At 42.8% G+C, this 72089-nt stretch overlaps 1 protein-coding gene across 1 annotated transcript; it reads left to right on the forward strand.

Annotated features, from left to right (window-relative positions):
* The first annotated feature begins 32628 nt into the window (after window positions 1-32628).
* Window positions 32629-57628, forward strand: Rab12 (RAB12, member RAS oncogene family). Its single transcript, XM_042699195.1, has 6 exons — window positions 32629-33121; window positions 46161-46221; window positions 50586-50724; window positions 54378-54467; window positions 55057-55161; window positions 56364-57628. The coding sequence occupies exons 1-6, from the start codon at window positions 32629-32631 to the stop codon at window positions 56475-56477; spliced, it is 1002 nt and encodes a 333-aa protein (XP_042555129.1). The 3' UTR covers window positions 56478-57628.
* Window positions 57629-72089: the final 14461 nt, after the last annotated feature.

Genomic DNA, 72089 nt, shown 5'->3' on the forward strand with positions numbered 1-72089 from the left:
TCTTTCTCTTTGTTCTTAGGGGAAAAAATTCAACTGAAGGTATCTTATCAGAGGATTATTATTTACTCCCCTTATATTGTTACTAGCAGGGAAATATTAAAGAATTATGATCTGGGTGCTGGGGGCTCATGCCTGTAATCCTAGCTACTGAGAAGACTGAGATCTGAGGACCACAGTTCAAAGCCAGACCAGGCATGAAAAGACGTGAGACTCCTATCTCCAATTAACTACCAGAAAACTAGAAGTGTGGCTGTGGCTCAAAGTGGTAGAGTGCTAGCCTTGAGCAAAAAGCTCAGGGGACATGCCCAGGCTGAGTTCAAGCTCCAAGAGTGGCAAAAAAAAAAAAAAAAAGAATTATGAGCAATTAAACTGCAAGTCCTTCTGTTAAAATAAATGTGCAGATGTTGAGTAATTCTGTTTCCTAGCAAAATGAAATAGGGGAATAAGGAAAAATAAATAAACGCACACAGCAGCAGGGAATTCTAGCTAATTCTTGGAAGAGAAGTGGTGGGTGGCTTGGAGGAAGAGAGAGCCATAGCCCAGGTGGGCGTCAGGAAATGACAGGCCGGAAGGAAATCAGCTCTCATGTCCTTCTAGACACTCTGAGGCCCTGGGTCAGCAGGTGATGGAGACTGAGTATGTGGGAATGAAGTCTCTGTGGGAAGGGGGGCCCCTCACAGCCCCCTCCCCACCATTTGCAGATTTCCAGAAAGTTCTCAATGGTTCTCACTTGGGGACCCTCAATATCCCTAGAAAAAGACCCCTGTGCCGGATCTTCTCCCTTTTCAGACCCTTTCTTACTCTACTCAGTGTTCCCAGAGGATGCCACATGTACAGCATCCCTCAGTCTCTCACCCTCTGCCTCCAACCAATCTACTGGCCTGGGGACACATAGCTATGGTCCTGGAAGACTATTAGGGACAGAGTTGTATTTATTTTCTATTTTCTTCATGGCACTCGACCTTGGCTACAGTCCCCACTAGTAGTAGCTGTTCCTGTGGAAGAGTCTCTCTCCCACAGCTGAGACTTTTGACTAGAGTTTAGAACCTTCTACTCTCCCTTGTCTAATGGCTTTCTGCTGCTGCCAGTGCCCGAACCCTCCACTCTTGGTCCCCCTTAGCCCCTCATATCTGGAGCATATCATTTGTTTCCTGCACAGACGTGGCAGATCTAACCGCCATGGACTAATGACTGCTGGTGTCCTGATGAGGTCTCTACCCATGGGCATCATCCACCTGTTTCTGGATAACTTGCTGTCACACCTGAACGGGCAACCAAGGATCCAACAGAGAAATCCTGCCATGTGCAGGCAAAAGTCAGCAAATGGGAAAAAGTGGCGGTGGGCTATGGGAAAAACTGTAGGTAAAACTTTAAAATATATTTGTAAAATGTCTTCAGTGAGTTCACTGTGATGCTGAATCTATCATAAAGAAGAGCATGTTCTTTCTGTAAGGTCCACTCCTGGATGGCGAGCAGACTCCACCCTCCTCGCAGCAAAGTCTCCACCCAGTACCTGCGTTACCTAGGCAACTGGGATACCTGGAAGAGGTCACATCTGCATCTGCTGAGGTCACATCTGAATTTGATGTGGCCACACCTTTCTCCGCCCATACCCTAGATAAGGCCTAACCCAGGCCCTGATGCTCTCTCTCTGCTCTTTTCTAGCTCTTTCTCATCTCTTTCCTTCTCTTCTCTTTCCCAGCTCTCTTCTCTTTCCTAGCTCTCTCTTTTCTAGCTCTTTCTCAGCTCTTTCCCACCTCTTTCTCAGGTCTTTTGCCAGCTGCCTGGAGTGCCAACCTTGCCTGGTCCCAGCAGGTCTACTGAATAAACCTACCCCTTACCTGAATACCACATGCTTGTGCTGTTCTTACTTGGCTATCTCTTTTTAAAAATCTAACACTTTCTACTTAAAAAGATGATATGTGAGCCAGGCACCAGTGGTTTGTGCCTGTAATCCTAGCGAGTCAGGAAGCTGATCTGGGAGTCATGATTCAAAGCTAGCCTGGGCAGGAACATCTATGAGACTGTTATCTCCAATTAAACACCAAAAAGAAAAAAAAGCCGTAAGTAGAGATATGGTTCAAGTGGTAGAGCACTAACTAGCCTTGAACAAAAAGGCTCAGAAACAGTGTCCAGGCCTTGGCCCTGAGTTCAAGCCCCAGGATAGACAGACAGACAGATAGACACACAGACACACACACACACATACACACACACACACACACACACACACACACACACACACACACACACAATATGTGATCTGAAGCTGGTGGCTCATGCCTGTAAATCCTAGCTACTCAGGAAGCCAAGATGTGAGAAATCTTGATTCAAAACCAGCCCAAGCCTAAAAGTCCATGAGACTCTTACCACCAATTAACCACCAAGAAGCTGGAAATAGAGGTATGGCTCAAGTGAGCACCAGCCTTGACTGAAAAACTAAGGGACAGCACCTAGTACTGACACAAATAACACTCTGTGTGTGTGTGTGTGTGTGTGTGTCTGTGCTCAAATGTGTTATTCTTGACAAATAGTCATTCCTTCTCTCTGGAGACTTGGAGTAGATTATACTTTCTTATTTCTTCTGGAACTAACTAGCTCTGGCTGTGAACGGGCACAGCAGTCCAAGCAGAAGATTCCAGATTCAACGCTCAGTTAGCTGTTTCCCCTGGTAGGGGAGCAGCTATGTTCCATCAATAAGGTCTCAGTGACACAAACATAGCAGAGCCACATACAACGTTGAGCTAGCAGAACAACTCTGTTGTTTGAAGTCATTAAGGTTTTGGTGTCATGGCCCATCCTATCCCAGCCTATGGTGATGGACACAAGTTTGACATTTAAATCTTCATTAAAAGGTTGGCAAGAGAAAAATCTAGAAAGCCACCTGGAATGTGTAACACATTAGAAGATGAAAAATGGACAAAGAAAGAAGAGATTAAACAAAAAAATGCCAATATATTAATGATGTGCATGCCAAATGAGAGAACACAAAGAATTACTGAGAAACAACTGTTCAAGAAATACAAAAACGTGAGTTGAAATCAAAAGATAGAAGTATCTAGAATTACACCTTCCATCATCAGCACAGTACCTGATGGTAGCACGAAGGCATGTTTACAAACAGCTCATGGACAGAAGAGAACAATTCTGTCATCTTTCAAAAAGAAAACAATGCAACTCACAAAGACATATTACAATAGAAAGACATACTACAATAGAAAGGAATTTTATAAATAATAGCAAAAAATAGTGGCAAGATCTTGAAAATTCTGAGTGAAAGGTTATTGTAACTGAATCTCTGTAGAACTATCAATTAGCCAAACTATCTATAATGTATGAATATCACAGGATATTTTACGGGTTTTTTTTCTCTCTTTCCTTTTTCTTTTTCTTTTTTTCTTTCTTTTTTTTTTTTTTTTGCCAGAGCTGGGACTTGAACTCTGGACCTGGGCACTGTCCCTGAGCTCCTTTTGTGCAAGACTAGCACTCTACCACTTGAGCTACAGCTTCACTTCCAGTTTTTTCTGTGGTTAATTTGAAATGTGTCTCATGGACTTTCCTGCCTAAGCTGGATTTGAATCTCAATTCTTAGATCTCAGTCTCTTGAGTAGCTAGGATTGCAGGCTTGAGCCACTGGTGCCCAGCTTTATTGTGTTATTTTTTGGCAATGCAGGGGTTTGATCTCAAGGCCCTGTATGGATAAGAGAAAGGCTTTTACCATTGAGCCATACCTCTGTCCCAAGACATTCTCAAATATGCAAAGATTATAACATTACATCCTAAACTAAGAAAATCCCTAGGGTGTACTCTTTTATATGATGGAGGTATAAAGCAAAAGAGATGAAGATGTGGGTGAACAAAATCACGCATCAATGCAGGATAGCAATGAAGACAAGAGGCAGAATATTATCTATGAGTCCAAAGAACAACCAGCCACACTGAAGCTGGGATGTAAAAGACTTCAAGGGCACAATTATTTGCTGCTAAATATGCCAATGACAAGAGCTATATAACAATGCTTCAGGCAATGATGGGCCACAGTTCCCATAATGGTTCCAAAATATCATAGTACCTAGTGACATCTAGTGTAAGAATATACAATGCTACACGATTTCTTATGATGTGTCCTGTCCTTATGCAATATGTGACTGTGCTAGAAAGTTCCATGGTACATTTCTATCAGTCACAGAATGACATAACAAAAGCTTACATCTTCCCCAGGAAGGTATCGTTTGGAGCTATCTGACAACCACAAGGATGTTAAGGAGGGTAAATTCTCAGAGTGCTGAAGGTCTATGGTATCTCCATTCAGTAGCTATTATAAAGGACAAAACAGATTTGTGTGCTGACAAAGAATAATCTGCAACAAGTACTTTTGCAGTGCTGAAGGCCCCAAGCTTGCTAGCCAGGTGCTCTACTGCTGAACCACGCCCCATCCCAAGTATTATTTTAAATAGAAAAACCAACACCCTAAAATGAAGCTTAACCTAGCGCATGCAATATGCTCTAGTCTGTGAAAAGCGAAATCCATTCAGAGGCACAAAATGTTTGTATATGAAGAAATTAGTTTTTTTTTTAATTATTAAACCTAAAGTAAGATCAGCAGTTAAAATTTAAGATGCCCAGTTCAATTTGAAGTTTCATTTAACAATAAGAAATTTTCTGTATGATTTCTTCCTTTTTCTATATTTTTATTAGCATAATTAGTCACACATGGCAGGTTTGTTCTGCCACACAATGTGCCTTGACCAGACCTGCCCCCTCCATCATTCCCCTCCCTCCTCACCACCTTCCCAACCAATCTCACCAGGCTTATTGGTCTATTATCACACATGTGCATAAAATATTTTGATTATATTCTCCTTTCACCCTCTCTGTTCACTCTTCCTCCTCCCCCTAGTAACCAGATAGGATCCATTTCATATTTCTGTCATTCAACATATTTTAGTGTGCATTGATTGTTTCAAAGGGTTTCACACAGTGTCTCATACATCACATTCTGTACTTTAATCACACAGACTCCTCACTTACTCCCACTTTCCCCATCCCTACTACACCTGTGACTCAGCAGTGAATTTCATTTTGCCATCTTCATTCACAGATACAATTTGGTATCATTCACCCTCTCCCTCTAATCCCTTCAAACAGTATCAGAATCACAAGCATATTCTATAGCTAGCTAGACAGACAGACAGATAGAATAGATATGAATACATGACCCTATGTATGATTTCATATATATCTATGTATATATACATATACGTTTATCTTTAAGACTAGCATCCACATATGAAAGAAAACATGATCTTTGTCCTTCCAAACCTTGCTTCACTTAATATAATTGCCTCCAGATCCAAACATATCCCCACAAGCAACATGATTTCATTCTTCTTTATGGCTGAATAAAATTCTATAGTGTATATATACCCTATTTTCTTCATTCATGTATTCATTCAATCATTAATGGCAGGTTCCATAGGTTGGTAATGGTGAAGAGTGCTGTAATGAATATGGATGGGCCAGTGCTACTATAACCTTTCATTCCTTCAGCTATATGGTATTGCTAGATTATACAGGAAATTTGATTTAGTTTTTTGGGGAACATCCATACTAATTTTCGTAGCTATTGCACTAGCTTACATTCCCACTCACGCTGTATAAGAGCTCATCCCCACACTCTCCCCAAGCATTGGCTGTTATTTGTTCCCTTGAGAGGACCTTTCTCACTGGGGAAAGATGGAACCTCAGTGTAGTTTTGATTTATATTCCTTTTGATCAAGTATTTTATTGTTATTATTGATTTATAATCCTTTTATGGGTAAAGATATTGAACATTCTTTTATGTATTTATTAGCTACTTGTACTCCTTTGGAGACTTGTCTGTTTAATTCATTTGTTTGTTCGTTGATTGGATTATTTTTTCTTTTGCCATCAAATATTTGGATCTCTATATATTCTGGATAATAATCTTTTATCTAATGGATAGCCGACAAATATTTTTCTCCCATTCTGTGAGCTGTCTCTTATATATAAATCTCTTTGATGAATAAAGATGCAAAAATTCTCAATAAAATATTTGCAAATCAAATTCAACATCACAAAGACTACATACCATAATCAAGTTGGCTTTATTCCAGAGATGCAAGGTTGGTTCAATATACATAAAGTACTAAGTATAATACAGTACATAAACAGAATCAAACACAAGACTCACACAATCATCTCAATGGATGCAGAAAAAGCCTTTGACAAAACTCAACATCCTTTTATGATAAAATCTCTGAAGAAATTAGATTCAGAGAGAATATGCCTCAACACAATAAAGCTCCATCACCCTTTTTACCTTTCTTCTTAGTGACAATCTGAGATTTTCAGTCCAAGGGACCACAGGACTTATGTACATTAATCCCTCAAACCATTGGTGACTTCAAGCTGATCGTGTTGGAGGTATTTACAATGCAGCAAATGCTGCAAGCACAACGGGTGGTCTTTCTCTTTTGTGTTAGTGGGGAACAGACAAAGCTCACTTCCAGCACATCAGAGTGCAAAGGCATCTAACTTTACTTTCCCCAGCTGCCCTTGGGATAAGAAATGGCTTAGTCAACAAGTCCAACATCCGAGGTTCAATCCCAAAAAAGAAAAGACAAAAAAATAGCTAAGTCATGAGAAATAAGTGTGGTGGGGACTTCCAGAAGCCTTGTTTTAATAGTATTTCCTGCCTGGTAATGTCAGTACAATGAATGGCTGGAATTCTAGCAGCCACTTTTGACCCATGAGGTCAAGGAGTACTGGATGCAGCCTCACCTGTAATAATTATAAGGCCTTCGTTTCTAACTCCAGAGCACACTCCATAGCACTCCAGAGCCATATATTTTTATTTAGGAGTTTAATATTAAATGTAGTCACAGCTAACGCTAACCAATACATCTCAGCTGAGGATGAACTCCTCACCAAGCTGATACACATTTCCTACGCATGTCTCTAGTGTGGCCTGACCACAGCAGCTCTCCGACACCATTGCTTCATAACCTACGCTCTCGATTATGCCTGCCACAGCTGACACTGACCTTGAACTTCCCACACCCCATGAGGCACCAATGATGCCTTCTGTCTGAACATGACACTGGACAATGTCTGTCAACAGCACTGAATTCTTAGAAATGTCTCTGCCTTTTTTAGTTCAGCCACATTGTTACACCATTTACAGAGAACTGGAGACCTCTGCCCTTGGAATGCATCATCCTTACCTTCAGAGCAGGAACTAAGTGGAAACTGTTCACTGGGCATCCAAATGTGAAGAGAGGATGGGGGATGTGACAGGAAACCAGCCCAGGCACACTTAGGACCATGCTTCAATTAAAAAGGCCAAGGCTAGCCAGGCACTGACGGCTTATGCTTGTAATCCTACTCAGAAAGCTGTGCTCTGAGGATTGCAGTTCAAAGCCAGCCAAGGGCAGAAAAGTCCCTGTGAGAGACTCTTATCTCCAATTAACTGCTCAAAAACCAGAAGTGGTGCTGTGGCTCAAGTGGTAGAGCACTAGCCTTGAGCTAAAGAGCTCAAGGACAGCACCCAGGCCCTGAGTTCAAGCCTCATGACTACAAAAAAAATTAAAAATCCAAGGCTGGGGGCAGGGTAGGGGGCTGTCATGGAGCTGTGGTTCTGTTCTCTACTGAGGCCAGAGTGCCTACCTGACAGAGTTCAAACCCCAGCATGATGGACAGATGGATTGTCGATTAAATGAGAGAAAATGGTGTTCACCTGACCTCCGTGTCTTGTATAATTAAATGGTATGGGGATCTCACACTGCCTTCTTCCTTGTAAACAATAGTTTCATGGGAAAAAAACTTAATTTGTTTGTAAGGTGATTGAGAGATTGATTTGTTTTCCCTGAATAAACTTAATCAACCAGCTGTGAGCCATCATCTGTGTAATCTCTAAATTTACAAAATCAGTCTGTAAGATAAAAATGAGCTGATTTCATTACTGAATAATCACTGAATCACCCCCAGAGACAGACACACGCTTATAGGAAAGTGGGTTTGGAAAATCCTATTTAGTTCCCTTTATTAATTATTATTCTATTAGAGATGAAAATGAGACAGGCTCTTGCCTCTTTGTTCTGAGTGATTAGGGTGGCTTTTATCTTCTGGTTAATGGTAACATTTTCGGCTATTTTAATGAAATGTACATGAAAATGATTGACCTAAGTCTGAGCAGAAATGCAAAATTGTGTTTCAAATGTAGTGTGTCCAAAAATATGCACATTAGAAACCAGAATGAAGGCTTCACAGAGATTTTTAAGTGGGTTTGCGCAGCTTCACCAAGCAACCGAAACTTCTTTCAGGTACCACTTAATTATGTTCAGCCCTAAATGCTACCTGAATGGCCATTCAAATCCTACTACAGAAGAAACCAGCTATCTACCTTGTAGCTAATTTAGGTCAAATTTATTCCTTCACTCTGGGAAAGAACAAGGTAATCTATCTGCAAGGAACTGCAGAGCTCAAAGGCCATGAAACCCGCCCATACCCCATCTACTCCCCTTTCCCAATACTCTAATATAATTTGCTAAATTACAACCGAGATATTCCAGAGACTGTAGGGTCAGCCAAGTGTGGATATGGTGGGAACATGGCGGAAAGGTGAACTATAAGCTGGTAGAGGTGGAGCAGTGTCTATTCCTTTTTTTTTTTTGCCAGTACTATACCTTGAACTCAGGACCTAGGTTCTGTCCCTTAGCATTTTCATTCAAGGCTGGTGCTCTAACCCCAGCTCCACTTAACAGTTTTGTGTGTGTGTGTGTGTGTGTGTGTGTGTGTGTGTGTCTGTTTCATTGGAGATAAGAGCCTCAGGGACTTTCCCATCCAGACTGGTTTCAAACCACAGTCCTCAGATCTCAGCCTCCTGACTTGCCAGGATTTTAGGCATGAGCCACTTGTACCTGGAACAGTTTTCATTCTTTAGATCCCTGGGGCAGGAAAGGTGTGAGCAGATGAGTCCCTGTCTAATGGAACCCATCCTGCTATGCTTACTAGGCTCTGTTCACAAGCTGCAGCGAGGTAGGAATGGGCACCAACAGCCTTCACAGGTATGGCCTTGCAAGGAATGGGGTAATATCCATCGTGATCGGTCCATCAGGGGAAGAGGCTGGTTTTGGTTTATATTTTCCAGGGCTGTATCCAGGGAAGCTGAGAGAAGGCCCAGGTGCACACTTCTGTGACCAAGGTGAAGCCACCACTTACATATGCTCATTCCTGTCACCAGAATGCCAGACCCTGCAGAGGGACAAGCAGCTCCAGGACCTGCCACTCCACAGCAAAAGCAGCCAACAGGTGGGCTGGGATGTAGCTCAGTGGCAAAGCGCTTGCCTAGCAAGTGCAATGTCCTGGGTTCAATCCCCAGTACCAAAAAAGAAAAGACAAAAAAATACAGTTAAAAAAAACCAAATAAAAGAAGCTGACAGGTTTTTTTGGAGGGGTTATGGGGAGGCTGGGGTTGGGGGCCAGGGAAGGTGGCTCAGTGGTAGAGCTTGAACTCAGGGTCTGGGCGCTGTCCCTGAGCTTTTCTGCTCAAGGCTAACACTTCACCACTTTGAGCCACAGATCCACTTCTGGTTTTCTGGCGGTTAATGAGTCTCTTGGACTTTCCTTGCCCAGCTGGCTTTGAACTGTCATCCTCAGATCTCAGCCTCCTTGAGTAGCTAGGATTATAGGCGTGAACCACCAGTGCCTGGCAAAGCTGACAAAAAAATTTTGCTTGTCAGTCACATCCTTTGCTATGGGCTGCGTGTGTATCCTCAAAGGCGTATCATCTCTTAGAGCTCTAACTTGACATGAGAGAAAAAGCTTCTGCACTCTTAATGCTGAATGTTTCAGTAAGGTATTCCAGTGACTCTGACAGCAGAGAGGGCTGTCTTTCTCAGGCAAGGAAATCTTCATCTTTTTTCCTTAAAAAGCCACACCGGGAGCCAGTGGCTCACATCTATGATCCCAAATACTCAGAAGAAGTTGAGATATAGGATCATGGTTTAAAGCCAACTCAGGCAGGAAAATCCCAGAGACTCTTATCTCCAATTAACCACTGAAAAGCTAAACGTGGAACTATGGCTCAAATGGGCGAGCAATAGCCTGAAAGTTCAGGGACAGTGCCTAGGCCGAGTTCCTCTGTGCTTTCAACATCTTCCACCTGACTCTGGGCCATGCACACTTGGCCTTGTTAAAGTGACAGACTCAAAGCACATAAGCAACTGTTGTTGGGTTTTGCTGTCTGCCACAGCAGTGTGGGATCAGCAGAGTTCTTCTGTCTGCATTCAGTGATTGTTACACACAAACAGCCTTCATGCAGACTCCTAATAGAAGATGCTCTTAAAAGCACACACACACACACACACACACACACACACACACACACACAGAGTAAAATTACAGGATACAAAATCAACAGGCAAAAATCAGTTTTGTCTGTATACCAACTAACAACAAACAATCCAAAAAAGAAAATTAAGAAGAACTTCACTACCGGGAAACTGGCACTTGAAGTGGGTAGGAGCTGTCCAGGGGAGGAGTTAGACAAATGAAGAGAGGAGGAAGAGGGAGAATGAAATCATAATATCCAATAACTATCCTATGAAACTGAGAAAATTGAGAGGAGGAGTTGGGTTGGGAGGGAGGAGGCAAATGATAAAAGGAGTGATATTAACTGAGATGCATTGTACTTAGAAATTGATTTGTTGAGTGGTAATTCCTTTGTACAACTACTTAAAGATAATTAAAATATAAATTAAAAAATAAAAGAGAGACTGCACTTGTTAAAAAGAGAATTCACTTGTAATGACATTAAGAAGCATAAAATATTTTTACAATGAATTAAACCAAGAAGATGAAAGAAAGCTTTGAACTCTGAAAGCCATAAATGTTGTCAAAAATAAGCCAAGTACCAGTGGCTCACGTCTGCAATCCTAACTACCCAGGCAACTAAGACTGAAACTCCAAGCCAGCTTGGGAAGACCAATCCAAGAGACTCTAATCTCTAGTTAAGCAGCAACAGGCCAGAAGTGTAAGTGTGGCTTAAGTGATAGAATATTAGCATTGACCAAAAAAGCCAAAGTATGAGGCCCTGAGTTCAAGCCCCAGTACTACTAGCACACACACACACACACACACACACACACACACGCACACACACACACGCACACACACACACACACACACACACACACACACACACACACACAACCACAGGATGGCTTTTAATCAATTACATCCTTAATATTTTTGACATTTTATGTGTGTGTGTAGGTGGATGTCTGTCTCTGTGTCTCTGTGTCTCTGTGTCCATATGTGTCTGTGTTGAAGCTCAAATTCAGAGCCTGGCTCTGTTCCTTAGCTTTTTTGCTTAAGGCTGGCACTCTTATCACTTGAGCCACAGCTCCACTTGCACGTTTTTTGCTCGATCATTATAGATAAGAATCTCATAAACTTTACTGCCCAGGCTCCCTTCAAACCACAATCCTTAGATCTCAGTCTCCTACATAGCTAGGATTATAGGTATGAGCCACAGGTGCACAGCTGAAACTTAGTATTCTTAACACAAACTTAGTATTTCTTAACACAAACCGAACTATTTACCAGATTCAATGCAAAAATTACCAAAAAGCTCAGTAATTTTGGTAGCAAAAAAAATCCTAAAATTCAGATAAAAATCTAAAAAATAAAACCTGAATACCAGGTTGGAAGTGTCACACTTCCTGTTTCAGAACTTACTACAAAGTTATAATAATCAAAACAATGTGGTACTGGAAAAACAATGGATGGATATACCAATGGAACAAAATGAAGAGCTCAGAAATCTATGTATTTACAGTCAAACAATTTTCTACAAGGTGCTAAGATATTGCAGTATGAAGAGGACAGTTTCCTCAACACGTAGTACTGGGGAACTGAATTTCTACATGAAGGTGTACTTTTATATCTTTAGATGGATAGTGAGAAAAATAACTAAAACATAATCAGAACTAGGCATTGGTACTCACACCTGTAACTCTTAGCTAATCAGTAAGCTGAGATCTGAGGAGCCAGCCAGGATCAAAAAGTCCATGAGACTCTTATCTCCAAAGAACCAGCAAAAACCCAGAAGTGGAGGTATGGCTCAAGTAGCAGAGCTTGAATAAAAACCAAGCAAGAACATGAGGTTTTGAGTTCAAGCCCCAGTCCTAGGGCTTGAACAAATACCACTTCCCTCCCTACTCTCCCCTCCCCCCCCCCCCCCGCACAAAAAAAATGGAAAGAATCAGAGACCTAAGCTGTGATGGGTGGATGAAAAGCACACAAAAAACACATGAAAAGATGCTCCACATCATGAATCAGCAGGGCAAAGCAAATCAAAGCTGTGAAGAGTTCCTGTTCATACTGATTAGATGTGAAATGCTGAAACCAAACCAGGTATGCTGCCACAGGATTCCAATCCCAGCTAGTAGGGAAGCATAGGTAGAAGAATTGCAGTCCAAGACCAGCCCCAGGCAACAATATGAGACCCTAACTTAAAACTAACTACAAAAGGAAAAATGAAGAACAGAAGTCGATTGGCTCACACCTGTAATCCTAGCTACTCAAGAGGCTGAGATCTGAGGATCATGGCGTGAAGCCAGACAGGGCAGGAAAGTCTGTGACGCTCTCCCATTGACTACCAGAAAGCCAGAAGTGGAGCTTATGGCTCAAGTTAGAGTGCTAGCCCTGAGCAAAAAATCTTAGGGATAGCACACAGGCCCTGAGTTCAAGCCCCAGGACTAGAACAAAAAGAGGTGGGGAGGGTCTTAGGAATCTGATTTGAATAGTAGAGTGCCAGTCTGGGGCCCTGAATTTAACCCCAGTACCAACACACACACACACACACACACACACACACACACACACACACACACACACACACACACACACACACACCATATACACAGCATAAAACAATTACGGGCAATCATATGGAGAAAGCAGAGTGCTTGTGCTTGTTGGTAGAAATGTAAACCAACACACACACACACACACACACACACACACACACTCCATATACACAGTATAAAACAATTACAGGCAATCATATGGAGAAAGCATAGTGCTTGTGCTTGTTGGTAGAAATGTAAAATGGTGAAGAGTCTTTCTTTTCTCCAGTGTGTGTTTTTGACTCCTTTGTCAAAAATTAGATGGCTGGATCTGTTTTTGCAGTTTTATTTTTACATCTTCTACTCTTCTACATCTTCTACTCTGTTCCCAAAGACTAATGTCTTTGGGCTCTTTATGAACCATACTGTTTTTGTTACCATGGTTCTGTTATAATTTGAAATCAGGTATTATGTTACCATCAGCATTCCTCTTTTGCTCAGGTTTGCTTTGGCTGTTCAGGGTCTTTTACACTTCTGTATACATTTTAGGATTAACTTTTCTATTTCTGTGAAAAATTACGCTGGGATGCTGGTATTATTGCATTGAATCTGTAGATTGCTTTTGATTGCATGGCCATTTTCACAATTTCACATATTAATTTTACCACCCATGAACATGGAATGTCTTTCCATTTTACAACTGTTACTTTTACGGCAAGAAATTAATAGGAACTGTCTACAGTTGATGAATCTAGAAATTCTAAAAACTAAATCATCTACCTCCTTGCTTCTTCTCTGCACCCTTCATTCTTTCTGTCTCCCCCCCCATCTCTCTTAGCCCTTCTTCCCTCTCTTTTTGACAGTTGTCCCTTTAAACAAGTATTACATTAACTGAAACAAGAAGAACTAGATTTCAAGGATTGACAACATTATTTGTTGCAGTTTTCTTTTTTCCCCTGAAGAACTGGAGGGGGGCCCAGGGCCTCCCATGTGCTAGGCAAGCACTCTACTACTGAGCCACACCCCCAGCCCAATCACAATTCATAATCCATAATCTAGGAGCACCCTGAGTTGACATTCGAAGTCTTCTGGGCCTTCCTTTCCCCAAGCATTATCTCCAAAGCTATACCTACAGATTAGGATGATTAAGCAAATCAATACATGCAAGCACCCAGGGTTTTGAGTTTTGAGTCACCTATTTAGGTTAGCATCAGTTCTGAAAATACAAGAGACCTCCTTGATTTATTCTGGCCTATAAATTTTTCTTGTGCTGGCCCTGGGCCTTGAATTCAGGGCCACGGGCCTATCTCTGAATTTTTTTTGCTCAAGGCTGGCACTCTATACACATGAGCTACAGATCCACTTCCAGCTCTTTGGGAGTTAATGAGAGATAAGAATCTCATGGACTTTCCTGCCCAGGCTGGCTTTGAATGAGATCCTCAGATTTCAGCTTCCCGAGTAGCTAAGATTACAAGCATGAGCAACTGGTGCCCAATGAAATAAATTTTTTTAACAAAACCTTAGGTCACATTGTAAGTATACTGCAAATTTCCCTGGCGCCAGGAATCTCAGGCTGGCATGTTGGGGAAGCTACTCCAGAGAGCTGCCAATGCCTTAATTATGGTTCAGGCGGGAGGCATAATTGGTTGGTGGTCATTGCTCTCCAGGAGCTCCAGTTCCCTCTGTCCTAATTTCTTCTAGGCCAGCAGCCCACTGCCCTCTCCTAATTAGCTTCACCATTTAAGGCTTTGATGTCAGCGTTTCAATTGGGGCTGAAGTCTGCAGTTTCATGTTTTGGTTTCCAAACTATTCAATACAGACAATAGACTTTTATATTCCAGAATTAACATGTGTCTTGTCAAAGTTTCCTTCTGTAAATTGTAAACCTCTCGTATCAAAAGGGCAGTGTTGGCATCTAACCTATGCATATGCTCCTGAAGATTTTAAATCATCTGTAGATTACTTGTTTTTTACTGGATCAGGCCTGTATGTTTGCTGCATAGTTTCTCCATCACAAAAATGAGTTTAGCAACAGTGTATTTGCAAGCTGGCCAAGAGTAGAGATGGGAGACCTAAGTCTCAAAACCTTGAGTTTAGAAGCCAGGCACCAGTGGCTCACATCTATAATCCTAGCTACTGAGGAAGCTAAAATCTGAGGAAGTGGAGCTGTGGCTCAAAGTGGTGAAGCACTAGCCTTGAGCAAAAGAGTAATGCCCAGGCCCCAGGCCCTGAGTTCAAGTAATGCCCCAGGACTGGAACCAAAAACCACCCTTGAGGATAAGGTTCCAAGAAGGGCAATAATATATCTTGCTTGTAATACTAGCTATTCAGGAGGTTGAGATCTGAGGATCCCAGTTTGAAGCCAGCCTTGGTAGAAAAGTCTGTGAGGCTCTTATTATCAGTTAACCAGTAAAAAACAGGACTGGAGCTGTGGCTCAAGTTGTGGAGCAAACAGCCTTGAGCAGAAAAGCCAAGTGAGTTCAGAGAAGGTTGTAGAGTGATGAAAACAGTAGCGTGAGGCTGGGGAGAGAAGAGGGAGGGACTCAGTGGTCTGCACATGCGTAATCAGCCCTCATGGCTAATTACATGTGCATTTGTGTGCCCCATGCTGATGCTGGGGCTTCAAATTAGGGCCTCACACTTATACTTACCTTTTTCGCTCAAGGCTGACATTCTACCGCTTGAGCCACATCTCCACTTCTGGACTTTTGCTGCTTGATTAGAGTGAAGAGTTGTACAGTCTGGCTTTAAACCTGGATTTCCAGAGCTCAGTCTCCTGAGTAGGATTACAGGTATGAGCTACCAGTGCCCAGCATTGTGGCCCTTCACAGGAGCATGTTTAGACAAGTGTTGTGTTCACACAACCTGAGGATGGACTTCAGAGATAACTGATATCAAAAATTCAGCCACTAGAGGCCACCTGTGCAGGTCTGCCTGAAGAGGAGATGATTCAAATCTCTGAGAAGGAACCTAGGCAACAGTTATTGCAACCCACATATCAGAGCAGTTGTCTAGCAGAATGGGGCGGAGTAATGCTGGTTTCAGCTCCAAGGAGAGTGGTTCATCGTTTTAAAGCAAGAACTGAAAGCAAATGAAGCTGAGGGATTTATTCATTATGATTCCTAATAAACTATAAGTGCTACATTATACTGTTGTTGAAGGAATAATGGAAAGAAAATAGAGTACAAGGACAGTTGATTTTAATTTCTTGAAGTGATCAATCCATGGTTGGTTGAGTTTTAGGATGCAAAACCTTCTGGTACCAAGAATTGATTATGTTTTAATTTCTAAGATTAAATAAAAGATATAAGATTTAAGATTCAGTTACATTTATACTTTAAAAATATAAAGCGGTGGTAGGATGGGAGGGAGAGAACTAGGAAAGGGGTGATATTGTCCAAAAAGAAATGTACTCTTAGCTGGGTGCCTGTGGCTCACGCCTGTAATCCTAGCTCCTCAGGAGGATTGCAGTTCGAAGCTAGCCCAGGCAGGAAAGTCTGGGAGACTCATCACCAATTAACCACCAGAAAATTGGAAGTGGCACTGTGGCTCAAAGTGATAGCGCATTAGCCTGAAGCTATAAGAGCTCAGGGACAGCACCCAGGAAACCAAGTTCAATCCCCATGACTAACAACAAAAAAAAATACTCTTTACCTGACTTATGTAACTGTAATCCCTTTGTACATCACCTTTATAATAACAACAAAAATTTAAAAAATATATAAAGCAGATATAAATCTGCAAGACTCCATCTCCAATTAACCAGCAAAATGCCAAGATGGAGGTGTTGCTTAGGTGGTAGAGTGCCTACTGTGTGGGCAAGCTGATAAAGCGTGAGTCCTGGAGTTCAAGTGCCAGTACCTACAAAAAAATTACTTAGAATCTACATTGCCACTGAAAAGTTTAATGAGCAATCATGCATTGACTACTGCAGTGTTTTTGTTTGTTTTTGATATTTTGTTTGTTTTTTGATGTTTTGTACTGGGGCATAAACTCAGAGTCTGGACACTATCCCTAAGCTTTAACACTCAAGTCTGGTGCTCTATTATTTAGGCCACATCTCTACATCTGGCTTTTTGGTGGTTAGTTGGAGATAAAAGTGTCCTGGGCTTTCCTGTCTGGGCCAGCTTAGAACTGTTATCTTCAGATCTCAGCCTCCTGAGTAACTAGGATTTAGAGGAGTATGTCACTGGTACTCGGCTGCATTCCAATTTTCAGTACAGAGGTTTTGAGCCAACACTAATAACTTAGTGTTCCTAATTATTGGCACTTAAATTGTGTTATTTCATGTTTATGTTTAACTTGTATAGCTTTAGTTTCACTTTTATGTTTTATTTAAAAGTGCATATTTTTAAGGTGTAATTGTGTTTTTGTTTATATTGTGTTTCGAGACAGTTTTACTGTGTAGCCCAAGGTAGCCTCGATCTTCCCATTTCCTGCCTTACTCTCCTGAGTGCTGGGATTACAAGCAAACACACAATGTTACATCACAATATGATAGTTTGATATATATTATACATTGTAAGCAGTACTACACAAAAGGTAATTGAAATATCCATCATTTCATATTGTGTGTGTGTGTGTGTGTGTGTGTGTGTTTAGTCTATGAGTGTTGAGACACTGAAGAGCTACCCTTCTGCCCTCTTGGTGAGTGAGTTTCAGGCCTACAATGTGGTATTTGTTAAATAGTCAACATGCTGCATGCTGCGTCTGTAGAACTCCTCAAATTCTACTACTGAAATTCTTTCTTTGATAGCTTCCCCACCCAGTTTCTACAGATTCTTCTTTTTCAGATTTTTACATATGTGTGTGATCCTACAGCAGATCTTCCTGTGCTGGTTTATTTTATACTACCCAGTGCCCTCCAGGCTCAGCCATGCTGTGGCAATAGAACTATTTCTTTTCTTTTTTTTAAGGCTGAATTGTTCTCTATTGTCTTTATATAATACAGCTTCTTTGTATGGTCAACACAGATGTCTCTTTTCATTCCATTTCCTTTACTTTGATATATCTTCAGAAGGTGGGATATTGGGTCAATTGGTAATTGTATTTTTAACTTTTGTTTGAGTTTTTTGTGCAAGTACTAGGACTAGAATTCAGGGCCTAGGGATTGTCCGTTAGGCTCTGCACTCAAGGCTGGTGCTCTATCTCCTGAGCTGCAGCTCCATTTCTAGCTTTTTGGTGATTACTTGGAGATAAGTCTCATATACTTTCCTGCCCAAGCTGGCTTTGAATGGTGATCCTCAGATCTCAGCCTGCTGTATAGCTAAGATTGCAGGTGTGAGCCACCAGTGCCCAGCTGTTTTTAACTTTCTGAGGAACCTCTGTACTTGGGCCTACATGGCTGTGCCCATTATGATGCGTGTGCCTGTTGCTGCACAGCTTGGCTCCAGTGTATGAGAATCCTCCCCAGAGTGCTGAAAGGCCAAAGTGACAGTAGACAAACCCAGGACTGCACAGGGATTCACTAGGGACTTCCTCACAGAAGCCTGGTCCCAGACACAGCCAGACCGGAGGATTCTGTGATTTGGGTCAGAAGTAAGGGGCTTATGAAGCACTCAGGACTAAAAGACTTCACCCCATATGAGAGAGAGACCTGGCTTATGGCAAGTCAAGATCTAGGCTGGGAGAAGTGTTCCAGTCTTGACAGCACCAGAGACCTGGAACAGTCTCACATACCAATGGAGCTAAGTACTCCACCATGGATTTCAGCATCAAAGACCCCATGGCCTTCTTCCACAAAACACACTTAGAAGCCCTTTAGACACAGAAGGAGAAACTGGGGCAGATCACCCAACAAATGGCTCAAAGTGGTCTTCCCAAGCGTCTGCCCTAGGTGGTGTGTCTCCAAACTCCAGATGCTCACTAGGTGATCTTTGGCTCAGTCTAGTGTTTGTCCTTCACCCTCGGCCACCCTGGAATTCCTGCAGTTCATACCCAACGCATCCAGGAAGTATGGTGGCACCAGCACAGCACATCATTAGCTCCTTTAGATTCTTTGTGTGTGTTTTCTGGTACTAAGATTTGAACTCCGGGCCTAGTGCTCTGGCTCAGCTTCCTTGCTCAGCTTCCTTACACTGCTTAAATTCTACTATCTGAGCCCTACCTCTAGTCTGACATGTTGCTGGTTAATTAAACATGGCCTCTCTTGGACTTTTCTGCCCAGGCTGGCTTTAAATCGTGATCTTCTAGATTTCAGCCTCCCAAGCAGCTGTGATTACAGATGTGGGCCACTGGTACCCAGCACAACTCCTTTAGACTCTGCTATGAAAGAGAGTAATTGTGTTAACAGCCCAGCTAGAGAAAAAAAAAACTGTTAAGTCGAGGACAAGCATATAAGATGACCATATACGATGATGTTATGTGAAATGAACCCCAAGATAGGGACACAACTTGTTTTTTTCATTCTTGTTATTGTTTTTAATGTATCTAAAATGTACTATGTGATTTTTTTTGTTTCTCTTGTATGTTCTTCCCCCATGGTATAACCCCCATTTTCACTGTATTTGATGGCAGTGCCCTGCATCTTGTATATACATTTTCTAATTTGGGGAGAGGAAGGGAAAAAACAAAATTCTGAAACAAGGATACAGGATGACCCCTTGTAACAATGAGATGTACAAGACACTATGTAGAAAATGAACTTTACAAGTTGGAGGGCGGGAGGAGTTGAGGAGGAGGGGAGGGAAGGGATGGTAGAGGAAAAACAAAGGAGGAGGTAATAATGCTCGATAGGAAATGTACTCATTACCTTACTCATGTAACTGTAACTCCTCTGTACACTATTTTTACAATTAAAAAAACTGTTAAAAAACAATTTCTTGAATCTGGGTGCCAGTGTCTCATGCCTATAATCCTAGCTGCTCAGGAGGCTGAGATCTGAGAAGCATGGTTCAAAATCAGTTTGGGCAGGAAAGTTTGTGAGACTCTTGTCTCGAATTAACCACCAAAAACTGCAAGTGGAGCTGTGGCTCAAGTGACAGAGTGCTAGCCCTGAGCAAAAGAAGCTCAGCGACAGCATCCAGGCCCTGAGTTCAAGCCCCAGGATGGGCGCGTGCGCACGCGCGCACACACACACACACACACACACACACACACACACACACACACACACACACACACAGAGCAATGATAAACCCAAACCTGTAATGATAATAATGCTGGTGCTAGCCTGTTCTTAATGATTCAGGACCCAAGGAAGGAGGTTGATAGGCCCCAGCATTCACTGACAAACATGTTTTCTCTCTTGATTTTCCTAAATATATAGCTAAAGAAACTGAAATCATCAGGAGAAAAACAAAGGCTACCCACTTCCCCACGGAAGCTGGCTAGTTCCCTGTGAGCAGAGTCCACAGGGTTCAGGGGGCTTGCATGTCACACCTTGCAAAAGGAGGAAGGACAGAGTGAAACACAGCACCTTCTGTCAATGCCCCTTTTCTCTTCAGTGGGGAGAACAGAGGCTTGGTCAACAAATGCTAGCAACTGTAAAGCTGGAGAAGGTTTATGAAAAGGACAAAATAGGCAAAGGGATAGGCGAGAGAGGAAGAAGAGGAAGTAAGAGATTTTTTTAACATGATTTTTTTGGTTTTTGGTTTTTGGTGGCCAAGAGCCATTATTTCCATCACCCACAGGCCTTTATTCTGAATAAAAGGGCTGGTCCCAACAGGAAGCCACAACTTGAGACTTTACAGATGAAATCACTGCAGAAGGTAAAGGAAGGCATGTTGTCTGGATATAGGGTGGCGTGGGCTGAGGTGCTGTTACCTATAACATCCTCACCTGGCACCGGCTTCATGGATGAGATACACTTAGACATAGGATTATTGGAAGAGCTTCCATTCAACCATTGGCACCAGTAAATACACGTACCATAAAATACAGCAACATCCCTCTAATCCAGTCTACTCAGAAGGCTGAGATCTGAAGCTTGTGGTGCAATGCCAGACTAGGTAGAAAAAAGTCTGAGGGATTCCAATTAACCAGCAAAAAAAAAAAAAAAATAGGAAACAGAATGACAAGTGGTATGGTGGCGGCTTTAAGTGATAAAGCCAAGAGAGTGTGAGGGCCTGAATTTAAGGTCCAGGACAAGAAAGAAAAGAAAAGAAAGAAAAGCTATCAGCCTCCACACCACCACCAACCAATAGCAGGTATGAGAATGAGCATCCAGTGGCAGTGCTGGGGTTACATTGATGAGGGAAGGGAGAGGGATCATTTCCTGTAGCTGTAGGTTCCCATCTGCCCACCTGGAAGATGGACAGACCTCACCAATCTGATTGAATTCATCCACCTGTGTTCTATGTATCTCAGGAATCTGGAAGGGTCTGTTTCTTTGTTGAGATCATTCAGATTATTTAAGGGAAATCCACAACGTGCTAGGAATGCCTAAACTTTTACCCAGGGGCAAGGAAAAATTATCCTCGCTGAATAAATTTGAAGAATAGTGACTTAAAGTACAATGATATCATGATGGTGCCCACTAGTCATATCTACCCAATGCACAAGTCAAGAGTGTTCAGAACACAGAAATTAAACTGAAAAACTTGATGTCTTCTGAATTACCTCTATTGCAAGCTTATATTCCTTCTTCCTGGGAGCTGTTGATACTGGCTTTTTCCCATCCTGAAGCTAGGAAGCAGAGTGATAATAAGAGCCTAAGAATGAAGCCAGGAACCAGCAGCTCACAGCTGTAATCCTAGTTAGGAGGTTGAGATCCAGAGGATCAAGGTTCAGAACCGTCCCAAGCAGAAAAGTCCACAAGACTCTGTCTCCAATTAACAAGTAAAAGGTAGATTTGGAGGCATGGCTCAACTGGAAGAATACAAGCAGAGTGAGCAAGCAAGCCAAGTAGGCTCAAAACCCTGTGTTCAGGAAAGAAAGAAGAAAGGAAGGAAGGAAGGAAAGAAGGAAGGAAGGAAGGAAGGAAAAGAGGGAGGGAAGGAATGAGGGAAGGACAGAGCCATGGAGGAGGAGAAGGAGGAAGGGAAAGAGGGGGAGAGGGGAGGGAAGGGGGGAGGGGAAAAGAAAGGGGAGGGGAAGGGAGGGAAAAAGGAAACCGATGGACAAGATGCGTGGTTGAAGGAGAGAACAAACCCTAAGGCCTGTCTCTGGTTGCAAATTGCTTGTGATCCTCTTACACTTCACTTCTGACTCAGAAGTGCCCACATCTGGAGGCAAACTTCCCCATCACGTTAATAGCTTTGCAGTTTTGAATTTGCCTTAAGAGTGCGTTTGCTTGCTTAACTAAAACTGTCTGAAGATTTAGGACTGGCTATGTTGCATGTGGAGTCTGCATCAATTCTGCTGTGGTTTCAGCATTTCTTCCTTATCTGTGTGCTGGAGCCTTCACCTCCCAGTGCTCAGTGGAAGGAGGTGGAGCCTACTGGGTAGTACACAAGAGCTCAGGCCTTATGTTTGGATTAATCACCATTCACCATCAGCTATCATGGAGTTCAGTCCCCTTCTCTTGCTCTCACTCACTGACCTTTCTACTATTTTTACTTTATTATGAGAAGAATGTTTGGGTAGAAGTGAAAGATCCAGCAGGCAGAACATCAATATGAACACAGTTAAACTCAGCAACCGCATAAATCAAGTGTGTGTGTGTGTGTGTGTGTGTGTGTGTGTGTGTGTGTGTATAACAGACCACTGTAGATTACTTCCTCTAACAACAAAGTAAAAACTCTTTTGGCACACTTATAAGCTAGGCCATATTCTGAGCCACAAAACACACCTGTAACAAATTTTAAAGAATGTCTGCTCCCTCCCAGGCTACAATGGGATTAAACTAGAAGTCAGTGAGAGAAAGATACTTGAAAAATAAATTCCCCAAATACTTGGGAGATTAAGCAACATACTTCAAAACAACGACAGATCAAAACAAATTTCAAGGGAAATTTTAAAATATTGTGAGCTAAATGAGAACTTGTGGTATCCAGTACAAGCAGGGCTTAGAAGAAAAGTCAAAGCATTGAATACATCTAAAATTAAATACATCTAAAATCCTCCAAGCTTCCTCTTCAGGACACTAGAAAACAAAGAGCAAATTACATCAAGTAAGCAGGGAAAAAAAATAAGAAATATAACAGAAATCAACTAAATTGGGGCTAGAAATCAAGTGGAAAAAAATCAAAACTAGTTTTGTAAAAATATCCAAAATGTTGATAATTAGGCTAAGAAGAAAAGAGAGCATACAAATGACTATTGTCAGAAATTCAGTGAGAAAGTACTATGAATCCATGTAACTAGAATGTTATGAAAACCCCATGCAGAGCCAGGTACGGTGGCACACACCTGTACCTCCAACCCTGGAGAGTAAAGCAGAGGATCATGAGTCTGAGGTCAGTGTAGGCAACAGAACATGATCTTGTCACAGAAAAGCAAAGCTGAGTATATAATTCCATGTTACAGTACTTGTATAGCATGTACAAAGCCCTGAGTTCAACACCTAACACCAGGTCAATCAACAAAAAACACTTCTCTAAGCTGGGTACTGGTGGCCACGCCTGTAATCCTAGCTACTTAGGAGGCTGAGATCTGAAGATAAGGTTTGAAGCCAGCCTGGGCAGAAAAATCTATGACTATCTCCAATAAACTACGTAGAAAAAGCCATAACTGGCACTGTGCCTCAAGTGTTAGAATACTAGCCTTGAGCACAAAGAGGTTCAGAGACAGTGCTTAGGCCTTAATTTCAAGCCCCAGGACCAGCAAAACAAAAACAAAAAACAAACTAACAAACAAAAAACACTTCTCTAGATGGAAAAAAAAAAACTATAGCTAACACATACCTAAATAAGAAACTCAAGAGTTTTCCCATGAAGACCAAACTCAAGAAAGGATTTGTAATCACTGCCTTTTAACATTGTAGTGGCAGTCCTAGCTTAAAGAGGGAGAGAGAAGTAGAAGTCATGCTAATGGGGAAGGAAGAAATAAAAATGATCTTTGTTTGCAGATGACATGATAATCTGTGTAGAATATCTGAAAGAACTGACCAGAGAAAAATCCCAGAACTAATGAGCAATCAAGAGTATGGTTGCGGAACATAAGGTAAACATACAAAACCTATCACATTTCTATAAACCAGCAATGAGCTGTTGTGAATCCAGAGATATAGAAAAGCCACATTTTTAGAGGTTGAATTTGGAGTCCTTATTAAAATTCCTGCATTTGCAAGCAGACTATTGACACAAAGACTTGCAGCCCCGTAACACTGTTAGAAAACTGAGCCATGAGAGCAGGAGAGAAAAGAAAGAGCAGAAAAACACCAATAACCCAGATCAACCCTAATGGAGAACTGAAATGGGATGCCATAATGACCAGAGCAGAGCCAGGAGACAGGACCCAACACCTGAGGCCTAGCATAATGGTGTCTATGCTCATCAGATCCTAAAATCTGGTTGGTTTCAAGGGCAGGGTCATAGGAAAATTAAGAGTCTCCCAAGTTCAAGGTGCAGGACTGACAGGTCCAGTAATCTATCATTCAAGTCCCTGTCCCTGCCTCTCAGGGATTCCGACAAACCCATCACCAGTGAGATGGGATTTCCCTGGGGCTACACAACAAGAAGCCCACAATATGGTCTATCTGCTATTCAAAGGATGGCTTGTCTCACCTCTAGGCCTTGGAAGCTAGTGGACAGCCCCCATCACCTGGTTAGGTGCCAGGATGGCTGTGAAAATGAGGTGACTTACTTAGACGTTGTCTTTCCCTTACTTAACAACAAGTAGAATATGAACCAAAAACACAATACCACTAACATTACCTTCCCCATCAGGCCAAAATGAAATACTTAAGGATACATCTAGGGCTGGGAAGTTGGCTCAGTGGTAGAGCGCTTGCCTTGCATGCCTGAGGCCCTGGGTTCACATTCCTCAGCACCACATAAGCAAAAAAAGAAAAAACCCGGAAGGGGCGCTGTGACTCAAGTGGTAGAGCGCTAGCCTTGAGCTGAAGAGCTGAAGGACAGTGCCTAGGCCCAGAGTTCAGGCCCCACGACCGGACCCAAAAAAAAAAAGGATACATCTAAGATAATATAAAGAAGAATTGTGTGCAGAAAACTTACAAAGCTAATGCAAGAAATCAACAAAGTAAACAAAAATAAGTTTTGTGTTTATGGGTGGGTAGTGCCACCCCACCCCCACCTGCCACCCGTGCCCAGTGTGCAGACATTAGGAGGTGATGGTGAAGTAGGGATGCTGAATCTAACCAGTACCATCTTGGCCAGGTGGAGATGAAAGGGTATTAACTGGGTTTAACTGGTGCCATCTTGTCTTCATGGAGGAGGCAGAGAAGTCCCACCTCCCAGGTGATGGGTGTGCCAGAATTCCTAGAGGCAGGGGTAGGGACTTGGATAATAGGTTACTGGGCCTGCCAGTCTTGGGTAGCTCCTTGTGACCCTGCCCCCTGACCTGATCCTATTTAGGCTCGTACCAGCTCAGGTACCATTACGCCATGCCATGTGTTTTCCTGTTTGTGTCCAGTCTCCTGGCTCCTGGCTCTTCACCAGTCACCATGGTGTCCCACTTCAGCTCTCCATTGGAGCTAATCTGGTCTGTTGGTATTGTTTGTCTGCTTTTTTCTTTCCTCTCTGGCTCTCAAGGCTCAGTTTTCTGACACAGTTAAGTGTATTTGCAGGGCTGCTAGTGAAGGATTGACCCCCACCCTATGGTCCCAGGCCCATACAGATGCCAGGCAAAATCCCAGGTATGTGTGAACTTGTTTGAAGTGCAGGCAGGGCAATCCACCTAAGCCCACCCATAAACATCCCATTGTGGGCCCAACTGAAAAGCCCCAAACTCCTTTGACCTGGAGGCTTTTTCATTAACCTGTCCCTCCTTGCTCAGACCTCACCTAAAAACCCAGCTCGTGTCCCAGCACTGGGGCACAACCTCCAAACCCGCGGGAAGGTCTGTGCCCCTCACTGTTCCCCAATAAACAGTCCTGGCCTGTTGATGATTGAGTCCAGCCTAGTCTTTTCCTGTTCTTCTCCATTTTCCCAATAGCTAGTCTTTTAGACAGGAGTCCACCAGGTAGTTGCCAGCCTTTTAATAAAGACTCCCAATTCAACCTCTTAAAATGTGGCTTCTCTGTTTTCTCCAACCATGGGACTTCAAAAGCCAGGCTGAGTGAAAGGTTGTTGCTGGTCCTTCCCTAGCACTGGCTCCCTGCCTTGTGAGTCTCCATCTCACACACTCCAGAAGGCACTCATCAGAAGAGAGCTGATGCCAGTGCCAGACCTAGGACCTATAGAACTATGAACAATAAAACCTCTATTTCTTGTAAAGTACCTAGTCTCAGGTATTTTGTGTTAGGTGAGGAGGACAGGACAACTCCTGAGCCTCATGCATCAGCTTTGTCCTCTTTCTTAACTCCACTGTGCCACAGAAAGCTCCTTCCTCTGCATCCACAAAAGCTTCCTGGCCAGGGCTCACATACAGAAGGAGGTTCTGCCAGGCAGGCCTCTGGGATTCAAAATGGTAACTGCCCAGCTGGGTTCCAGAGCTGGATCTGAAAGGAGACATTATCTTTGTAATGATCCAATTACCCCCAGTTTTTACAGGGATAGAGATACAATGAACAGACTGAGACTGAATCTTGAGCTCCAGGGAGCCACGAACACCAGAAAGAAAAAAAAACAAAAGATAGGAAAGCCTTTCCAGAGTCATGTATGCAAATAGAATGCTGAAATCTGTCAAAAAAATTTAAGGTAGGAGAAGGAAGAATAATAGAAGGGGTGAATTTTTATGTACCTTTTATTTATTACTTTTTTACATTTATTATTGTTATTATTATTATATCTTTAAACAGTTGTACAAAGGGACTGAGGAGAGAAGGAGCAGGCCAGCCTGGAGCTCGTGGTGACTACTGGGCTGAGAGAAAAGTAAATACAAGCTCAGTAACAAGATGTGTCCTTTCCCCTCCTCTTCTAATCTCCACCAACTCACCACCTCCATATGATTTTTCTTAAATAGACTTGATTTTTTTTTAGAGCAGCAAAACAGCAGAAGTTAGACAATTCGTCCATCTCTTCTGTGCAGTCCCACCAGGAACATATGAGAAGAAAATTGATTGAGACCTGTTTCTTCTCTGTGTCTTCTGACTCCAGCATCTTGTGCCTCCCACCAGCATCCAGGGACCTTCGAATGTGAACTTGTTAGCTTGTGAGTAGGGGTCAAATCTCAGAGCCTGCCCATTTATTGACAGTTTTCTTTTTGTATTTTGACATGTCTGTTTTGTGTATGCTGGTACTAAAGCTTGAACTCAAGGCCTTGCAATTTTGCTTAACTTTTTTGCTCGTGGCTGGTGCTCTACCACGTGAGCCATGCTTCCATGTTGGCATTTTTGACATTTCTTATCTGAACCCCCAAAATTAGAATCTTCAAACTCCCACAAAATTGGCATCCTCTCTGAGCTTACAGGTAAAGTATTCGTGTGTGTGTGTGTGTGTGTGTGTGTGTGTGTGTGTGTGTGTGTACTGGTCCTGGAGCTTGAACTCAGGGCCTAGGTGCTATCCCTGAGTTTTTCTGCTCAAGGAATTCACAACTCCAGTTCTCACTTTTTTGGTATTTAATAGGAGATAAGAATCTCACAGATTTTCTTGCCTGGGCTGGCTTCGAGTCATGAGCCTCAGATCTCAGCCTCCTGAATAGTTAGGATTATAGGTGTGAACCACCAGCACCTGCTTAAATGAGTTATTCTTAAAGCAATCCAATATCCAATAGAAACTTATTTTGGTTTTCAATGTTTGGAAATATATACCCCATTCTCTCTCTCTTACTCTCTCTCTCACATATATACACATATTTGCAATACTGAAATTTGAACTCATAGCCGTGTGCTTGTTTGGCAGGTAACTATCACTTGAATCATGACCTCAGCTCTTGTGATTTTAGGTTATTTTCAGATAAGCCCATGCTTTTCACCAGGGGCTAGCCTCAAACCATGATCCTCTTACTTGTGTCTTCTTGGTAGCTGAGATGACAGGAGTGAACTACAGAACCTGGCTGATACTGGGAAATCACTAGAAATAGTTAATCTCTCCAGCTCCTCTTACCTGTTCTTCACCTTCATAGCCAATATATAACAGAGTTCTCAACTGTAGTGACATAAAACACTCCTGAATTATGACTGCAACAAGGAATTTGGTACTAATAAAGTAATACATTTTGTGAATTATAATTTTTAAATGCCTGTAATCCTAGCTACTCAGGATACTGAGATCTGAGGATCCCATCTCTTTTACTTTATCTTGTTATACTAAACTAAATCTTGGCTAAAACTTTCCATTATGAGACTCCTCGCTTTTCATGGGACTCACTGAAATGCTTTTCACATGTGGATCTCAAGGACCTGTGGTTTTATGTAGAAATTGGGAAACTGAGAGAACCCCCTCATCCATCCTCCAGTGACAGCAATTGGTGAGCTAGCCAGGGGTTGACTGTCACAAGATGCAGAAAGCATTTAGCTTCAGAACTCCCCCCCGCCCCTAAATCTGTCTGTTAGTGATGGTGGAAGCTTTCTCTCTCCTCTTCCAGAAGACTGGCCACTGAAATTGGACAACAGAGATAGGCATGAACAAGGAGAAAGAGGGGGAAAAAAGACAAGTCCTGCACCAGTAAATTTTCTAAACCTTCCAAGTAAATCAGATATGCTACTAAGACTGAAAACATAGAAGCAATTGGTTCTCCACATCAAATGTGGCCAAGTATTGGGGCTGTTTCTCTGTCCTGACTTCTTTGGACTTGTTCTACCTAATATTAGCCTCTAAATATTAAACTTAAGAGAATTAACTAAAATTCTTTTTAAGAAAATAGTATGTACCAAAACTCTCTTTACTAAAAACTCTTCACTTTTAAAGGTTTGGAAATGGGTGTTTTCCTTTCTGTCCAGGAAGTCATTAGCCCAGAAAATAAAAAGTAGGAGGAAGGTCGGTCACTGGAGGCATGGCTTCGCAGAGGACCTTGGACCTGAGCCCTTTCTTCTTCCTCTCTTTCTTTCACCTTGGGTGAAATGCGAGTACTTGTCACTGCCGTGCATTCTGTGCCATGGTGTGATGCCCACTACATGTCCAGAGCATTCAGTCCATTGTTGATCAGCTGACACTCCACAACTGTGAGCCAGAATTAAACTTGCTTCTTTGTAAGTTGGTTGTTTCAGCTATCTTGGTATAGTGATAGAAAGCGGACTAGCACAGGTGGGATTGCTGGATCAAATAGTAAGGTTACCTTGGTTTTGGTTTTGGTGCTAGAGCTAAGGCTTGAACTCAAGACCTGGATGCTGTCCCTTAGCTATTTTGCTAAAGGCTGGCATTCTATCACTTGAGTCATGCCTCTACTTCAGCCTTTTCGTGGTTAATTGGAGATAAAAGTCACACAGGCTTTCCTGCCCAGGTTGGTTTCTAACTATGATCTTCAGATCGCATTCACCTGAGTGGTTGGGATTAGTGGCATGAGGCACTGGCACCAGGCTAGTAGTTCTATTTTTAATTTTTCTTAGAGGATTGGTGAATTGTTATACTACTTTCTAGGTTTGGATCAGTTTCCAGCAATTTATTTTTCATGCTTTCAGTGTCTGGAAATAGCTCCCAATGTTCACTTAATGTTGCTGGCATCGTTTCCTTTGGACTATCCTAATTCTTTTATCACAGAGCCTTTCCTCCTCTATGAAGATGAAGATGATAGCCTTGCCTCTGGCTGCATATAAGGAGACTCTGAGCAGTAGAAGGGTCACTTTTCCTGTGGCCAGCTATTCTTTTGTAAATCCACTTAGAGTAAATTCAAATCTTGTGTTCAGATCTATCATTTTTCTTACATCAAGGTCTTTGATTTATTTGGAATTGATTCTGGCTCAGGGTGATATAGTAGGATCTAGTTTCAGTTTTCTTCATGTGTATAGCCAATTCTGCCAGCACCATTTGTTGAAGAGGCTGTCTTTCTTTCGTCCTGTGTTTTTGGCTCCCTTTTCAACTATTAGGTGGCTATAGAGCTGTAGGATCATTTCCATATCTCCTATTCTATTCCAGTGGGTTTCAGGCCTATTCTTGTGCCACTACCAAGATTTTTTTATTCCTAGAATTTCAAGTTTGGCATTGATATTTCGCCAACATTGTTCTTCTTGCTAAGGATTGTTTCTACTATTTGGAGTCTTTTATTATTCCTTATGAATTTTTGGAATGCTTTCTCTATATTATTGAAGACTGTTGTTGGGATTTTTGATGGGTATTGCATTGAATTTGTAGATAGCTTTGGGTAGTATTGCCATTTTCACGATGTTAATCCTGCCAATTCAGGAGCATGAAAGGTTTTTGCATTTCCGTAAATCTGCTTTAATTTCTTTTCTCAGATTTCTAAATTTTTCATCATAAAAGTCCTTCATATCTTTGGTTAAGTTAATTCCTAAGTATTTTGGAGGCTCTTACAAATGGACTTGCTTTCCTGATTTCTGTCTCTATCTTCTTCTTATTGGCATACAGAAAAGCTACTGATTTTTCTTGTTGCTTTTGGCAGTTTGAACTCAAGTCCTTAATCTTGCTAGGCAGGAACTCTACCACTGGTATCATACCTCAGCTCTTTTTTGCTTTAGTAATAACTAAAGGATGGATCTTGAGCTTTTGCTCAGTACCTCAATTCTCCTACCAATGTCTCCCACATAGCAGGAGCCACAGCTGTGCACCACTACTCAGTAGTTCCCTGTCTTCCCTCTCTGATCAATGTCTTGTTTCTTGCTCTCCCTATTCTTCTGGACCTAGCCTTTGGAAAAAGCTGAAACTTCTGTTGCAGGTGGTGTTAAGGCTAACCTTGGACTTTGATCCTTCTGCCTCCTTGAAGCTGGGATTGTTGGCCTGGAATTGATTTAAAAGCAGGATGTCTGTCCTGTACTTCATAAACTTTATTTAAAATGGAACTCAGAAAACCAACTAACTTCATTAACATGGACACCTCTGACCAGATCACACATTCACTCTCTCATTCCTACAGTACTTCCTATCCCTTGCTGTGTGTTTTAGGTGCAGGAGCTTGATTTAACCGTGGCCTTGATAACTGGTTAAAGACAATAAACATGCCTGGAAACTGCAGCTGGGCATTTCCATTCCTAGCACTTCGAAGAAGGAAAATATACTCTGTTAAGAAGAGGAGGAGAAGGAGGAGGAGGTGGAAGAGGAGGAGGAACTGCCTCACACCTGTAATCCTAACTACTCAGAAAGATGAGATCTGAGGATCATGGTTCCAAACCAGCCACAGCAGAAAATTGTGAGACTCTTCCTTCTAATTAACCATCAAAAAGTTAAAAAGTGGATCTGTGGCTAAGTGGTAGAGTGCCAGCCTTGAGACAGAAAAAAAAAAAAAACCCCAAACAACCCAGAAAAAAAAATTTCAGGGATGGCTCCCAGGCCCTGACCTCAAACCCCAGTACCAGCACACACACACACACACACACACACACACACACATTGTGATTGGACAACAAAGACTTTTAGATGTAAACATCTCTGACTGACTTTGTGTACAAAGTGTGCTAGATCTTTCCAAATCAGGTTTGTAGTGAGAAACACACCAGAGTCTGCATTACTAAACCTAGTTCTAAATACAGCTGAAATTTGGTGGCAGCCTGCCTGGCCTCTGCAAGGTGCCAGCTCCTATCACATTCAGAACCCTGTGTTCCCAGGTGCTCAAGTTCACACAGAGGAACTTGCTAAACAAATCTGTCAATACATTGCACAGAGAGCTTCCCTTAAACAGAAATCCCACAACATCCCTCCCAGGTCTTGAACAGCTAGGCTTTACTAGGTTCAATCAATCCCGGTTTGAGTTTTAAGCCGCTGGTTTCCCGCCAAAGTGCATGCCATTTGCGTGATAATTTTAAGTATTTAACGTGAATGCTAAGAATGTGCTCTCTCTCTCTCTCTCTCTCTCTCTCTCTCTCTCTCTCTCTCTCTCTCTGCCTGTCTGTTCGTCTGTCTGTCTGTCAGACAGCAATGGACTGAAGGGAACTGATTTTGTGTGTTTCCTTGGACAGTGTTTCCTTGACAGGGAAAGAGGAAGCAGGGGTTCCCCCTTTTTCCGTCTCCACAGTAAGTGGTGATTACACACGACAGCAGGTCTGCACCGTAACCTCGAGTGGGCAGCGCCTGGCTCCAGGGACTTCCCAGTGCCACCGCAACATCTCTAGTTTGGAGCCACTGATTTGGAGAGGCCATCCCCAGAATGTACTTGGTTTGGGGAAGCCATGGCTAATCGAAGTGAATGGTGTTTGGGGACTATGAAGAGGAGGATGGAAGAGAAAAAACAAACCCCCAAAACAAAGGAGGGGGGCAGAAAGAGAGGCATGTGGACTGGCCAGCCAGAGGATGCAGATAAAGGGCAGGAGGAGGAGTTCGTTCAGATGAAATATAAAACAATGAAGCTTGTTGAGATTATTTAAGAAGGCTACAGGGGAAAGAAGAGCGATAGAGGAGGTGAGCTGATCGGGATACATTGTATACGTGTGTGGAGACGTCACAATGAAACCCCATCGCACCTTTGAACCACTTAATGCACGCTAATACCAAGTTAAAACAAACAACAAAAAATACCAAGTTGAAACAAACAAACAAACAAAAAAACCCTCAAAAACCCCGAGGGGTGGGCCTGAGAAGGGGCTGCTCACCAGCCGGGCGGCGCGCAGTGCGGTCCTCCGGCCGGCAGGGGGCCCCGCCTCCCCGGGAGCCCGCGCGGCCCCACCCCCGCCCGCGCCTGCGCTTCCTGCCCCTCCTCGTCCGGGATGCTGCTGCCGCTGCTGCGGGGTAGCTGCTTCCCTTCCTCCTCCCCGGGCGGCGCTGGCGGCGGCAGCGGCGGGGACCGGGGCGCTGGGAGCCGGACGGCGGCACAGCCGCAGCGCGGAGTCCGCGGACTGCCGGGGCCTTTGGAGCAGGGGAACGCCAAAGCCGGGGCCGAGTCCCCGCGCGCGGCCGAGGCGGAGGCCCGGGGGGCGCCGGGGCCCGGGGCGCGCGGCGGGCGGCGGGCCGAGCGGGAGCCGTATGCGTGCATGGATCCGGGCGCCGCGCTGCACAGGCGGGCCGGGGCCGGCGGCGGCGGCCTGGGCACGGGCTCCCCGGCGCTGTCGGGCGGCCAGGCCCGTCGGAGGAAGCAGCCCCCCCGGCCGGCCGACTTCAAGCTGCAGGTGATCATCATCGGCTCCCGCGGCGTGGGCAAGACCAGCCTGATGGAGCGCTTCACCGACGACACCTTCTGCGAGGCCTGCAAGTCCACCGTGGGTAAGGGCCGCGCCTGCGCCGCGGGCCTCGCCGCCCGACGGCGCGGGGCACCCGGAGGGGGCCCTCTGGGCCTGGCGTTTGGGCGTCGGGGGGAATCCGGGGACGTCCGTGGGAGCCGCCAGCCCCGGTCCCGAAGCCGGACGGCGGTTTCCGGGGCGTCTCTCCGTGCCGATCGCCCGGCGCTGCGGGCCCCTCACCCGTCCCTCCGCGGAAACCCCCGACGCCCTCGGAGAACACGGCGCCGCGAGGTGGGAGGAGACGGGCGCCCGAGGGTTGGTCGCCTTAAAGGCCGCCTCCCGCAGCCCCGGGTGGGGCGTCGAGCGCGGGTCTGATCCCGAAGCTTGGCCCACCGGCGGGACTGAGCCACGACTTGGCTTCGTATCTTTGAACACATTGTTGGCATTTACCGAAAAGTAGCTCAAAGTTCCCCCAGGAGGGTGGTAAGCCCGAGAGCGCCCTGAAGCTTCCATTTTCACTCACAATGAAGGCCAGAGGGACTATATTGGACCCGCAGGAGTGGCAAGGATTCCTGCAGGTCCGCCCGGTGGGTGACATCAGCACGGAACCGCTGTCCCCAGGTTCTAGACTTGAAAAGCCAAGAGAAGTGTGTGTGTGTGTGTCTGTGTGTGTGTGTCTGTGTGTGTGTGTGTGTGTGTGTGTGTGTCTGTCTGTCTGTCTGTCTGTGTGTGCGCGCGCGCGCGCGCGCTGCCACAGAATCTTGAACTCTGGGCCTGGGCACTGTCCCTTACTGTTTTATCTCAAGGGCGGTGCTCTACCACTTAAGCCACAACTCCACCTCTTGCTTTTTACTACTTAATTGGAGAATAAGCCTCACGGACTCCACTGCCTAGGCTGTCTTCGAACTGAGATCCTCAGATCTCAACCTCCTGAGTAGTTAGGATTATAGGCGTGAGCCGCAGACACCAGCCCAAAAGAAATTTTTTACTCAAGTAGGGGCCTTTTGAGACTTAACATTGAGATTTGTCTGGTGGTGTTTCTGTGGAAAACCTTCAAAAATTGCCAATGCTAGGGGTACCGTGTGGTTGAGATGGCTCTTCAGAATAAACAGTAGTTTATTGGGGTCCTAAGAAGTTGGGGGAGATGAAGAAACACTGAATAGTTTGGAGGTTTGAGATACAGAACTAAAAGAATCATTCCATATACTCACAGATTCATTTATAACCAGTGCTAGTTCCATTGTTGAGATGACTTTGTATTGTAGAAAATTTTGGGCACACCAGGGAATTTTAAAGTGGTGAATTCCATGTAATAAAACAGTACTACATGTAAAATGTCTTGCTGGAAAATTAAACCTCCAATTTTTGTAGTGACTTTTTAATTTCATTTTTGGGAACTTACTTCCCTAATGCTCTTTTGGAATGGATCATTGTGGAAATATTTATGCTTTCAGTACCCAGTTTGTTCTTTGAATGTTAGTCTTGGGGACATGATATTAAAATTCAATTGCACAATTATACCTGTTTTAAATATCCAATATTGGATCATAAAGGAGTACAGGGAGTTATTAAACCAGGAAATGAGGTTTGTATCTGTTTTTTAGTATCTGACTTACATATAGTAAAGAATAATTCAGAATTGTCTATCCTTTGTGACAACTCCACACTTGAATATATAAATTGAGAGGTGATAAAGTTGGGTTCCATGATGATGGGTGGATCATCTGGGTGGAGGAAGGGGAGCTAGGAGATGCAGAAAGATGTGCTTCAGATTGAAAGAGATGAGAAGAGGGAGCTATTTCTAAGTTCTGCGCAGAAGAGCAGCACCTCATGTTCAGAGAGAGGCTTCTTAGACACTTGGATGTTTGGAGCCCTTGGCTGTGGTGATAGGTTGGGTGGACACTGTCTTGTTGGCAGCTGGAAACATAAAGGTCTTGAAGAAACTCAAGATTACATAGAATTATATAGAATATTTGGAAAGGAGCATGAAACTGGAGACTGGACTGTTTGTAACACATAAATGCATTCATACAATCACACATCTCAACATATTGAGTGTGGTAATGTTTTTGACTTGCTCTGCTACATGTAGGCAATGCTTCTTGGCTCTCTAAATGTTTCTAATGGTGGGAAGTCCAGAGGATGATGCTAAGCTATGGCTGATCTGGAGCTTAAGATAGCAAGAAAGAGAGACCTGAAGCTCCTGCCTTAGTTGTTTCCCCAGCCAGTGATTACGATCATTTGTGAGTGCCTACTATGTGCTAGGTGGTAAGCTACCCACTGGGGGTTCAGTGGTGAGCAGGCCAAGGGCTCTACCTAGATCAGAGCTCATGAGGACTAGGTAAACAGGGCAGTGGAACTGCCACCTGCCCAGGCCTGGGTTGGTTAGAGAGGACCTCTCCCTCATTGGAATTCTGAGAAGCTCAATTAATTCCAGGAGTGCCTTCAGAAAAATTACTTAGATAAAGACATTGGGTGTGGTGTGGAATTGTGGCTGCTGTTTGAGCAGTTAGCCTTAGGTCTCTCTGAGGCTGATTCTCCTACTTTTGTCTCCTAGTGCTGTGAGCGCCTTGCAGAGCCATGCAGAGGAAGAATCTCGGGTGGGGGAGGGGTTGTGGGGGGAGGAATTTTTCCTTTCCAAGATCAGAGCTTGTGGATATTTGCTTCTCCTGACAGCCCACTGCAGAAGTCAGTACCCCCTCTGCCCTGTTAGCATGGTAAGACCAGGACTCCTGTAATTCAGAGACTAGAAGAGGGTCGCCCTAATTAGTGTCTTTTCTCAGCAGTCCAACTCCCACTCCCACGGGCTTTCTCGAATCCTTGGGGATTTGAGATTGGACTAGTATGCACATAATTGAATCAGTAAAATGGTGAACTTTTTAAATTGATTCAGAAGCTGATTTGCTGTAAAGTGTGCAGAAAATTAAATTTGAGGGGAAATGATAGTTTGCTGTAGAATTTTACGACTGTCTTACCTGTTACCTACCTGTATGAATCTGTCCTGGCCTTTGCAAGCACATGCCATATAAAATCATTTTTAAGAAGTCCAACAATAACTTTTTTTCCCAGAAAAGAAGACTTAAAACGAATTATGAAATACGAGGTCTCAAGATTACAAAGTTCCAAGTCTCATTCTGATGGTCTCACTGCTTTTTCTTCCTTGTCACTATGCATCTAACTTCAGAGTGACCTGTGCCATTTTGCCTGGCTGGCCCCTGTAGTCTGCCTTGACATGAAGACTACACAGGCTTCCTGTTCTGAGGACAGGGCCTGAGTGCCAAGGTGGGGCCCGCTAGGGAAGCTGGGAGTGCAAGTGACCTCCATTCATGCAGATTAGGGGTATGGCTAGGAACAGGAGAGCTAAGTACCCTATGGAAATGGCCTTGAATGCCCTTGAATGTCAGCTGACAAGACAGATTAAATGTAGTCAGAAGCAGCAGACTAGCCATCAAGGGAAATTGACTTAATGCCCTTTATTCTAGAAACTTGGGGGTTTGTGTTAGAACTCAGAATGGGCATCTAATTCAGGGTTAACATCCTAAACTGTGATTTTATTTTGCTGTTCTGTATTTATGTGCAGTTTTCAAGCCATGACAGGTCCGCCCAAGTGTTGAGCTTAGGGTAGAAAGCCAAACTCTGCAGCTTTCCAGCTTATCTCCCCCTTCTTGCCCCACAATCTCCAGAGAACCCCACAGCTGCCCCCTGTCGAGGTGATGTCATCCATGACTCAGGCAGAAGCAACTGTAAGAGGAGTCCGGTGTAGTATGACTGGGTTTATTTATTTAACCAACTTCACTGCAGACTCAGGCTTGTGCTGTCTGTTTATATGGAATCTGGTAGCTCCTTCAGAGAGTTTGCAGATTTTGTTGGGGTTGGCTGATGATGTTGAATCTATATCCAGTGCTGGCTAGATTCTCTTTTGCTCTCTACTTTTCATACTGAAGAGGAAAGATTTCATGGTATGTGATAGAGATCCAGATTCTTAGAGATGGCCGTGTTCTCTCCAGCCTTTGGAGCCTGCTGGAGAAGGCAGAATAGCTTCTTTGAGAGTGATAAGTCCCACTTATTCTCTAGCCTGCAGTACCAGATACGTTGTTCCAATTGAGCATTGGTTTGGGCTAGGGAAGAAAACATGGCTTTGTATAGTGGTTAGTGAGCAAGTACTTTTGAGAAGTTCTTTCTGTAAGATCATTCTGCTTGTCATTTTACAGGGCACAACGCCTGCTCTGCTTGCTTACCTGGCCTGTCCCTTTCAGAGGGAAAGTGAGTCACCAAGAGAGCCATAATCAAATGTTAGGAAAGAAGAGAAAGTCATTGTATTTCCACTGAGGAAGAAACTAATGACTCTCCTTTCATCCTTCTGCACAGCCTTGATGTTTGGAAAGTATTTGGAAAACCAAAAGTACAGGCCAAAAATAATGCCCTTAATTGAATGTAATTGTTGTTGGTTAATTCTGAGTCTTAGAACCAGGATACGACAACACAGTCACAGACTTAGCAGAACACCATATGTTCTATAGAAATCTGACAGTCCCCACTGATGGGTGTCCTATGCTCATGTAATACTTACGAAGTTTATTACCAGAACAACCTCTAATCCCACTTCAGGCTGCCCTATGAGGAAGGAACTGACTTGTGTTTCCAGCCCGAAATTTAATGCAGAAGCTTTAGGACTCCGGAGGCCAGGACTGGGTGAAGGCACCTGCTCTGTAAGTGAGATGCTTGGCTGTTTTTCTCCTCCCTATGTCCATGGACCCTGGGGTGCTAGCAGCCCTTGTTCAGTCATGTGCCCACATCCAAATATAGAGTTTTCATCCAAAGGGAAGAACATGCAGCCTCTCCTCCGGTCACCTCTGTCTTTCCCTCAGATCTCACACTCCTAAGTAGCTAGGATTATAGGCATGGGCCACTGGAACCAGCCACAGTGGTGGACTGAGTTCCCCAGAACAAGCTGTCAATATATTTTTTGGCAGGCAACTCACCTCAGGTGAGAAAATGTGGGACTTGTACTGTCTTCCTTGCTTGTGGTACCATAATGGAGAGGTAGAGTCCTGGGTAACTTATCACTCTATACTCTCCCTGCCAAAAATGCAGAAACTCTGAAGGACCCCCAGATCCTTATCCCTTAAGGACATACACGGATGAGTACAGGTTGGTATGAAATACCACAGCAGAAGCACATGACCTGGCAGAGTCCTCCTGAGACTCAGCTGATTATTACTTGTTAAGTATTTTTGCATGTGAAGAACATGTTAGTGACCAACCATTTGAGCAATTGTTTCTTTCCACAGATCTTGTCTCCCCACTGTAAGTACTTTTGTCCTCTGTGTGTGTGTATGTGTGCGCGTGCCACAGCTCTACTTGTGACTTTTAGTGATTAATTAGAACTTAAGTGTTTCATGGACATTACTGTCCTGGTTGGCTTCAAGCTGGAATCCTCAGATCTCAGCCTCCTGAGTAGAGAGGATTACAGGTGTGAGCCACAGAGCTAAGCTTTTTTCTTTTCTTGTGGCCAAGAGTTGGAAGGGATGGGTGGTGGCCTTTCAGGGTGGCAAGTACTGGAGCCCCTTAGAGGAGACCTCTGTACCTGCCAGCCAGCCAGCCATCTTCCGTCATGTCACTACTTGTCTTACTATGCAGAGTTCTTTTTGAGGATGAAACATATATCCATAGCTCCCTTCTGTCTACGTGATGAGTAGGGTTGCGTAGCCTGGAAGCCAGCCAGGTGCCCACCAACATGCTTAGACTTAGCTCCAGACCTTGGCCAGTCTGCTGTCTGTCTGACATCCGCTATCTGCCTCATATGTAAATGAGAAGATACACTGCTATGAGTTACTGCATATAATCCCTCAGAACAGTGCCTGAAATATGGCGAGCACTCTAGAGGACCTCTTTGTGCTTGTTTACGAAAGGAATAAACACCGTTCTTTGAAATTCTTTCCTGTGTGCATATGCCTACAGAAACAGAGCTGAGCAGGAGACCCAAATGTATCTGAGTAGTATGGGCTTTCCAAGCTCACTGCCTCACCAAGTACAGTACTGTCCACTGTATGTCTGGGGTGTTCACAGGGTGGTCTGTGTTTGCTTTGCAGGGGGTGGGGGGGAGGACGGAGCTTGAACTCTGGGCCTCGGTGCTGTCCCTGAGCTCTTCAGCTCAAGTGCCCACTTCCAGCTTGAGCCACAGTGCCCACTTCCAGCTTTTTCTGTGTATGTGGTGCTGAGGAACCGAACCCAGGGCCTCATGCATGTAAAGCAAGCACTGTACCACTGAGCCACCTTCCCAGCCCTGTGTTTGCTTTTTTAGCTCTGGCATTTGTTTCTGTTTTATCGAACCTTCATAACACAGTATCAGTAGGAAAAGCAGACAGTAAATATGCTGGGTTTCAGGGATAAGGTGCTTTCTGGAGACATTGAGGACCTGAAGGCAGCAAGCTGGTACCGTATTTCATTCGTGAGCGATTCATTCTGTATTTTTCCAATGCTGAAGACCAAGGTGACAGGTTTTCTTCTAATGTTAGATTTGCCTTTGTGTGTCCTTGATACAAGTCTTAATTTAGTGTTTTGTTAACTCACTGAAAATGCTGGAAATGCTCCCTTAGTGGGAATGTTACATCCCAAACTGGTTGATGTATAAATGACATTCTCAGAAGAAATGTGTACAGAGAAAGCAGTGTAAATCATCAGTGGCATTGCCTGCTATGTGAATGCAGGCCTACCTTCATAGCTGTAGTGTTAGTGTTAGTGTTAGTGATAAAGTCTAGCTGGTCTGGTGCAAACCCAGGTCTTTGATGGGGAAGGGAAGGGAAGTGGGCATACACTATTACTTCCCTATTACTGGGAAGGAATGTGAACAAACAAGTGTCTGAATTTTCCATTCCCATTTTTTAAACTTGTTTTGGCCCCGCATAAAATAACACAGAAATGTTTTAGAAATGTTCTGTCTTCTAAGGACTGAGATCCCAGCTCCTCTGCTGTTAGCTAAGGATTAAGCCTGGACCAGAGCTGCTCTCTGTTCACTTCTGTAATTAGGACGGTTTTGGAGCATTTGCAGAGCGTCTCCTACTTCATTCTCTCCCTCTTCTGACTTTTGCTGTTGTGACGTTCCTGGTGGGCAATGGTGTGAGTGTGAATGGTGTGTGTGGCATGACTGTAGGCACAACACCCTTTCCATTTCACGGGGCTGCCAAGAGAATTGGCTGCATTGGATGTAAGGCCCCAGATAACCACTGCCATCATTACTGAAGGAATTAAGAAAATGAACAGCGCTGACTCAGGTACAGCAGTCTAAGCCCACTGATAGCAGGAATGATAGCCCTGTAACCTGGTACCTTTCTGCGAGCATCACTAGCATAGTTCTAGAAAGACTTGCATAAAATTGGTAAGCCTAAAGAGAAGTATCTTTACCAGAACAACCCACAGTACCATCTTAATTCCAGGCAGTGTCCTATGGACTTGAAGTGATGCACGATCTGGAGGGCACAGAGCCAAGGTTAAGGGACACCAGCCTGGAAAGATGGATGTGATGTGGGCTGGGTCAGGTCCAAAACTTGACATGAATGAGGGTAACAGCAGAGCATCGGGGAAGGATTTCTTGGGAAATCTAGGATTTAAAAGGTTTCTGGGCAGACAAGGAGGCTCTCTAAGAAAAGAGGACCGCAAAACAAGCTGCCTTTGCCAAGTGCATGGTACGTTGATTGATGACTTTGTGGAGCAGGGACTATCCTACCGTCCCATAGAGTGACAAGGTATGATGGCTTCTGGGTTAGTCAGGAAGCCTGTCAGAAACTGAGTTTTCAGCAGGGCTGTAATACAAATGAGTGTGATGCCCTCTTTGTCCTTCTCTTGTTTATAAATACCCCAGAGCTCCTCAGTGAGGGGCCTTGGTCTCTGCTGACTTCCCCTAAAGCTAGTGTTCACTAAATGAGGAGGTTATTGGTGACTTTCCACCATTATTTCTACTGTCATCATTTCTATGGTGTGTAAATATTACAAACAGACAATATTAAGAGAGATGTTTTACTCCATATGTAAGAAGAATTTTAGACACATGTGATTATATCCTTTGATACAGAGAAGTATTTCTTTTTTTTTTTTTTTTTTTTTTTTTTTTTTTAATTTAATTTAATTTTATTTGTGAACATACTGTACAGAGGAGTTACAGTTACATGGGCAGGATAATGTGTACAATTCTTACCAAGCATTGCAGCCTCCTCCTTTGTTTATCCTTCACATCCCTTCCCAGCCTCCCCCCTCCCCCCCTAATCCCAATCCTTCTCCTTCCTCCCTCCCCCCAGCCCCCCCCCCCCCCACCAACATTGTAAAGTTCGTTTTGGACATGACAACTTGTACTTCACAGAGAAGTATTTCTAAGCCATAAATTTTATCAAGTTTACAGGCATTGCAGTCTACTTAAGAGAGGGAACTGTTTTAATGAGGTGCTTAACTTTTTGGAATTTTATATATAGGGTGTTTTTCTGTTGTTAGTGATGCTATTGAGAGGTTAATTACTCACTAATTATGTGTTGTCTTCATGGTGGATAGATTTCTCAATTCTTTTTACTATCAGATAATCTTTGCCTTGCTGCTTTCCTGATTTTTTTAATGTCTTTTACTTTTATTTTTACTCATTAAACTTTGTGATTACAAAATAGTCCTCATGTAGGGCTGCCAAAAGTGGGTTGGTTTCTCAAGCTGGCTGGAAAAGACAGCCAAGTCTTAGAGGAGACAGCTCTGTGGAAGCCCAGAGCTCCTACTCTGCTGTTGCAAGGGGCTCTGTTAGTTGGTTGGAAGCACAACTCAGAGATAGAAAGAAGATTCTTTCTTTTCAGTCAGATAGCAGCTGCTGGGATGTTTCACATGTTACAATTCCCCTAACTAAAATTTTATAAACGAACTCACCTGAAGTAACTGGGGATATGACAATGTGAATTTGATCTGAAAATTCCATCATATGTCAGCAAAGATACCCTAGCTTTGGTCCTGTAGAGACATGTAGTTAGATCTACACGGTTGTGTCTCATCCGTGTCACTTTCTTCTGGGTACTGTTCCCTTGTGGGTCACTAAGGCCCTGCTCAAGGCTGTGGAATGCTGACCTGCTTCCAGACTCAGCCCCATGCCCGACTGTCATCTGACTGGGGAGAGCAATGGACTCCAGAACTGAAAGTGAAATTGAGTTACCAGCTGCTCTTGTCCAGCCGCATTTGCAATTGTGTCTGTAAAGAGAGTAAGCATTGAAGTGTAGTGGCGCTTTCAGCTTCGCTTACTTAGGGCATTTTATGTGCAGGCAGCTTTTCTTTATTGTACAGAAGAGGGACTCCCCCGCCAGCCCCAGGGTTGTAAACATGTCTTGATTCTGGCTGGAGTCTACAATGTGTTACTAATTATAAAGCCAGTCAGTCACATGGCTTTTTCTTTACCTCATATCCTCATCTTACCACTGCTGCCTCTGGTCTCAGATACATGGCAAGGGATAGGCAGGGCTACATCGAACAAATGAGCTACCTGCCTGCTTACACGCTAGGAAGTGTCAGGAAGCCATCTGCAAGCCAGCTTTCTTCCCATTTCCTCTTAGTTGTCAGATCGAGTAAAACAATATTATCTCCACATATTTAAGCTTTCTATAACCAAAACGCACATCAGATATGATAAACATGAAATTTTGGTTCTTAAAATATATCTGAAGCTGAATGGGCTGAATTGAAAAGGAAAGATGATACATGATGGTTTGCTCAGTCATATTAAAAGTTAAACATGAGCATGTTAATTTATATATGAAATGTTTGTCTATCAGGGGTTTTGTTTGCGAGGGGGTCTTGCTGTATTGCCCAGGTTGGCCTTGCATCTTTTTTTTTTTTTTTTTAAGTTGGTCATGGGGCTTGAACTCTGGGTGTGGGCGCTGTCCCTCAGCTCTGCAGCTCAAGGCGAGCGCTCTACCACTTGAGCTACAGCGCCACTTCCGGTTTTCTGGTGGTTTATTGGAGATAAGAGTTTCACAGACTTTCCTGCCCGGGCTGGCTTTGAACCACGATCCTCAGATCTCAACCTCCTGAGTAGCTAGGATTATAGACATGAGCCACCGGCACCCAGCTTTGAATCTTTTTTTAAATAATATTTTATTGTAAAGGTAAGGCATAAAGTGGTTACAATTATGTAAGTAGGGTAATGAGTACATTTTTTGTCAAACAAGGTTTCCCACTTTGACTCCCCACCAACTCCCTGCCCTGCTAGGTGCAAAGTTCATTTCCAACATACAGCATCTTTTGAGTATTACCATTGCATCGGTTCACACTTTGTTTCACCATTTTGTTATTCCCTTTTTCTTCCCCAAATCAGATAAACATATATAGAAGAGACAGGGTACCAAAATCAAAAAAATGATAACAGGGGATAAATCAAAGGGAAAAAAAATGAAAGAAAAAAGAAAGAACTTCACACAGTACATTAAAAAACAAACAATAAGAAAAGCATATCTTGGAGTTCATTACGATTAGCATCATTTTATATGGTCCTATATACATAGCTGTGGAGCTATTGTGATCCTCTGCTATCCTAGACATATACTACTTATTACAAATGAAGGAAACCACGGAGCCTGTGTTTCTTTGGGTCAGGCTTACTTCACTTACTATGATTTTTTCTGAGTTTTTCCATTTCCTTATGAATGGGTTGATGTCATTCTTTTGGATGGAAGCATAGAATTCCATTGTTATATATACAACATTTTCTTGATCCATTCATCTACTGAGGGACATCTGGGTTCGTTCTATATTTTAGCTATGGTAAATAATGCTTTACTCCAACAACGAGAAGAGTGAGGCTAAACCAGAAAAGCAACTCCTTTTATAATAGCCTCAAAAAAACCCTAGGAATTAACTTAACCAAAGAAGTACCTCTATGATAAAAACTAAAAACCTGAAAAAGGAAATTAAAGCAGAACTAAGGAAGTAGAAAAACCTTCCATGCTCCTGGATTGGGAGGATTAGCATCATGAAAATGTCAATATGCCGATAACTATCTACAAATTCAATGCAATACTCGTCACTATGCCAACACCATTCTTTTTTTTTCTTTTTTTTTTTTTTTTGATCGGTCATGGGGCTTGAACTCTGGGCTTGGGCACTGGCCCTGCACTCTTCAGCTCAAGGCGAGCGCTCTACCCCTTGAGCTACAGCGCCACTTTCAGTTTTCTAGTGGTTTATTGGAGATAAGAGTCTCACAGACTTTCCTGCCCAGGCTGGCTTGGAACCACGATCTGAGTCCTCAGATCTGAGGACTCAGATCGTGGTTCCTAGTAGCTAGGATTACAGGCCTGAGCCACCTACGCCTGGCTTCCAACAACATTCTTTAATGAAATAGAGGAAACAATCCAAACATTCATATGGAATAGTAGAAGACCCCGAATAGCAAAAACAATCTGTCTCAGGAAAAACAGTGCTGGAAGAATATCAATACCAAACTTCAATCTCTATCATAAAGCCATAGTTATAAAAACAACTTGGTACTGGCACATGAACAGGCCTGAGGACCAATGGAATAGAATTGAAGACCCAGACATGATTCCACAGGCCTTTGGCCACCTAGTCTTTGATAAGGAAGTCAGAATTATCAGATGGAAGAAAGACAACCTCTTCAACAAATAGTGCTGGCAGAATTAAATCCTTATATATCACCTTGCACCAAAATCAACTCCAAATGTATCAAAGACCTCAAGGTAAGAGCAGATACCCTGAAAATATTACAAGAAGGGATAGGGGATACGCTAGGGCTTTTTGGCACAGGTCAAAACTTCTAAATAAAGATCCAGAAAAACCACAAATCAAAGAAAGGCTGGATAAATGGGATTGCGTTCAACTGCAGAGCTTCTATATGGCAAAGCTAGCAAGATAAATATAAAGCCCACAGATTGGGAGGAGATCTTTACTAGGTATACAACAGACAAGAGCCTCATATAAAAAATATACCTAGAGCTCAAAAAATTAACACCCCCCCCCCAACAAATCCTTAAATAACCACACCATTAATAAGTGGACTAAAGAATTAAAGAGACTTCTCTGGAGAGGAAATAACAGACACATAAATAAATGTTCAACATCTCAGGCCTTGCAAATCAAAACTACATTAAGATTCTACCTCACCACAGTTAGAATGGCCATTATCAAGAAAACAAATAGTAACAGATGCTTGCTGGGATATGGCCAAAAGAATGCTACTTACACTATTGATGGGAATGTTAACTGGTTCAGCCACTCTGGAAAGCAGTATGGAGGTTCCTCCAAAGACAAAACATAGAGCTCCCTATGATCTAGCAAACCGACTCCTGGGAATTTACCCAAATGACCACAAACAAAGCCTTGACTCCTGTGCTCATTTAATCTGGCCTCAGCCTCCTGAGTGCTAGGACCACCAAATGCCACTGCACCCTCCTTAGGGAAAATCTTTAATAGCAACTTTTCCTCCTAGCTGTGAATATTGCGCCTGGCATGTTTACCAATATTTTTTGTGAGTAGAAAATACAGTAATTTCCAAATTCAAGATCAGATTTTTAGTGTTCCTTGTACATTTGTCAATGTGATATTGGTTTTTTTTTTTTGGGGGGGGGGGTCTGGTCGTGGGGCCTGAACTCTGGGCCTGGGCGCTGTCCCTCAGCTCTTCAGCTCAAGGCTAGCACTCTACCACTTGAGCTACAGCGCCACTTCCGGCTTTTTTCTTTTTGCTTATGTGATGCTGAGGAATCGAACCCAGGGCCTCAGGCATATAAGGCAAGTGCTCTACCACTGAGCCACCTTCCCAGTCCAATCAATGTGATTTTTAAATGGCTTATATGCTGAACTCTGGCAAGGGGAAACTGAACTCTGAATAGTACTTGAGAGATGGCTCAAGATAAATAGGATGAGTTGCTTTCCAGTTTTGTACAATGCTTAGGCAAATACTCTTGTGTATCTGCCTTATCCTTGGGATTTTGTGATGCTGGCTTTGTTGTTGTTCTTGTTTTCCTGGTAAGGATATATGAAGCTCACAAATAGGGGTTTTGTCACAAATTGCATATTTATTGTTTGGTTATATATATTTGTTTTATTTACAGGTGTTGACTTTAAGATCAAGACTGTAGAGCTAAGAGGAAAGAAAATTCGGTTACAGATCTGGTAAGTTGGCCCAGCAGTCGTGTGTGTGGAACACTACTGGAATGAGCTATGGGACCAGCTCACCTTGCCCCCTCTTCTGTTCTTCTGCTTGTTTTAGAATCAGATGAACAGCATTTGCTTCAGAGAATTTCAGAGTATCTACTTATTTCATCCTTGATTTATACACAGGATATCTGTTACTTTGCATGATGGCTAGTTTATACCTCTTTTCAAATAATTTGATATCTCAAAACTGCCTTCACTAATTTTGTTTGCTCAAATGCTTGCCTTGAGCGGGGGAGATTGCTCAGTGGTAGAGCACTTAGCAACTTGCTTAGCATGCTCAAAGTTCCATCCTCAACACTGGGGGAAAAAAAAAAGAAAAGAAAGCTTGTCTCTATGTCTTTAATTTTATTTTGTGTGGTATATTTCAAAGAGAGCTGAATGCTGTCATAGGTGGATCAGCTTGAGGAGGGAAGCACGCCACCCACAGACAGTTTAGGGGCCGGATGTACGGTGTGGTGTTGGAGACCACGCGGCCGGCCCTTTTAGTTGTGTGAGGGTGCTGTGTGACCCAAGTGCCTTCTGCCTACTAGAAGGAACCCAGAAGCCTCTGCCTGAAGACAAGACTTAGAAATGGCAGGAAAGCCCACAGCAGCTGGGTTTCAACTGGGCATAGCATTTTCTCCTCTCTTTCAGCAGCTCACTGTGGCCGCCAGAGGAAAGGTAGGGCCTAGTGTGGCAGGGATGGAGCTGTCTGAGCGTGCCATTGTTTCCACGACACTGATGTGGTGTACTCAGCTTACTAACTCCTCTTGGCAGGTCACCCTCAGCTCTGACTGTCTGTCCACCATCTGTGTGTGTTTGCTTTCATCCGCGTTAACCGCTGCCTCATCTGTGCCATCACCGGTCACCTAACGCTTGAATGTTAGTGCCATGTCTCCATCCTTCATCTGTGTCCCTGTCTGGGGCGCAGCTGCCGCCAAGCCAGCCTTGTCTGCCTACCAAGGTATCTGAGGTAATGCCTTCATTTGCTCCCCTGTGACCTTTCTTGCCCACTTTAAGGGCTCTGGGCATTGTATTTTGTTCTATTTTGCTTGATTATAAACCATTGTCTTATCTGAATATCTGAGTAACAGAAGTTGGTATTTTTTTTTAGGTGTGTATGAGAAGGTACATTGTTTCATTGAAGTATCTTGCACACAGCTACTGTTTTTCTATGTGAGCTGTAGGGAATAGGCTACCTCTGAAGGGAGATCAGTACCTGTAGGTGACTCCTGAGGGTTCTTTCTGATGAGGAGGCTGGTGGAGCTAAAATTAGAATATGTGCAGCCTGCTTTGTTGGGTGACACATGTCCAGTGACTGACCCATCTTAATGTGTTAGTACTTAAGTTTTCATGTTTGACTGAGGTAATCTAGTTTGAGAATATATGTCCCCGCCCCATAAGAGCCAGCACATGAGAAAAGTGGAAGTATGGATCCAGACTCTCATGGGGCTCTCAGACTCCTTTTTTCCTGAATGTGAATGCATCTCCCCACCCAAACGGTTTCTCCCCCTGCTTCACTCTTGACTCTACATCCCGTTGTCTTTGAATTTTATAGCTCTCACTGAAGGAGGGAGGAACAACAAGATTCACTGGGTTTAATGAAAGATTGAGTGCAAAATTTCTACATGGAATATTCTAATGATTTTTTTAGGAAGTAAAACTTCTCTTGAAGGGCTTTGAAGGGTAAATACTGTTTCACTTTGTTAAAAGAGTTCAGAAGACTTTCATCTTGAAATTGAAATAAAGGCTGGATGATTTAGCTCAGTAGTAGAAGCACTTGCTTATTAAACACATGTGAAGTCTTAGGTAGATTGTAGGCCACACACACACACACACACACACACACGAGATAAAGGAACCCTGTTCTTCATTTTGTTACTAAATAATACTTATTTAAATATAGGTTGGACCAGGTACCAGTGATTTGTGCCTGTAATCCTAAGTACTTAAGAGGCTGAGATATAAGGCTCATGATTCAAACTCAGCCTGTGCAGATAAACCTGAGAGATTATCATCTCCAGTTAATTAGTCAAATACTGAAAGTGGCAGGCTCAAGTGGTAGAATGCCAACTATGAGCAAGAAAGCTGAGTAAGCCCGAGTCCCTGAGTTTATAAACTCTAAACAAATTTTTAAAGCAAAGTGCAGTTTGTGAATCCCTTACTCAAAATGCTTAAGATCAGAAGTGTTACAGATATTGGAATATTTGCACAGACATAGTGAGATGCCTTGGAGAATAGGTCCCAAATCTAAACAAATTCAATATACATATATTGAAGATAGCTTTGAATATTACTTTTATTGTGCCAGTGTTTTGACTGTGATCCATCTTATGAGGTCAGATGTGGGGTGTTCCACTTGTGACATCATGATGACGCTCAGAAAGGTTCAGGTTTTGGGAGCACACTGGGGTTTTGGAATAGATATTTAGCCTGTGATTCATGGTGTGATTGTACACACCATGAAAACAGTTCATAGCAGTGCTGTGCTGTTGCTGCTGGCATATTTATTACATCTGTATTGTGTCACTCGGTGTTTGGATGAAGCTTTTGTTTTCTTTGTGCTCCTGGGATTGAACCCAGAGCCTTGCACAACACTTGAGCCATGCAGACCAGCTGAGCTCCGCATTTCTATACTGCGGCAATTTATTAGGTTTATTTGGTAGCCATTCTAAGAAAATTTTTTTCTAAGAAAACTTTGGTTGCTATAGATTCCTAGAAGTTTTAACACACCCAGAGCTGCAGCTGTCCATCACATTTTTACATCACTGTTTTGTCATTGCCACTTTTTTTTTTCAATTCCTTGGTTGTCTATAGTCGGAAGGACCACTTCTCAGTATACTATTACTATTTCTTAAGATTACTTCTATATTAAGTGTTTCTAAAGGAGAATGTAGTAGCTAGTGTAAGTTCCATGAATTTGCATTCGTGCACTCAGGGTAATGATCCCGGTGAACATGGGTTTGTTGGACTTGAAGCCATGAAGTGTATCTCCTGCCTGAGGCAAATGTAGGATTACAGTGATTCTCCTAAGATCTGGGGGCAAAGCCCCAGAACCTCAGTGAATGAAAAAATTAATGAACAAACAAATGAATGATCACTTTCCTCAGTTCCTCCTTCACTGTTGGAGTTTGTTGCAACACCATTCTTTGTTAGCATCATGTTCATGTCTTTGTGTTCTCTACTTGGAAAAAGCAGAACATTTCATATGTTGAGATTGGTTTTTACATTGAAAGTCAGTATCATTTGTGTGGACATATTCACTACAGCAAATAAGAATCTTTGAATTGCCTAAACTAACTGTTAAATTAACAAGCTTGGGGATCAGAATTGCAAAAATGTTTAAATTTGCAACAAAAGTAGAGAGAAATCAGAATAAGATGACATGCTAGCTTTTAGCAAATGATGAGGAGATGACAGAAGTAAACTAAACTTTCTAGAAGTCACAGTGAAAAAATTCTGGTGATCAAGAGGGGAAGATGAGGACTCTCATCTTCACAGAAAGACAAAAGGGCATAGCAGTGCATTACCTTACTGTCATGTCTTTGAAAAGTGAAGATGAGGGCTGGGAAGGTGGCTCAGTGGTAGAGCTCTTGCCTTGCATACATGAGGTCCTGGGTTCGATTCCTCAGCACCACATGAGCAGAAAAAGCCGGAAGTGGCCTTGTGGCTCAAGTGGTAGCGTGCTAGCCTTGAGCTGAAGAGCTGAGGGACAGCACCCAGGCCCATAGTTCAGGCCCCACGACCAACCAAAAAAAAAAAAAAAAAACCCCACAAAAGTGAAGATGAAGGTACTGGCCCTTGGTAGATTCTTAACAAGTACATGGAGAATAGACCAGCATTTCATTTCTGTTGTCAGCCTAACCATACAAGATGGCAGGTAGTTCAGTGTGGAGGGAAAATAAGCAAATGAGGTTTTACAGAAACAGAAAACAAAACCTTTGTCCACCTGAATATTTGGGAGATAAAAGGGAAGGGCATCTCAGAAGCATGCAGATCCAGGCATAGAAATGGGGAGTAATGAGTTGTTTTAAGAAATCGTTTTCCCTGTTTTATTTTGGAAAAAATGAATGATAGTATATTTTGATACATTGACACTCCTGATGCTGATTTCCTTACTGGGGGGCAGGGGAGTTACTATTATGGGTTTGTAATTAATCTCTAGTTGTCGCATTTAGTTGTTAACTCATGCAGAAAAATACCTTGTATTTCATAGATAGTGTAAATCAACCTTGATTTTGGGGGAGATGGGAGGAGAAATGGGGACACAGAGGGTGATGTAGTGTGGAGTTACTTACTTTGACTCTTATGAGGAGCTGATTTTTGCTGCTGTTTCATAGGGACACGGCAGGTCAGGAGAGATTCAACAGCATTACCTCAGCTTACTACAGAAGTGCCAAGGGGATCATACTAGTATATGATATCACGAAGAAGGAGACGTTTGATGATTTGCCAAAGTGGATGAAGATGATTGATAAGGTACATGTTACATTCCTGTTGGATGCAAGCTTTGCTATGTGTGCCAGTTCTCACTAAAAAGGGGGAAGGGGAGAGGAAGGAGACACAGTGATGGCACAGGCATCACAACCTGAATGTCATTCAGTCAGGTGACACCCCCAGGAGACAGTGTAATGCTTTGTAGATGAGGCACAGCCTTATTATTATCCAGAACCAGCTTATAAGTATCAGCAGTGTTTTTACTCTGGAACTTGGCCTGTCTCCTTCTGCCTTTGCGGCTGCTTCCATAAGATCAAGTTCCAGGTGGGAAGGTCCATGGAGGCTCATTGTGTGCTCTGAGAAGATGCCATCTCCAGGGTGTACGTGGCCTGTTAGTTCAGTCATCCTTTGGAAATGCTCCCTCAGCATGTGAATGTTCTTGAGCTCATTTTGAGCAAGAGATTTTTGTTTTAGCTCATAATCTATACAGGAAATCAAACCTATGTCTCTTTGATTATCTGTAGATTTTCTTCTAGGAGTTGTGCACCTCCACGTGGGCCCTCAGGAGGCCAAGCAATTAGAGTGAGATATGATGGTGTACTCTTGACCATAACTTGAGACTTTTGTAACCCTTATTCAATATTTGATGCTTAATTCCTTTATACTACAGTCACACGTAGATATATGTAAACCTAATTATACTGGGTGCTGGTGGCTCATACCAGTAATCTCAGTTACTCAGGAAGCTGAGATCCAAGCATCGCAATTCAAAGCCAGCTCAAGCAGAAAAATCCTTGAGCCTCTTAACCCAGCTAACCACCAGAAAAACAGTTGTGGAAGTAAAGCTGTTAACTCAAAGTGATAGAGCCCTAGCCTTGAGCAAAAAGCTCAGGGACAGAGCCCAGGTGCTTAAGTTCAAGCCTCGTGACTAGGGGAGAAAAACACACACACGTACACACAAACCAACAAACTTAATTATATTTTGACTACAGTTGTCTTGATGTTAGAGGTTTATTTACAGTTGTATGTGTGTATGTGCGTGTGCATGTGTGCTAGTACCAGAACTTGAATCTGAATGTTGTCCCTTAACATTTTGCTCAAGGCTGGTGCTCTTATCACTTGAGTCACATTTTCACTTTCAGCTTTGGTAGTTACTTGGAGATGAAGAGTTTCCTGGACTTTCCTGCCTGGGGTTGGCTTGGAACCATGATCCTCGGTTCTCAGCATCTGAGTAGCTGGGATTGCAAGCATGAGCCATGGCTTACTTTGTTTACCAGGCACACGTTTGAAGTGGGTCCCTGCACTGAGCTTGCTCTGAGCGTGGCATTAGTCATTGGGTAAATGATTTCTTCTCATACCAAAGTGTTACAAAACCAAACCTGCTTTGCCTGTCACACAGTATGTTAGCCACTGAGACAGAGAGGTTTGTAAAAGGCATTGTGATGGTGGAGACCCAAGGGTACAAGAAGAACAAAACCTCATGCTCTTCATGTCTAGAAATGTAGTATTAGGCTCTATGGTTTATAGTCTGAAATCTAAAAGCCACATCAGACCCTGTACTGGCCCAGACAGTGGTTTGGTTTCAGCAGAAGTGGCTGTCAAGTCCCTGGGATGCAACCTAGACAACCGCATGTCAGAGCTGGTGGCCAGCATAAGCGTCAGAATTAGTGAATTTTAAAGCATGTGAGAAATGGTGAGAGGCTCTGGAGTGAGAAAAGTAATAAGTACAAAGGCTGCTTAATGTCAGTGAGAGTAGGTTAGTGGTATTGGTTGTTGGTTATTATCAAAGTTAAAATTGTGAGCTGGGCATGACAGTAACTCCTGCCTTTAATTCCGGTACTTAGGAAGCTGAAGCAGGAAGACCAGGAGCTTAAGGCTAGCCTGAATTACATAGCAAGACTCCATCTCAACCATACAATGTCAAAACAAGGATTCAGGTTGACCCATTGTAACAATGAATCGTACAAGACACTATGTTGAAAATGAACTTTACAACTTGGGATTAGACGAAGTGGGGGAGGGTGGGATGTTGGGGGAAAACAAAGAAGGGGGTAACAATGCTCCATAGGAAGTATACTCATTGCCTTACTCATGTAACTGTAACCCCTCTGTACAGTATCTTTACAATTAAAAAAAAGAAAGAAAACCAGACAAATAACAAAAAGTAGGAGTTTGTCTTCCCAAGGAGACTTGGAGACAGAGGTCTTATTCTTTTGACCGTTCCATTCCTGAGACCAGTCTGGGTATTGAGACGATCTGGCTATGACAGCTACATGTTTGCTGCACATTCAGAAGCCCCAGAGTGTGCACCTAAGGAAATTATCATTATAAAGGAAGCGTCTTCAATGTAGTGTAAAATTTCCAAAACTAATGCAATAAATATAAAAACTTGAAAAAATGGCATGCATCCTGAAAGCCTAGTCAGGACTTCAGTTTGTCAATCCACCAAGATCTTAAGGTCTGAAGCCCACCTTCCTCAAGCACTTGAGTCATTTACCATTCTTTTGAAGGAGAGCTATCATTTGTTAGGTGCTCACTCTAGGGCAGGCTCTGACCACTTACCTGCCTGGCATCTTGGCCAACAACACCCTCAAGAGCTTTTAACCTTTTTTTTTTTGGGGGGGGGGGGGCGGTTGGTCGTGAGGCCTGAACTCGGCCTGGGCACTGTCCCTGAGCTCTTCAGCTCAAGGCTAGTGCTCTACTACTTGAGCCACAGCATCACTCCCGGCTTTTTCTGCTTATGTGGTGCTGAGGAGTCAAACCCAGGGCCTCATGCATGTAAGGCAAGTGCTCTACCACTGAGCCACCTTCCCAGCCCTAATCTTTATTGTTAAACAAGAAAAATTCTTGTGCCTATATTTTTGAAAAACTAATAAATATAACCTAGGTTTTTTTCCCCGATTCTAAAACTAATACCTTTATTATAGGAAAATAGAAATCAAGAAAAGTACAAAAGTCTGTTTGAAAATTTAGATTCCATTTGATTTTGCATCCTGCTTACTTCACTAGATAATCTGTCCTAAAGGTTTTCCCGTGTCATTCAGTGTTGTCCATAAGCATAGGGGTGTTCCTCATTTGTTGGTGGTACTGGTAAATTCAGGTCCTCACTCTTTCTAGGCAGATGCTATACTATTTGAGCCATACCCCTTGCCATTTTTGCTTTTAAGTAGGATCTTTTATTTTTGTTTGGGGCTACTCAGACTATAATACATACAGTCTTCCACATAGTTAGGTTGACTGGTGTACACCAACATGCCCAGCTTATCGGTTGAGATTTGCTAACTTCTTGCCTCAAACCATGATCCTCTCAGATGTTTACCTCCAGAATAGCTAGGATTACAGTTATGAGTCATGGTACCCAGCCTTGTTTTGGTGCATACTTTTTAATTTAATTCTTTATGTATTTTTTGGATTAATGACCATCTTGGGAATGGAGCTCTGCCTGTATTTTAAATCATTTCCCTAATGGAGTCTTAGGAGTTATTGGATCTAAAGCCAACAACATAGGGCTTCTTAAGGCCTGTTACAATATACTTTTCTAAAATGCTCTTAGCCCTGTCAGTCACTTGTCCTGCATTGGTCCTAAAGATGTCCACAGATGGTAGGGGAATGAACCGTGGGGTGAGCAGTGACAGGTGCTGTACTGCTTGCGTTGCTGTTAGTGTGTGACAGCACCCATCTCTAAAACTCCACAGTATGCTTCAGAAGATGCTGAACTGCTCCTTGTTGGAAATAAGCTGGACTGTGAAGCAGACAGAGAAATTAGCAGACAGCAGGGAGAGAAGGTAAGAGTGGCCCTAAGAAGCTGTTCTCCCCATCTGCATGCTGAGTCCTCTCACAAGTTGCTCATCTTTAAATGATGAAATAATTATCTCTACACTAACCCCTCAATCATGCCTTTCCATTTGTTTGTTATTTTTCCCCTGTTCCTTTGAATTAATTTTGAAGTAGAGGGGAAAAAAACACCCCAGTATATACTATATGTTATTATTTAAACTTTCATACAGAAGAACATTCTTTGAAGTTGTGAAATCTTATTGCATGATTTTACCAGGTGTAGGGATGTGGTCCTGAAGATGCCATGATACTTGCATTGTAAATGTCAGCTGTGTTGTACATGTAGAGATATAGGCATGTGAACTGATGTAAAGGTCCTGATATCTGGAAAAGATTGCAGTTTACTTATCATGTAGGAATTTTCTAGAAGTGTAAACTTGATACATGAGCATAAGTGGGGCTATACAGACTTTTAGTCCTGTTCCCAGAGCCTGGGGCTGGCCATGGCTTGGATTACAGACTGCTTGCTAAGCCCACCTGCCTAGTAAGGCCAGCCTGTGTTGTGGCCCATGGTGACCAGGTGCCATGTCTCTTCAGTTTGCACAACAGATAACCGGGATGCGGTTCTGTGAAGCAAGTGCCAAGGACAACTTCAACGTGGACGAGATCTTCCTGAAGCTTGTGGATGACATTCTGAAAAAGGTAAAAGCAATGTCATCGTGAAAGAATTTCACCATAAATTCTTCCTTTATTTTCTTGTAGAGAAGAAAAGTAGAGTGGTTATGGTCCTGCCCAGCAGCCAGGTATAGTTGTTGCCCTGGCACAGGAACCAGCTGGTAACAGCTGGTCTCCATCCACCTTCAGAACCCTCGAGGTTGGTCTGCAGACTCTTTCCCTAGCCTTGGAATCTGGTTTGGTGGAGTACTTTACACAAGATACATCCATATGTTTGAGGAGCTGGGACACAGGGAGGGCAATCAGCACATGTGAGGCTGTGAGTTTGATCCAGGCACTATAAAAGTAAATAAAGCCAGGTACCAGTGACTCATATCTCAGGGACAGCACCTAGTCCTTGAGTTTAAGCCCCAGGACACGCACGCACGCACGCACACGCACACACACACACACAACTAAAAGAAGTCAGTGTGGATGGGGTACATCTCAGTGATTATAGCCCTTACCTAGTGTGTGAGGCCCATCTTCCACCCCAAGCACCACAAAATAACTACAGAGAAAATAAACTTAACTACTTCAGGGCTAGGATGGAGCCTGGTGGTAAAACACTCGCCCAGCATACCCCATGCCTTAAGTGGTAAAACACTCGCCTGGCATGCCCCATGCCTTAAGTTCAGTTTTCCCGTCAGCAAAAATTAAAGTGCTAAATTCATTAACATTCTTTTTTTTTCCTGTTCTCCTACAAGAGCTGGATTTGATAAGGATGGTGAGGGAGGCCTGGCAGTTTTCCCACCATAGGTACTTGCATGCTGGTTCCCCACCCTTAGTAGGCTTTTCCTTTTCAGAGACTTTGGGTGGTGCCTTTGGCCCTGAAATTATTCTCTAGCTTTCATCCAAAGGTTTTAGTGAAAGATTTGTTTATCCTTGATACCCAGTAGGGATTGTTTTCAGGATCCCAGGAAATGCTAAACTGAGTGAATACTCTTGTATAAAATGCTGCTGTTTGCACATAACCCACCTCTGTCACCTTCAGGTGACTGAATTACCTCCAAAGCCAACTGTAGTGTACATGTGTGCAAACATAAGGAATAAGGACAAAGAAAACTGCGAATGCTCAATACCTTCAGAGAGCTTTTAATATCAATACTTTATCTTCTACATAGTTATACAGTTTGCTACTTTTACCTTGTAAGATTACAATGTAATTTGTATTTCCCCTTATCTTGTAGATGCCTCTGGATATTTTAAGGAATGAGTTGTCCAATAGCATCCTCTCTCTACAACCAGAACCTGAGATCCCGCCAGAGCTGCCTCCGCCAAGACCCCACGTCCGATGCTGTTGAGTTGCTACTTTGGAAACAGAGTGCAGCCCATTCCTGGAGAGGGAAACCTTCTGTCGTGCACTACAATCATTTTGACAATTTCCTTCCGCACTTTGTAATCCAAGTCAGAGCTATACACTAACTTGTAAATATGCAAATATACAATCCTGGATAAGTTTGGGTTGTAAGTTACGTATTTCCCTCTAAATTCTATTTCCTTCATTACCCCAGTGTCTAGTGTACACACACTGGGAAATGTACTTCTAATATGAAGAATGGGAGAGAGCGACAAGAGCTATGATGTTTCTTAAATAATATAATTGTCCTTGTTAGTTATGAGGACAGAAGATATTCTGATAACAAGAGAGAATGTGGTGCTTTGCTTACTTAAAGACATTTGTAAAACTAAAGACTTTGGGACGGGGCTATAAGTGCTTTTTCTTTATTTACAAGACATTTCCAACTGTAGCAGCTTTGAAGTATTGGTGTGTTTCTGCAGGTGAAGCTCCAGCCCTGGCTGCCACTGAAGGGTATTTATTAGTGTTCTGGACTGGCAGGATATTCCTAGTTACAGGCTGGATTAGTGGTTCAGAATTCATGGTTTTTCTGTTGGATGTACCCAACACTTGTAAGAACAACAAAGATTCAATTAAAAAGATTCTGTTGGGCTAGGGGGAATGGCTTGGTGGTAGCGCACCTGCCCTTGGGTGCGCATGAGGCCCTTGGGTTCCATCTCCAGCACTACAAGGAAAAAATACATGAAAGAAAAACATTTTTGAAACGATAGAAAAAGATTTTAAAGGCACATTGCTTCCTAAACAAATCCTGTTTCAAGGAATTTTAAAGACACCCTTTACTCTATCAGGAGGCAGGTGCACTGGCCTCATCACTCAGTTAACTTTGTGATGATGAAGCTCCTCTTGACGGTGAAGCTTAATCCCATTAAGCGTAAACTGTGTTGAGTTTTTTGTTTTTTTTTTTTGGTCTGATAATGAATTTGTGAACTCTCTTTTTGGTATATCTTTTATTAAGCTGCACTGTTTTGTTTAGTCAAGATAAATAAGGAAGTATGTATTGGAATAACTTGGCGTGTCTTGAGTGTTGTGCTGAGAAGCATCGTGGTCTTTCTACACTAATGAAGTGCAAATAAAATTTTGTATTTATGAATGACAGTTGAGTTTCTGCACTTACTTACGCAATTATAAATCATACTTGTGACAATATCTACATTTTAATCTTTTCAGTGTTATTTTGTTTTGATTTTTTTTTTTCAGGTACCAGGGCTTGAACTTAGGTTCTCATACTCTTGCTTTCTTGCTCGAAGCTGGCACTCCATGATTCCAGCTCTGCGTATTTGCTGGTTAATTAGAGATGGAATCTCGCAGACTTTTCTGCCTAGGCTGGCTTGAACCTCAGTCCTCTAGGTGTCACTTTTCCTGAGTAGCTAGGATTCCAGATGTGAGTCACTGGAGACTAACTTCAGCTTGCTCTCTTGATTTATAAAAAATCATACTTTTTAAAAACAGTTGTGGGTACTTTTTTTTTTTTAACACTCTGGGGCTTAAACTCTAGGCCTGGGTTCTGTCCCTGAGCCTCTCTGTACTCAAGCTTAGTACTATACATGAGCCACAGCTCTACTTTTGGCTTTTGCTGTGTATGTGGTACTGAGGAATCAATCCCAGGGCTTCTACCACTAAGACATATTCCCAGCCTGTGGATACTATTTTACATTGCTGTAATTCATTGCTCTTGATTAGTATCTCACCTCATTCTCACAGAAACTGAAATAAGTAGGGCTAAATATAAAAGAATCTTTAGACATTTGTGTAGATGGACAGAACTATAGTCCACCAAAGTACTAGTGAAGGTCCTTGAGACAGCACTATCTGTAGACTGTTAGGGCCTCAAGCTGTGTGTCTGGGCTCTAATCTAGACATTCAGCAGAGTGGGAGCCGAGCTGCTTACAGAGAACTGCAGTTAGTCCTGTAAAGCCAAGGGAGCTGGCAGGTTTGTACCTGTGCTCATCGCCATCTCTCCTTCCTTCTGCACCTCATTTGTTGCTGCTGTGTTACTTAATTGCTTAAATTTGGGAAATGTGGGGTGAACCTAAGGTGCTGACAAGACAAGGTTAGTCTTACTTGTGTCTAGCTGTAAAATACGTTCAAATTGAGTTTGTTTACAAGAGTGACTTAAATTACCAAATTACTGGGAAGGAAGAAAAATCTTCCACATTATTTAATGTATAGGCTCACAAAATGCGAACATGAGTGGCTTGAGGACTGAACGCAACTCAGCCTCAGAGTGTTTGCCTGGTGTGTGAAAGGCCCTGGGTTCCTTCCCAACACTGAAAAGAAGAAAAAAGTGGCTGTGGACATTATTTCCAGTCCCATTGTATATGCTGCAACACAGGTCAGCAGAGCCAGAACTTTCTATATGGTTGCTACATTGAGGTACATACTGTGCTGTATGGGTGCCCAGTGAGACAAATATATGGTGACCCCTAAGGAGGTTATCAAGTACAAGAGACTCATCAATAGCCAGAATGCAAGGCAGAGCTGGGAGAAAACTGGAAGCCCTGAGGAAGCACAGAGGAGGCAGAAGTCACAGCTGGCATAGAGATGAAGAGGAGTAGCTTTCCTTGGCTTACAAGCATGAGTCCGCTACTGACAGGCTTTCATAGCTGTAATCCTAGCTTCTCAGGAGATGGAACAGACTCTCCCAAGGCCAACCTAGACAAAATGTTAGTGAAACCCCTCTCTACCAACCAGCCTGTTGTCCTAGATACTCAAGAGACTTTGGTAAGGTGATTACCATCCAAGGGTGGACTGCATAAAAACTTGAGAGACCCTATTTATCAAAAAAGTACTGGAATAGTGGCTAAGGTGGTTGGGCACCTGCCCAGATATCATAAGGTCCTGAGTTCAAAAAGAGTGGTACCAATTAGAAGCAAAAAGGATGGAAGGTCAGTGTATTGACAGCTTGTTGATTTGGAATCGGAGGGAAACTTCGGAAGACTATTCATAGTAAAACCTACTGTGCTAACCTTGGCTTCCTGTCCCTTAGAATTGTTGACATAAACCTGTTCTCATGGTAGAGATCAGGCAAGTCCTGAAAGTACAGTTAAATTACACACACAAAATCAAAAGTAAGTTCCAGTACTTTAACAGATATTATTTAAAGGGTTTTGAAGTTCTGCCTTAATGTTTTTAACCAAGAGACAAGCTTGATATGTGTATGTATGTGTATATATATATATATATATGGACCATAGTCCAGAATCCTAACGTTACACACAGAGGAAGTCTAACCCTCCTACCTCCATCAGCATGGCAGATGGGCCCAGTAAGCTAGGAGTCACTCTTACCTCCTTCCCCCAGCAAAGTCCACTGAAACTTCCAGAGCAGAACTAACTACTGTTGGCTGATTGCAGGTGCAGGGTTCAAATCCAACTGCCAAGACAAACCAAAGACTTCACTATCTTACAAGATTCATTTAAAAAAAAAAAAAAAAGCAAACTGTTGTGGTTCAATAAATGCTTGGGATTGAAATTGACATGTACATTACAGGGCTGGAGGCGTGAGTTATATGTGCCTGCTTAGGGAGCATAAAGCTCTGAGTTCAAGCCTTAATGCCATCTAGAAGATATGGGCTCATTTCTCCACTAATTAAAGAATTACAAGGGAGTCAGGTGCCAGCAGTCCAGGCCTATAATCCTAGTTTCTCAAAAATCTGAGACCTAAGGATTGCTTGTCGAAGCCAGACCGGAAACTTTGTGAATCTCTTTCCAATGACTACCAAAAAGCCAGAAGTGGAGACTTGGTTCCAGTGGTAGGGTACTAGGTTTGAGCTTAGAAAAGGTTGGACGGTGCCCAGGCCTTGAGTTCAAGCCCCAAGAACAATATCAAAAACAAAAAGTGAAAGTGTAGGAAAAGTGTGTTTAAGGCAGACAGAGCAAGTTTACTTGAATGCAGAAGTAGAGAATAGGCTGTAGAGAGGGGCCCAAAGTCCTCTTTAGATGGAAGCCTCTTGGATGGAGGTTATTGTAGTACAGGGGCTTTCCACGTATCTCCTCCCTTGAGTTTTGTGCTGATTGCTTGATAGCTTGAATGTGTACTGCCTGGTTCAGTTGAGCAGGAATCCTGGGTATAGTGTGAAGATGAGCCACATGTTGTGACATTATGTCTGCCATTTTTTATTCCTATCTACCTAACCAAGGAGGCCTAACTCCCTCAATTCTAGTACTGCCAGGAAAAATACAATAATATTTACATTCTATTGTGTCAAAGAAGAATGTTCTTTATTAAAAGAAAAAGGATACCACCCTTAGGCCAGCCCTTTCTGGTCTCGATGGTCTCTTGGGAAGAGACTGGTTTTAAGTCTCAGGTCTTCCAGTACTAAGACAACACAGTGAAGCTTAGATTTCCTCAGATCTCAATCTGAAATGCCTTTCAACTCGGAAAAAATGTGAAATCAGAATAAAGGCTGATTTCAGAGCCCTATGCAAATATCCATTTCCCGATTTTGTTCATGGTACTGTAGTTGCATAAAGTATTATGATTTGGTAACCAGAGAAAGGGAACCTGGCATTGCTGTACAAGTATTGTAATCACCTATTGATCTAAAATAATTTTGGAATGCTTTCAAGTTAACATGGGGCATAGCAATAGCTCATTACTGAATACTTGCTGGGTACCAGGCCTTCTTACAGAATGCTTATGGATCTTCATTCACTTCACAACCATCTTGGAGGGAGCTAGCACCCAACATTACCCCCATAATTTAGGCGAGGAAATTGAGGTAGACAGAAATTAAGTCATCTGCCAAAAGATTATAAGATGTTTAACTGGTCAGGCTTAGAATTAAATCTACAGTATCTGTCTATAGAGGCCACAGTCCTGAGCTCTCTGCCTCCGGTGCTCAGTCTTCTAAGAGCTGGGGCTGTGTCAGGCCCTAGGCCTAGTAAGTTCTAGTGGGTGCTAACGATAATTCCCTGGGTCTAGCACTAACAAGTTGTCCTGGACTGTGGCAGAAGTATTTTAAAGAGGTGGGGTTGTATGTCAGACCTGTAAACTGAGAAATAGATTTTCAAGGAACAGAGATAGCATGTGTGTGTGAATGGCCGCTGGGGAGTCAGGGCTCTGGTTAGAAACAGATTTGCCAGTGTATAACAATCAGAGCCAATGTAGGTCAAGGGGGAAAGAGCCAGACAAAAGGGAAAGGGTAAACATGTAGGAGCAAGAGTCTCGGGCTGTGTGGACCATGGCTTCTGAGTATCACCCAAAAATTGATGAAAGCTTCCATTAACTTCCAGTTTCCATGCAAACCACAGGTCCTTGAGATCCACTCATTAAAAGCATGTCAGAGTGTTTCACAAGGAGAAAGTTTCAGCAAGATCTAAAGGTCTTTGTATTCAGCCTTGGTAACTTACGCCTTTAATCCTAGCTACTAAGGAGGGCTGAGGTTTGAGGATGCCAGCTCAAAGCCAGCGGGGCAGGAAAGTCCATAAGACTTATCTCTAGTTAACCGGTAAAAAGCTGGATGGAAATCGAGCTGTGGCTTAAGTGGTAGACCACCAGCCTGGGGGGGGGGGGGGGGGAGGGGGGCGGGTAGAGCCAAGTAAGGGTGTTAGCCTTTGTGTTCAAGCCCCAGTACCAGCACAAAATCAAATATAAAGGCCTTTGGTTTGTTGTGTAGCTGGATGGTAAAATAGGAAAACATGGAGACCTGCATCTCACCCAAGAAATGAGACTCAAAACAATGGTCATTTTCATCTGTTGGCCTTTATTTTCTCTGAGCTGAGGGAGGACTCCTCACGTGTCTTGTAGCCCCCAACCATTAGATGATGGTTCTGGTTGGCCAAAGTGGGTGCTGCTTATTATTCTAATTGGAGATGTATCTGGGTCAGCCTAAAACACCACGATAATCAGCTTTAGGGTTTCCTGTTTCCAGCTAAGCTTCCCATCTTTCAATGTGTCTACCCATTCCTGAAGAGTTTATCATTTCTAAGGAGAGGGGAGATTTAAAAGCCCCTTTAGGTCCTCCCAGTGGCTTGTAGCTTTGCATCTAAAAGCAGACATGGTAGAAAGGAGCCTAACTGCATTTTTTGTTTACTTCATGGTTTCAACTCCTTTTGCTATTTGTCAAAAATAATGTAATTTCCCTAGCTCCTCATCCATCTATCCTGCGTCTTGAGGACTTGAAAGGAGACTTCAAATCTGCACATTACTGTGCAGGAAGCCTGCTCTGGTGTGATGATCCAAGGCGGGGCTTGACAGGGTACACTACTGCTGACTGGTACAGTTTCATTGCCTAAATGTGTGTGTGTGTGTGTGTGTGTGTGTGTGTGTGTGTGTGTCTGCGTGGGCACATATACATCCACACCAGGCCTGGGGCTTGAACTCCGGAATTGGGGGGCGGGTGGGGGGTACTGTCCCTGAGATTTGTGCTCCAGGCTGACCATCTACCACTTGAGCCATACCTTGATTTCCAGCTTTTTTGGTGGCTAATTGGAGATAAGAGTCTCACAGACTTTCCTGCTCAAGCTGACTTTGAACTGAAATCCTCAGATCTCAGCCTACTGAGTAGCTAGGATTACAAGTGAAAGGCCACCAGCATCTGGCTTTTTCCTTTTCTTCCTCCTCCTCTTCCTTCTTTCTTCTTTTTTCTTTCCTCCTCCTCCTCCTCCTCCTCCTCCTCCTCTTCCTCTTCCTCCTTCTCCTTTCCTTTTTGGCCCTGTCACATCTCAAACTTCCTGTGACTATTAAATCCAAAACAAGTCCCAACACATTCAGAAGTCCTATCTTCTTTGAAGTGCTTACCCCAAGGATAAGCAAACTACCTAAGACTTAAAGATAGTGCCTCAAATTGTGTGTATAAGGTATTATCCATTTGACAGCCTCATAAGGATTAGAGGAATTTGCCCTAATCTGCACTGAGGTAGAGAACTAGGATGGAGCCCCCGGTCTGCGGGCTGTCTTCTCTACGTTTTAGAACAGATGTACTGTACTGATCTTTTGGTGAACTACATGCAAACAAGTTCCTTTCTTGCTTTTTTGTAAAACCAGTGGGCTCTTGACTTCTTGCCAACTAGAAGACAACCCCAATCTCGGGTTCAGTTGCATTTTAATTTGCTGTATATCACTAAGGTGACTGCAGCATAAGCAAATCTACATAGAAAACACTGAGCAAGATGGTGAGTTTAATCCAACCTTAATAGTTACATTAACTGTAAACAGTTTAAACTAATTAAAAGTAAGAGATTCATGTTGTAACTTCTTGGTGAAGTTATGTTAGAAAAAGACATACTTAATCCCCAACTTCCCGGCCAATGCACCAAGTACTTTGCCAGAAATTTAGGGTAGCTAAACAACCTCCATCCTTGCATCTGGGAAGAGAATTGAGGCAAGACATGAACATAGATAATAGGAAAGTTTATTAGAAAAGAAATACAGCAGAGATAGCACATGGCATAAGCATGCCACGAGGAAAAAAGCACATCAGTCCATCCCTGTCATCTTGGCTGTCTTTACACTGGGCCTAGGGTTAACTAGTAAGAACTGGATGGTTGGTGGGTCTCTTCTATTTCCTATAAAGATTTACCATCCCATCCTTGTTTTCTCATTCTTTTGTCCTTTTACTTTCTAATTCTTTTGTAGCACCCCCATCCACCAATTCCTTGTCAGTTAGGTTTTGGTTTCTCAGCTTACCCTGCCAACTGCAGGTTGCATAGCCTCGATTCCCTGACCACCTGCTTTTCCACTAACTTGTATCAACAGTCAATATAAGAAGCAAGACCTAACCAAATGCCATCTACAACAAATATATGTTGAGTGTAAAGGCTAAGGTAAGTTAAAAGGAAGGAAAAATACATAGATCACAAAACTTAGAAGAAAGCTGGGCAAAGGAAACAATTAGAATAAAAGGACAACATACAGAATATAAGAAAAATCTTGGTCAGCTATTCTTCTGACATTACTAATATTCTGAATATATAAAGAACTCAAATACTGAACTCCAGTAGAAGTAATCCAGTTGATATGAACTAAGTAGACAGTTTTCAAAAGAAGTACAAATGGCCAATAATGACATTTTTTTAATGTTCAACTTCATTAGGTGTAAGGGAAATACAAATCAAAAGTATATTGTGATTTCACCTCACCCAGTCAGAATGAATGTCCTAAAGAGCACAAAAATTAACTGGGCCAGGTGCTTCATCTACTTAGAGGATTGAGATCTTGAGGAACAAGTTCAAATGAAGCTAGTCTGGGCAGAAATGCCTGAGAGACTCCATCTCCAAAATTGCCAGCAAAAACTTGGTACTGATAGAATGCCAGCCAAGCAAGCAAGAAAACTAAGATTCTGAGTTCAAATCCCAACATCAGCAAAAATAATAAAATACTAGCCAGCATGTCGTGGTGGGGAAGGGAGCCTTATCTACTGTTGTAAATTAGTCCAGCCACTATAGAAATCAGAATGGAGGGCCCTCAGAAATTAAAAAAAAATGGAACTATGTTATAAAACAGCCATAAAGAAGAATGAAATTATGTTATTTGCAGGAAAATTATGGAGCTGTAGGTCATCTTACTAAGTAAAATGAGCCAGAGTGAGAAAGGCAAGGATCATGTTTTCTCCTGTGTAGAATGTAGAGGGGGGGTTAGGGAGGGAGGACTGGGATTGGAGAAGGACATTCTTACTGTTAGAAAAGAAAGGTTAGGAGATGAGGCTAAGGGAAAGTGATGCATTAAGGGATAGTGAATGTGAGCAGAACTGGAGTTGTATTACTACCAAAGTAGACTTCAAAACTAGAAATATTATCAGAAAAAAAGCAAAGTATAATGGAGTCCATTTACAAAGAAGACAACAATCCTAAAGTACATGTACCTAACAACAGACTTCAGAGAATTTTTTTTCTTTTTTTTTTTTCTTTGCTTGCAGTGACAGTGATTAAACTCATGTTCTGTGCATGCTTAGGCAAGTGCTCTACCACTGAGCTACATCTCCAGCCCTGACTTTAAAGTAGATAAAAATCAATACAGCCAGAAGAAGAAATGGTCCACAGTAAGAGCTGGAGTGTCACAGCTCCCCCCTCAGTCCTCAGTAGAACACCCCTTAGGAAAGAAGACACACTAGGCATTGCTATTCATTCCTGTAAGCATAGCTACTTAGGAGGCTGAGATCTGAGAAAAAAAGTCTGTCTGTACAGGAAAGTCTGTGAGTCCCTTATATCCAATTAATCAGTAAAAAGCCAGAAGTGGATGTACTCCTCTGTCACCAGATGGAGATGAGATTTAGTGAAGCTTCCCTTTAAATGTAAGAACTCTTCACTTAGGGTCCTTGAATTTCTGGACAAGTTACAATGGTAAGAAAACTTGGCAGTGCTTTATTGAATAACTTAACAAGCAGGCAATCAGACAGACACAAAAGGGCAGGAGCACACTCTAAGACAGTGTGGGTGCTCTGGTAGGGAGAGACAGACAGAGAGAGAGACTCAGACATACAAGGAGACACCCAGCCAGAGACACACACGACTCCTCAAACTGTTGGGGTATTTATAGGGTAAAGCCAGGAGGTCTGGCTTCAGTGCTATGCAAAGATAGATGCTTTGTCTCTGCTCTGATCACACCTGGTGTTACTTTCTGAGTTTCCAGGTAAGAATGCATCCTGCCATAAGACAGATCTTTATCCTTGAGACAAGGAGGTGCCCTGCTATCTGCATTTTGGAAGAGATGGCTTAAGTTTAGGCAAGCTTTTTCTCAGGAAGGCATACATCCTATCAGACAAGTGTTCATTCTTGGCATGAAGAGTGCATCTCTCAGGAAGGAATGCATCCTGGTCTCTCTTTAAAGCAAAGACCACACTTCTATGTTTCTAAATACCATATTTCTGAGTTGCCTTCACCAGGCCTCAGTATCCTTAAGTTATCCTGCTTCAGCTCAATTGGTAGAGCACCAACCTTGAATGGAAAAAGCCCAAGCCCTGTAAGCTTCAGGACTGGAACAAAAGAAAAAAGGAAGAGGAGAAAAAGGAGGAGGAAGAAGAGAGAGAAGGTAGGGAGATGTGACACATGAACAGCACATGAAAAGATATTCAGAATGAGTAGATCAATGGTCATTAGGGAAAGGCAGTCAAAATGGAATCACTTCTACTTCCCACCCACTAGGAAAGCTATTATCAAAGACAAAGGAAACAAACAAAATAGCAGGTGTTGGGTAGGAATCCATTGATGTATGAATGGATAAGTAAAATGTACATCCACACCATGGAATGTTATTCAGCCTGAAGGAAGAAAATACTGATGTGACAACACAGATGAACCTTGAGGACATTATGCATAGTAAAATAAGCCAATGATAAGATGAAAAATAATGTGTGGTTCTACTTCTATGAGGAACCTAGATTTAAAGAGACAGGAAACACTGCCAGGTGCTAAGGACATGATAAAGGAGTAGTCAAAAGCTACAAAGTCAATATGAAAGAAATTGCTCATTTTTCTTTTCATGCAATAAACATTGAGGTAGTACCACAACGTAAAAAGCCCTAGAAGTTCTTAAATAAAAATTTTACAAAATGTTTACAAGAGCTGTATGCTTAGAGACTACAAATCTCGTGTGTGTGTGTGTGTGTGTGTGTGTGTGTGTGTGTGTGTGTGTGTGTGTGTGTGTGTGTGCTGGTACTAGGGCTTGAGCTCAAGGCTTCACTCTCACTTGGCATTTTTACTAAGGCCAGTGTCGTGCTATTTGAACTATAGCTCCACTTCTGGCTTTTTGGTGGTTAATTGGTGATAAGTCTCATAAATTTTCCTACCTGAGCTGACTTTGAACTGTGATCCTCAGCTCAGTTTTTCTGAGTAGCTATTATTATAGACTTGGGCCACTAACATCTACCAAAACTACAAATCTTGATGAAAGAAGATAAAGACCTAAATAATGGAGAGAACTCCTGTTTCTGTCTGCTGGAATGCTCACTTTTGTTCCTTCTTGACTTTTCTATGGATTCCAGGTCAAGCTAACCAATCTAATCCACCGGATGTTTTTATAGAAATCAACAGCTAACTCTAAACTTCGTATGTAAAAGCCAGTGAACAAGGTTTAGACAGTTGTGGTTTGGACAGTGCTGGGGATTGAACTCAGAGCCTGTTTAGGCAGGTGCGCTGTCGCTTGACCATATCTCCAGCCCTTTTTACATTGGTTATTTTTTAATTTATGTCAGGACCATCCTGGGCTGAGATCCTCATGTTTGTGCTTCCAGTGGGCAGGTGCACTCATTCAGCCATTGGTTGAGATTAAAGGAATACCATGAACTTCTATGCATTGGCTGGTCTGGAACCATGATCCCTCCTTATCTACCTCCTGAGTAGCTAGAATTACATGTTTGAACCACCATAGCCAGTGTAGTGGAAATAAATTTGAATTACAATGAAGTTGGAAGTTGGGTGCCAGTGGCTTATGCCAGTAGCTACTTAGGAGGCTGAGACTAGGTGGATACTGTTTCTCACTCTGGCAGAAGAGAGACACTATCTCAAAAGTAACCAGTGTAAAAAAATGCTGGTGATGTGGCTTAAGCAGTAGAGCACCTGCCTAGTAAGTGCAAGTCTCTTGAGTTCAACCCTCCCACTCCAAGTCTCAATGAATAAATAAAAGTAAATTTTTGAAAAAGATAAAAATGAGTTAGAATAACACTGCGATGCTTGATTTCAAGAATTAAGTATAAATCTGCAGTAATGAAGACATAGCGGGAAAGAAAAATAGATGTACACACAAGTAGAATGGGATGGACACAAAAAATTGACCAACATATATGGTAAGTTGATCTTAGGCATGTGGAAAAGGCAATCAGATGAACAAAGAGTTTTGGTGTTTTGTTTTTTTTTTCCCCTTTCAGTGAATGGTGCTGGAACAATGGGATACACATATTCCAAAGATAAAAGCTTCAATCTTTACTCCTGGGGTTCAGTCCCAAGAAGGAGGTTGATAAGGGAGGAGAGGAAGAGGAGGGGACATTACTAATTCAATATTGGATGGTAGCTATAGGTACAGTTTTTACAATTTTATGTGCCAGTATCTAGTTTAAAAAAAAATCTGATGACTCTCACCTACAGGCTATCTGATCTCACATCCTAGCTACTCAGGAGGCTGAGGTCAGAGGATAGAGGTTCAAAGCCAGTCCAGGAAGGAAAGTCCATGAGATTCTTATCTCCAATTAACTGGAAGTAGAGCTGTGGCTTAAGTAGTGGAGCACCATCCTTGATCAAAATAGTGGAAAGTGATACCCAGACCCTGAGTTCAAGCTCCAGTATAAAAAAAATAGAGCCAAAAAGGACTAGATGTGTGAATTAGGAGATAAGGTGCCTGCCTAGCAAACACAAGTCCTTGAGTTCAAAAGTTAATATACTACAAAGGGGAGGAAGTAGAGGGAGACTCTGGCATATTGTACCAAATCACACTCCATGGTTTTCTTTAGCCTGATTTCCCAGGTCAAGACAGCTCTGAAAAATGAATGGAGAAACCTGGGCTTAATTGCCCAGAGAACTGTCTTGAATGTGCTTTGGTGCCCTGCCTTTATCTGACAACTCCTATTTCCAGGATCATTATTATTGCTTGGTGTTAGTGGTTCATATCTGTAATCCTAGCTCTTAGGAAGCTGAGATCTGAGGACCACAGTTTGAAGCCAGACCAGGAAAGAAAGTCTGTGAGACTCTTATCTCCAATTAACCACCAGAAAACCAGAAGTAGAACTCTGGCTCAAAGTGATAGAGCTCTAGCCTTGAAAAAAAGAGCTTAGGGACATCACCCAGGCCCTGAGTTCAAGCCCCATGACTGACAAAAAAGAAAAAAAAATCATTATTACTGTTAAAGGGTTGATGTTTGACAATCTGTGAACAAGTTCAGTTTCTGTAATTTCATTTTTTGTTCTTTGCTATAGTGTTGTATATTTATTAAAACCCTCACAGCTCTGGGAATCTATGGGTTCTTAATGCACCTGGCTTTAGTTGGTACAACAGAGCTGCTGTAGTAATGCAAACTTTCCACTAGGCGGGGGTAGAGAACCAATGAGTTGTATTGGTTGTAATTTGTCCAATTATTTCTAAATTAGCATCTTTTTACAGGTATAAGCTGCTGGTACCTCTTTATTTCTTTTTAAATATTAGTCATGGAACACACTTAAAGAATCAAGGTGAGGGGAGAAAGCGTGTGCTGTGAATATTTAATCATGAAAGGTGGTAGAGCTCAGCAGTCTCAAGACCCCATTAAAACCTCAATGAAGGCCTGGCACTGGTGGCTCATGCCTGTAATCCTAGAAATGGCTTTAAGAGTACATAGAATTTACAATTTTTTTCTACTGAAAAAAAAGTAATGAATCATAATGATGCTGGCGAAAACTATACAATGGCTTGAAAAAAGATAGGTGACTGCAAAAACCTAAAAGGGATCACAATCTCAACCAATAAAAGGCTGCGTGTTGAAGTACACGTCTGTTATAACAACTACATAGGAAGCATAAATAGGAGGATCATTGAGATTGGCTGGAACAAAAAGCAAGATACTATGAAAAAATTACCTAAGGAGAAAATCTCAGAAGGCTGAGATTTAAGGATCATGGTTCCATCAGAAAGAATGACATTGCCCCATTTGTTAGGAAATGGAAAGGCTTGGAAAAAATTATATGAAGTGAAGTAAGCCAAGCCCAAAGAAACATAGGTCCCATGGTTTCCCTTATTTGCAATATCTAGTATATGTCTGAGTCAAGCAGAAAAGGTCAGATAAGGTGATGTTAGGGAAATGAGCCCTAAGATATGTATTCAAATGTTTTTTTTTTCTTTCATGCGATTGTTTCCAACACATTTATAAGATTATTTCTTTGTTGCTTTGTATGTCCCTCCCTCACAGTATAACCCCTGCTTTCACTGTATTTCATGTCGGTATAATTTGTGGAGGGGACGGGGAAAAACAAATCGTTTAAATATGGATACAGGTGGACCCATTGCAATAATGAGATGTATAAGTTGTTATGTCGAAAACGAACTTTACAACTTTGGTGGGGGGGGGGGGGGGGAGCCGCGGAGGGAGGATGGGAAGGGATGGGAAGGGGAAACAAAGGAGGAGGCTACAATGCTTGATAAGAAATGTACTCATTATCTTGCCCATGTAATTGTAACCCCTCTGTACAGTTTTTTCACAATAAAAAAAAGAAAATTCAAAATATTGCTAATTGCTTAAATGGATAATTTGATTCTATAATCCAGATTATTTACTTGATTGTTCTAATCAATTAAATACTCAGTAGCTTGAATCACTAATTCTTAATATAGAATAATACATTATTACTGTTGTAATGCCATCAAAGATCACAGCTAAGTTGCAGAAAGGCTGCTATTCAGGGTGCACATGGGTACTGGTCTGTGCCAGTCTATTATAGCTCAGTAGGGACCCGAGTGCTAGGACTACTGGAAGTACTCAGCCCAGAGCACCCCACATTCACCTGAAAAAAGAGCTAGAACAGTCACATCAGCCCCAAACCACACAGACATGTAGAATGAATACTGCTAGAATAGGGGATCACAGTGGAGCAGCACCATGACCTTAGCAAAGACTCTTTCACCTAGTGAAAGGAGCTATGCAGAATAGCTCTGTGTTCTCTCTCTCCCACAGAGTTCAAAGACTCCATTTGAATGTGTTCTGACACTTCACCTTTTTTTGGAGGGGGGCACAGTCATGGGCTTAAACTCAGGGCCTGGGCACTGCCCCTGAGCTCTTTTGCTTAAGGCTAGCACTCTACCATTTTGAGATACTATTCCACTTATGGTTTTTGAGTGATTAATTGGAGATAAGAGTCTCATGGGGACTTTTCTGCATGGCTGCTTTGAACGATGATCCTCAGATCTCAGCTTCCAGAATAGCTAGGATTACAGGTGTGAGCCACAGGTTCCCAGCTTGCCTATTTTTTTTTCCTGCCTTTTTTAAAAATTAGGTTGAAAGAGGTTTTGTTTTGTTTATTAAACATATACCAGATACTCTCGAGAAGGATTTTTGTGTTTGTTTTTCCTAGTCTGGAGGTTTGAACTCAGGCCACAAGCTCGCTAGGTAGGAACTCTACCACTCAAACCATACTTCCAGCCCTTTTCTCTTTAGGTAAAAATTTTTTTGATAGTATACTTATGACCTCAAAAGAGTGAGGCAATCCATCAAATCCAACAAATTTATTTACACTATTTACACCAGAAAAGGGACCTGCGACTACCTTGTCCTGGGCTAGATACCCAGAACCAAGAGCAGCCTCAGCCTCCAAACCTCCAAGCCTCCAACAGGCAGCCCCGACCTACTATATTAGTTGGTCTGCAAACCTCCAAACCCCCAAAGGGGAAGGAGCTTTCCCCTCTTCCCTTCCTCCTCCTCTGCAGGCCTCTCCACTCTCCGCAGGCCTGCCCTGCCCTGCCCTGTCCTGCCCTTTGGAGGCATGGCTCTCCCGCGGCCCACCTCTGGGGCAGTGACGTCAGCCTCTCGGTGCCCCGCCCACTCCAGTGGACGGGCTGCGGCCTGCCCCCTCCGGCGGGCCAGGCCAGGGGGCCCGGCTGGTTATTACAGTATCTTGCTTTTTGTTCAAGCCAGCCTAGACCATGATCCTCCTGTGTATGCT

The sequence above is a fragment of the Dipodomys spectabilis genome, unplaced genomic scaffold, assembly GCF_019054845.1.
Source record: "Dipodomys spectabilis isolate Male_0828 unplaced genomic scaffold, ASM1905484v1 ptg000235l, whole genome shotgun sequence".
NCBI lineage: Eukaryota > Metazoa > Chordata > Mammalia > Rodentia > Heteromyidae > Dipodomys > Dipodomys spectabilis.

Coding starts and splice junctions, on each gene's coding strand:
- Rab12 (XM_042699195.1), top strand. CDS start 32,629: ATGCTGCTGCCGCTGCTGCGGGGTAGCTGCTTCCCTTCCTCCTCCCCG. Junction 33,122..46,160: donor GGCCTGCAAGTCCACCGTGG/GTAAGGGCCGCG, acceptor TTTTATTTACAG/GTGTTGACTTTAAGATCAAG. Junction 54,468..55,056: donor GCAGACAGCAGGGAGAGAAG/GTAAGAGTGGCC, acceptor ATGTCTCTTCAG/TTTGCACAACAGATAACCGG.